The 72089-nt window shown below is 37.0% G+C and overlaps 2 non-coding genes across 2 annotated transcripts; one reads left to right on the top strand and one right to left on the bottom strand.

Annotated features, from left to right (window-relative positions):
* Nucleotides 1-32121: 32121 nt before the first annotated feature.
* On the bottom strand, nt 32122-32229 carry LOC112746435 (small nucleolar RNA R71). The gene has a single exon (XR_003174320.1). It is a non-coding gene; the product is annotated as a small nucleolar RNA R71 (small nucleolar RNA).
* A 20574-nt stretch (nt 32230-52803) lies between these two features.
* On the top strand, nt 52804-52911 carry LOC112745115 (small nucleolar RNA R71). The gene has a single exon (XR_003173060.1). It is a non-coding gene; the product is annotated as a small nucleolar RNA R71 (small nucleolar RNA).
* Nucleotides 52912-72089: the final 19178 nt, after the last annotated feature.

The following is a 72089-nucleotide window of genomic DNA, read 5'->3' on the forward strand; positions in this document are numbered from 1 at the left end:
GAAAGCTGCTGATGTTCTAGTTGGGGCCTCATCGTAGGTATGAATTTCGTTGTTTTTACTCTGTTGCATTATGTTGTATCCAAAATGATGTATTGCTTCTTGCTCTATGTGTTTCGAGCATTGGCTGTGTTGAAATGATTAGAATCCATAAAATTGTTGATAAATTCCCTTTCGATATTTTTGATTTTCGAACTCGCCTAGGATCATGAGTAGCTGGTTCATCCATCTGTGTCTTTGTGAACTTTACTTTCCTCGTCACAGCGCTTTTAACCAGACTTCGTTGCCCACTTTTCGTGAACATTTAACTTCCTTTGAACTTTCTTCCTTTTGAATTTCTATCAATGGAATGCCCAGTTGTATCGGTTAACCGTAGTACTGAATGTTAGTAGTAATAGACTTATGGTATCATATAAACTTGCTTAGTCTGACTCAGATTTGTCATCTCTTTTTCTCTTTTTATGGGTAACGTTGTAGTGTTCCTGCCATGCCATGGATAGCCATTGTATAGAATACACGAAGTCATTCATGTACCAGATGGATAGTGAGTCTTTTCTAGGTTCTGACTTATTCAAAGCTACTAGGAGACGGTATTTTCACTCTACTGTAATTTAGTTATAATAAAATTAGTGATGTTTCCAAATAGAAATTGCTTCTGCGAGACATGCTGGAAAATAATAAAATAAATAAACAATAAATAGGAGCAGGTCCTCATCAGTTATTTTTCACTTTTGCCAGTTTTATTGGTTTCTTCAACTAAATCATTCGTATATTTACCTTGTTTAGTAATAGTTCTTCTTAAACATTCCTTTCTAACTAATCCTGTTGTTGCAGAGAAAGGGGAGCCCGAGCACTGGAAGAGAGGTTGGTTGATGCGCACATTGCTGGAGTCACAAAAGAGAGATGCTGCAGAAAATGTATAATTCCTCAGCTTTTGTAAATTGGGATCAGTTCAGTCAATATGAAATTATTACAATGACATTTTCGGAGGGGGTACATTAGTTACAACATTTTTGTGTAGTCATGTAACATTTTTATGTGCATTTTCCATTGGACAATGATATTTGTGAATCATAAAGTTTTTTCTTTCTTCTGTCTGATAAATATAATCAACTCACATACGTACTTAACCGACATATAGAATAAAAAGTTTCGTTGTATTTGTTATACCCATATCAATAGTAACTTTCTCATGCATCCAAGCTTTTGCTCTCCTTGGTTGTTTTGTTATCCGTAACCTAGCATATTAGGTATTCTGTTTTTTGAAAAATAAATCAATCGTGTACTATGTTACATGGTTTTTGGAAAATATTTCATCCCGCTGATTCGTGAAAAATTATAATATTTAAAAGAAAATTTGCATCTATATTTTAATCAAGACAACCACGCAATCCAGTTTTGAGAAAGTAGAGTTGCTTGGAATAAAATGGTTTCTTAAGTTTTAACACAGCTTCATAATTAAGATTAGACCCCAAAACTTGTATAATCAAGTACAGTCCTTATCGAAAAGATTGCAATGCTGAGTCTCAGAGTCAAGACGTAATGCATTAGAATTTCATCTGTGTTTCTACCTAAATAATGTACCTATAGAATGTAAATGTTGCTTTAGTGGACAGAGAATAGCATATTCTAGACTAGGGTTAAGATTGCATATTGTAGAACATAATTCATAAAGAAGAGAAAGAAAATATTTATTAGGATTTACTCAAATCTCAAACCTTATGATAGTTCATTGAAAGGCAATTCATGTTTAAAAAATTGCACAAACAAGAAGCACACTGGCTCCATTTTGTAACTCCAAAATGAATGGACAAACGGGAATGAGTAACCTATATTTGGTTGAAGAGAGTTAACAAATTGATAAACATAACATAAGGCTGCTTAATCCCCGCCTTTTCTGTATTCTGGCTTCAGTTCATAAGTGCCTTGATTAGTTCCTTTGTTATTGTAGACACACATATTTTTAAGTATATTTTTCAGAAATTGCTGCAGAAAAAAGTGTGTTAGATCCAACATATCAGTTATATACGGCACTATTGAAACTATATATCCTGCTAAAAATAAATAAATAAATGCCAGGTGGAGAGATAATGGTGAATTTTTTTCATATCCATGTGTAATTGTGAGATATCTACCAATTGAACAGAGTAAGATTCATAACAATAGCAATAACACCAGAGTCTTTGCTCACTAGATAGGCAACAGCACAGAACAAGATCTCAACAATTAATGATACAGTACTAGTCTCTCAGAATTTCTCAGCATGATATATACAATTTTTTTGAACTAATGAAATCTACCTGGCACATTTAAGTCATCCAATTCCATACGTATTGGGCATCTAGTTTACATGCATAACCACTAGAAGCAACAAATTCCTTATGGTAGGAGTTTATGACTCTATGTTTCTGACAATTGCTCCATAAGATTATCATAAAGTAATATCCAATAGACTAAAGTAGGATATTAAGAGAAAGATATTAGTCAAAGCACATACTTCAGGTTGGTCAATTTCTCGTATGAGTTTTCTTAAACTCCAACACACGCGGCCCAATGCCGCCTGATAGGCCTCCCACAATGAAGATGCCGCCCAAAGGTGCTTGTTCCTGTCACTGCCGCCACTCAACCATCATAGGTTCTTTTCGCCGATTGATCTTCCCCTCCGATGCCAAGACCCGATGCCGTTCAAAGCGACTCCATAGCTGCAGTGTTTGGTCACACCTATGAGCAACCTGGAAGACGTATTTGGCCCTACAACTTCAACGAGTCCATCCATCATGACCAAAAACAAAACACAAACAGCACCGGCCCAGCCCAGCTATGTCAATCCAATTGGTGATCTCTCAAATTGGCCCTTTCATTAAACCCTAAACAAAAAAAAGTTAGGCCCATTATTCAATGATTCCGTTAGCCGGCTTCTCCCTCCAACTAGCATACCAGAAAAGCCTGCAAAGCTCTGCCAAGCCTGCTCCCTCAATCTAACAGCTTGCCACTTGTCAACATATCCTTTGATCTGTATAAGTGAATTTGTACCGTATAACTGGACTTGACACAAACTATATATTTAATGATTTGTTAAACATTTTTGTTATACAAATTAAAAACAGGGTTTCGATCTAAGCACAAAAAAGTTTCATGTATAATAAAATAATTCAATTTTCTTTTTTTTATTTTTTGCCAACAATTCAATTTCTTTAACAAGTGCCGCTCCAAAAATCTTGTATATGTTTGTCTTAAGCTATTCATTGATGAGATAGTATTCTCTCATATTTATTTTCATTATGACCAAATATTTGATACAAAAATAAACACCCTCTTTTTACTAAGTGAATGGTAGAGATAAGTATTATGGCAACACAAGCTGCAATTGGGATGGGTAATTTTCTGATACAATTCAGGTAAATTATTTACTTTTTTTTCTTCCATTTTCTTCTTTTTTGTCCAATTGCTCAAGACTTGATTTCTTATTTTCTATTTTGTCTCATTTGATAGAGATTAGACATTTCTATGGATGGAAGATGGTTTGAGGGGATGATGCTTAGAGGAAAATATTAGTATTAGCCATCCTGATAAGAAAATAAAAATGCGTATAAATAAAAGACACAGTAGAACAAAAAAAAGAGATAAACGTTTTTCTATTAGACCTTTAAGATACATGTTCTTAGCAACTTAAAGTCACACAATAAGGGTTTTTTGCTACTAGATGTTCAAATAACCTGTTTTTGACAACCTAAATTAAATGGTTGAAATTGAAAGAAATAACACTAAGAATTATCTTAGGCTGGATCCTTCAAATCTTTTTCATGCAACAAGAAAAGTAAATCACTCATCTCACCTGAATACACATAAAGAACGTGCATAATACCACCCATAAAATTTATTCATAAAACAATTGTATAAAAATATCTTACAAACTTGTTTAAATAAATTCCTAATTGATCAATCTAAAAATAGGCCAAATCTTTCTATAATAAAGCAATAAATTCTTACATTAAATAAAAGATATGACTCTAAAATTAACTCTAACTAATTTAAATTATATATGATCTTATTTGATTAGATTTGATTTAAATATTAAACATAAAAATACTACTAAACAAATCAAATTAAAACCAAATCAAATCTTTTGACAAACTCTAAAAGCAAATTAAATTTAATTATGATTAAATACATTTGAATTTTCCTCCTAATGAACTTGAAAGGAATTCTTGGCCTTCTTGCTGTCCTCACTTAGCCTAATAGGCCTACATAAGTGTTGTCATTTCAACACTACTATTTTTGAGACGAACTTTTAGTCTCCTTGATGTCCAAGACTAGCATAGTGTAATTCTTCAAGCATTCAATTCCTTGATCATGCCAAATTTATCTTCTGCACCTTCTTTCTAGAATGCCGAAATTGCCCTCTTGAGCATGTATCACCTTTTCAATTTAGCCTTGGTCATCAAATTCAACAACTCTGTGTCATACTCCATCATAGATTTTAATCCTTGTTTCAACTTATGAAACTTTTCAAGAAATTCCTAATATGGTATGATAATGACACAAACTAGTTCCTTATGATTTTCATCTTCTCCCAAGTGCAAATTTGTCTTTTTGCATACCTTCTTTTAGATTTATCTAATTCATTCTACTAAATATGTGTATCATCTGAAAATTTAGCTTATAGTAATCTAACATTTTTCTCTGAAAGGTTAGAACATGTAAAAATCAACTCTACTTTTTATTCCAAAACTCGAAGTAAGTTTCAGCATCATTCCTTCCTCTAAAAATAAGGTATTGCATCTTGAAAATATTTCTCTCATATGAGATTCCTTCATCATCACTATTATCATCCTAAATCCCTATTGATTCTGATTTGGAAACTTGTAAAAAGAATAATAAAGACCTCACAACACTCTTCTCACATGTATCATGATGGAGGATTTCGCAATCCACTAAACACCGCCAAGTGCACTGGGTCGAATCAAGTAATAACCTCAGGTGAGTGAGGGTCGATCCCACGAGAATTAACGGATTAATCAAGCAAAATCAATCGATTAATCTAGTCAGACTAGCAAATTGAGTTTTGAAAGCTTTTGAACATAAACAACAATTAAACGGAGTAACCAGAGAACAAAACAGTTAGTATGAAGTAATGTATAATTGAGAAAGCTAAGGTTTCAAAGATGTTAGTTGTCTAAATCAACACTTTTCACTTTCTATGATAATCATGCAATGATTCTTTTATGGCAAATCATTAGTAATTAAACCCCAATATCTTGGTGATTCAAATTCTCTTTAACCTAATTAAACGCTAATCCCTTAGTCACTTAATCAAGAAAATAGTTGAAGAACGTCCACTGATTTATAAAACCACACAATTCATAAGAAATTAACCTAGTTGATTTTATGATACTTATCAATCCAGTTTTAAAACTTACAAATTATGAGAAGCAATTTTCAAGCTTAATTAAATTACTCAATTTTCCAAGAGATTAAAAAAATTCAAGTTAGAGAAGAATTGTTTCCCAACGTATTCAAACCCTTTCAGATGAAGAACGAAAAATTGTTTCTTAAAGAGGAATCACTTGCATTAATTAGAAATAAAAAAGTTATTGCATTAATCCATAAAATTAACAGAGCTCTAAACTTTAACCGAGGAGAATAAGAAACTCATGCTTGTTCTTGAAATCCTTAAGAAAATAAAACTCTAAAGTGCCAAAGAAGGGAAAAGGTCAGAACCCTCTTCCCTTATATACTAACACTAAAAGATAGAAAATCAAAATTCAATCTTTTGAATCAAATTGAAAATCAAAATAGAGTGAAACCTTTTCCTAATTATTTTCCAATGAGAAAATCTCTTCCTTGATTCCTTGTGATCTTTAATAACTGTCGTCATTAATAGGCTTTTTATTGATCCTTCGAATAGTTGAGAATTTGAAGGACAGAAGGTCTTGATTTGAGATTCTAAAAGAAAATGCAAGGCCTACGTAGTGCGTGGCTTGTTCCACGTTATACGTGGAATGAGAATTTGGTCCTGGAATATCATATGTAGGCTCACGACAATGTGAAGTAGGCTACGTTGTACGTGAGCCAATATCTTTCAGTTTGGCTTGTTTCTTGCCCTAGCGTCGTACATGGGAAATTCCACGTACTACGTGAAAACCAATTTGTGCATATGCACACATGTGTGCGTACGCACACTCACTAAAATCTCCTATGTTTGTGCGTACGCACGTCTGTGTGCATATGCACATCTTCTGCGTAGTACGTGGAATTGTCTACATACTACGTGGATTGTTAATGATTGTTATTTGTGCATGCGCACATATAAGTCCTTTTTTTCTTCCTTCACATAGTATGCCATATTGTTCACGTACAACGCCAAGGCTTCCTTTTTCTTTCCAGGAGCTTTCTGTTCACATGATCCTTTTGTTCTGAGTAGCTTTCTGTTTCCACTTTCTATTCTGTTGTTTGTGATTTCCTTCTAAAGCTTCTTGTAATCAATCAAATTCAACTAATCAAAGTAATATTTGATGTGTGGAAAACGATCCAACACAAAACTCACCGGCAAGTATACCGGATCGCATCAAGTAATAATAACTCACATGAGTGAGGTCGATCCCACAGGGATTGAAGGATTGAGGAATTTTAGTTTAGTGGTTGATTTAGTCAAGCGAATCAAGTATTGGTTGAGTTGTTTGTAATTGACAGAAACTAAATTGCTTGAAATGTAAAGGGAGAGGGGTAAATTGCAGGAAATTAAAGAGCAAAGAAAGTAAATAAGCTGAATCTTAAAGAACAAGTAATGTAAATTGCAGAAACTTAGATTGCAAGAAATGTAAATGGCTGAATCTTAAAGTGCAAGAAATATAAATTGCTTGAATTATAAAAGGAGTTGGGAATTGGGATTGCAGAATTTAAACGAGAACAAGTGAATTGCAATTAAACAGAAGAGTAGAAGGTGAATTGAAGTAAAGTAGATCTAAACAGAAAAGTAAAAATGCTTGAGAAATTAAAACAGAAAGTGATGCTTAATTTGCAGCAATTAAAAAGATGTTGAAGATCTCAGGAGTGGAAGAGACTAGAAAACAAGTCTAGATATCAAATCCTTCCTTGATCCAACAAGAGCAATTGCAAAAGGAAATGAAAAGTGAGTTGCAGAAGTAAATTGCAGAAGAGTAGAAGAAGATGCAGTAAACAGAAATTTGAAATTCAATTATGCAGAAGAAGTAAACAAGAGATCTCAAGGTGAGATTGAAACAGAAGTTCTTCAATTCTTCACCCAAGATTAAAAGCAAGAAAATAAAAGAGTGCTCAAGCAAGAACAAGGAAGAAGAGAGATCAATTCCCCTTCCCAATTCTCTTAGATCTAAATTCAAAGTAAAAGCTCAAAATTACAAAAATGGAAATTCCAAGAAGCAAAAGAAAATTCCAAAGTAAGTAAAAAGTCCAAGAAAAAGGTTCTTTTCTAAATCAAACTAACACCTATTTATACACTTCCTAAATTGGATCTAAGAATTTGGGTGGGCTCTAAAATTTGGTGAAGAAATGAATTAATTTGGATTTTTAGTTCAATTTTCAGCCCATGGTGCACCTCCCAGGGAAAGGTTCGGCTCTTGGCAAGAGCTTTGGCCAAGAGCTTTGGTTCCCTTTCCTTCCAAAGTGTTGCGCACGGTTCCTTGTGACAAGAGAACAAAGCTCTTTGCAGGAGTTTGAAAGCTCTTGGCAAGAGCTTTACTTGTCCTTGAGGTCCTTGGTTCAAACCTTGGGTGAAGCACTTGTGGAGCTAATTTTCTTGCAACCAAGTAGCGCCTGATGTCTCCCTTCCTTGAGGTGCCTAGTTCGATCATTGGGGAGTGCAAGAGCTGCCCATTTTTCATGGCACAAGAGTAGCGCCCAAAAGCTTTGCTTCCTTGAGGGACTTAGTTCGAACCTTGGTGAGTGAAAACAAGCCAATTTTGGCTTGTTTTTCCTTGTGAAGTAGCGCTGGCCCCCTCCCCTTGGTCATGGGTTCAAGTCTTGGTGAGTGCATTAGTGAGCTTTTCTTTCTTGATTTTCTTCAAGGCATGCCCGAAAAAGCTCTTTGGCAAGAGCTTCAAAGCTCTTGGCAAGAGCTTGGCTCTTGCTTCCTTGTTTTGAGCCACGCTTTCCTTCTTTTGGGCCACGTTTCTCTTCCTTGATTTGGTCATGGGCCACGCTTTTAAAAGCATGGCCTAAGCCTCCAAAGTGTGCTCCAACTTCAAAGTGTACCCCAAAGCTCTTTTTTTTCTTATTTTGTGCTTCTTTGCTTATTTTTCTCCTTATTTCCTACAAGATTTATAAAATTAAAAGATCAAGGAAATATACCTTTTAAGCACAAAAGAATGCAATATTTAAGCACAAATTATCAATTTCTTATATGAAAAAGCAAAGAAAAACATGACATGGTGACATGTCATCACAACACCAAACTTAAACCTTGCTTGTCCCCAAGCAAGAAAAGAATCATGCAATTAAGATTGACAATCCAAGGTAAGAAGAATAGCAATTTAATGTTCATGGTAAGCTAGTTTTCAATGCATGCTACAATCACAAAGAAATGTAAATGATTGATGCTTCTATCTAGCTCAATTTATGAAATCTTTTCCTTATAATTTTTCCTTGAAACAAGCTTTTGATTTCATTATTAGCTTCTCCTTTTGGGTGCTTTACCCCATGAGTTGATAACAAAGCTACGATTCTAAATGCTTTGTTTTCAAGTATTACCACTTGATACATAAGCACCACAAGTACTTAACAAATAAATTGCCATTGGTACTCAGAGCCTTCAGCCTTCTCATTCTTTCCCTTTTTCTTTTCTTGCCCTTTTTTGCTTTTTTTTTCAAGGTTTTCATGATTTCAAAAGATTTCACAAAATGTCCTAGATGAAAATTTCAATTAAATAAAATCTAATGCAATTGAGCAACAATCAAACATACTAGCTTTCCAATACTTGTATGCACATGCTAAATTCTTCTTTAATTCCTTGTTTGTTTATGATCATGATGATTTATTGCTTTTGAACTCACAAAAATCAAGTTGGTAGTCATAATGGCACAGCAACATGTTACAAATCAAGATTCAAGCTATGCTTTATTCATACACACATGTAAACAGAAAAGATGAAGACAATCATGCAATTTAAGTGCTGGAAACAAATGAGAAGAAAAGGAACTCTACAACCTTGTAGTTCATCTTCATTATTGTTGTCCTTTTTCCTCTATTCTTCCTCTTTCCCTTGACAAACTCAGAATGCTTGCTCATGCTCAAGCAACAATTAGAACAATGGCTATGGGGCTAAGATGGATCATGAGTGTCTCACATAATGAAATGTTAGTAGTACATGTGTTTCAAGTAAGAAAAATTAAAGATAATAGTCAAGGCACAAAGGACAGAGACATTGTGATTGCAAACTTAAGAAGGTGAGCACAATACATTGCATAAAAGATAAGTGGCACACCAAACTTAGTGTGACACTTTCACTTGGAATTAATGCAAGTATCCAGTAAAGATTGGAAGCAAATTTTGTTGCATAGCAACACCAAACTTAGAATGCAGTCACATGTCCATTTTATTTGAATTAAAACTAAACAAAAGAAACTGTTATATGTTAAGTACAATCACCAAGCCAAGAATATGTCATGAATAAGGATCTCTTGGTGATGTATTAACAAAAACAGTTAATAAAAGAAAGCACTAAAAACAAGTAAATGAATAAAACAAAGAGAGAAACTAAATTATCCAACTAAGAAGAAAAATGACACTGCAAAGCGCAATATGATTATGCATACAAGTGGTGTTGCTGAATGAATTGCATAGAAAATAAGTGGCACACCAAACTTAGAATCTTGGTGTGTCTCTTTCATTTTTAATTTGATGCAATCATCCAAAAATATTGAAAACAATTTGTTGCAAGGCAACACCAAACTTAGAATGTAACCATATGCCAATTTATTGAATTTAAACAAAGCAAAGAAAGAAGTGTACCTACGGTCTACCTGTTCTTCACTTTCTTCCTCTTCTTCCAGTTTGTTAAGAGGAATGACCTAAATTGGGGAGAAGATTCAGCTACTGTCCCTTGTCTTGACCTTTTCTCAGCAAGCTTCCTTTTGCAAATGGCTTGATTGATCTTCCTTGCTGGATCAGGGACAGGATTGGTACTCTTGCTAGTTGCCTTCACTCCTTTGAATTCAAAACTTAGTTGCTGTGTGATTATTGGAGTTTTGTATTCATCTAGAGCCTTTTGAATTGATGGTTCCATGAACTCTTCCTTCATGTACTTCTCTGCCTCACTTGAGTGTACATTTTCTGGAATGACTTCCTCACTTTCTTGCTCCTCCACTCCTTTCTTTGCTCCCAACATTTGACTTAATAGCTTTTTCATTGAGGAGGTTTGTTGATCTTCCCAACATTTCTTCATCTCCTCTTCATATTTTTCAATCACAGATTCAATTGTTGAGAGTTTTTGGGTCAGGAAAGTTTGTGAGAGTTGTGAGTCTTCATGTTCCCTTGTCATCTCAAGTGGCTTTTGTGATTGTAAAATCATTGGCTCATGTCCCTCATCCTTTATTGCAATTTCACTTGCAATAGGGACCTTTTGTTCTTGTTTTTCCACTTCCTCACTCACAAATTGGTCTTCATCCTCACTATTTGATGGTTCTAAGTTCCCCCTTGTTTGCTCTAAGGGCCCATTCATCTTCTTGAAGATGATTTCTTTCAAGGATTGGGATTGTGTGTATCTTTCCACGAGTTTTCTGTGTATTTCAATGGCTTGGCATTGGCTTTCTTTCATGTTGCTTGTATGCGAAGTTTGTATTCGTAGGTTTTGATGAATGACAAACCAACAAACGACATGAAAGACAAACCAACAAACAACTTGAATGAACAAGCATATTGAAAGATCAACCAACATTCAACGTTGAGGAATGAAGAGTTGAAAGCAACACAACAACAACAAGAAACTCAAGTCCACAACATTTGAAGACAAGTATAGTGTCTTAGAACTTAGGTAACTTCTTATTAAGAACCAATTGCGAAATCTCTCAACACACACTCACAAAATGTTTTGATGCACATCTTGCAATTCGATGCTAGCCAAATGGTTTAAAAACTTGTTTTCAAAGGTACAAAAGCATAGGAATTGACTCCAACAAGTTTGAGATCAATCCTAAGTATTTTGAAGTGATTTTAAGCCATTCTTTAAGGTTTGCATCGATGCACACTCATCTTGCATCGATGCAAAGCATGCAACGACTTGTTGCATCGATGCAAAGATGTTTGCATCGATGCAACCTAGCTGAAAATTCAAATTTCAGCTTCAAAGACACATTTGCATCGATGCAAAGTGTTATGCATCGATGCAAATGATTCAAAAACATAAAAAACGGCTAGTTTTAACAAAACGGCTCCATCCCATTAACTCCTCAACGTTTCTAAGGTTTGGGAAGTCTATAAATAGATGGATTGAAGCCTTATTTCATACATGTGAGTATTTGCAAACTATCTTGTTCATATTCTTTCATTCTACACATTTTTAAGGTGTTATAATACACAATTTGAGAGAGCAATATCAATTGGTTCAATAGTGCTAAACTTGTAATCATACACTCTTCTAGAGAGTACTCATTTCATCTCAACAATTCTTTGAGAATTGTTTTCTTGTAACACTTTGTAAATTGGAGTGTGATCTCCAAGGTTGAGTCAAGAGTTATAAACACTATAGTCGGTGAGGATACCAAAGAAGTATACTAAGTACTCAAGGCAAATCTTAGAGAAGGAATCTCTAAGTGGAGTGGGTTAGTATACGAGTGGTGATCATATACCGTGAGGTGTTAGAAACTAAGGACTTGGATTGTAAAAGGTTTTGCGCGAGCACCTTGAAGCTTGGCAATAGTGGAACTTCTCAATAGCGATTGAGAAAGAAAGTGGACGTAGGACAAGGATTGTGCCGAACCACTCTAAATAGCGTTTGCATCTCTCCAAACTCATCTCTTCAATATTATTGTCTTTTACCTTTGAGCAAATAAATTGTGATCGAAAAGTAGCTTCGTAAGTACTTAAGGAATAGCTTAAGTCCGATTGGTGAAAAGCTTGATCAATTTATTTGAGTTGGTGTCTATTGGAATGTAAAAGCTCCTTATAAATGCTTAGCAATTGAGTTAAGCTCTTGGAAAAATACTAGTATAATAACACTTTTGTATATTGTCTTTAACTTTCTCAAAAAGATTCATTGTTGTTGCTATACTCAATTCACCCCCCCCCTCTTGAGTAATTGTGCATAGGTTCTACAAGTGGCATCAGAGCTTAACCCTTTGAAAGACTTAACCGTTTAAGGGAAAAGATCATGGCAAGCACAAGCTTTAACAACAACAACACTAGTGAAGGTAACTCAACCGCTAGACCTCCTCTTTTTAGCGGAACAAATTACTCTTATTGGAAAAATAAGATGAGAATTTGGATCCGTTCTCAAGATGTGAGAATTTGGAAAGTGATTGAGAATGGAAATCACATTCCAACAAAGACAACAAGCGCTAAAGAAGGAGAAGTCTCCGTCTTAAAGCAAGTACCGAAAGGAGAAAATGAATATAGTGACGATGATTGGAAGAAAGTGGCAATGAATGATAAAGCCATCAACTTCATTCATTGTGCACTTAACGAGCATGATTATATGAAGATCTCTACATGTGAAACCGCTAAAGAGATTTGGGATAAACTCCAAATCACTTACGAAGGAACCGACCACGTTAAAGAATCAAAGGTATTTATGTTGGTTCATGAATGGGAAAATTTTAAAATGAAAGATGAAGAGAGCATTGAAGAAGCTCTTGAAAGACTCTCCAAGATCTTCAACAACCTAAGCATGCTTGGCACAAAATACAATGATAAACAAATTGTGACCAAGGTGCTTACAAGCCTTACACCAAAATGGAACTCCAAAGTGAACGCCATTGTGGAAGGAAGGCTCTATGATCAACTTACATTTGATCAACTACGAGGTAATCTTCTCACCTATGAAATGACTATGCTAAATAGACAAAAAGGTGAAGAAAGCAAGAAGAAAAGTATCGCCCTTAAAACAACATCACTACAAGAAGAGAGTGATGATAATGAAGAAGAAGGAGATGAAGAATTTGCACTCTTATTAAAAAGATTCAATAAGTTTGCAATGAAGAAAAACTTCAAGAGCAAAACAAAGGTACCAAAATGCTATGAGTGTGGAGAAGTTGGACACATTAAACCCAATTGTTCAAAACTTCAAAAGGAGGACAAAAACAAGAAATTTAAGAAGAAGGAGAAAGCATACATATCATGGGAGAACGAGGATGAATCCGACTCTGATGACGACGAGGTTGCAAATCTTTGCTTAATGGCAAGCGAAGAAAAGGTTAGTAATGACAACACCACTTCTTTTAATTTACAAGATGAATATGATGCCTTACTTGAGGTGTACACAAAACTTACCCAAGATTATTCTCTCCTAAAGAAAAAGAATATGGATCTTTTAAAACAAAATGAGATGTTGAAAAATGAGAATATCAATCTTGGAAAAGATAAGTGTAGCACAAGTAGTGATCCATACAAATCTTGTAAAATGCATGAAAATGAAATTACAAATCTTAAGAACACTTTAGCTAAGTTCAATGAATCTTCAAAGAACTTAGATAAAATGTTGAAAAACCAAAAGCATGTTCATAATAAGGAAGGTTTAGGTTTTGAAAAAGGAAAATTTAAAAATACTAAAACTCCTATTAGGCAACCGCAAGCCCAAAAGGCAAGCATGCCTAAAAGGAATGAAGCCTTTAAACATCCTCCTCAACATGCTTCATTTAGAAATTATAATCACAATGCATATAGATCAAAAGATGTTGCATTTAGGAAACAACCTAGGCAACCATTTAGAAACATGCATAGGATGCATAATCCAAATGTCATATGTCATTATTGCAATAAAGTAGGTCATATAGCACCCGTATGCTTTACTAGAATTAAACATATAAACTTTCGTAGTCAAGATACGAGATGGGCACCTTATGGGCATTATGCTCATACTAACCATCAAGGACCCAAATTCACTTGGGTACCTAAATCCCAATTTTAATTGTTTTGAAGGTACGTGTTGGAGCTAAGGATACAAATTGGTATGTTGATAGTGGATGCTCCAAACACATGACCGGCGATGAATCAAAGTTCACCGCAATAGAGCCTACAAACGGAGGAAACGTGATCTATGGAGACAACAACACCGGCAAAGTAATCGGCGTTGGAAAAGTTGATTTTGATGAAAATGTAGAAAACTTTGATTCACTAAATTTGAATGGTGAAGACAAAGAAAAAGATTTAAATAAAGCCTCTACAACAAAGGATAGTGTTAAAGTTGAAGAAATAGAACCATCACAAGCACAAATAAATACACTTCCAAAGGACTGGCGTACTTCAAAGGATCATCCTCTAGACAACGTCATTGGTAATGTTTCGAAAGGGGTAACAACTCGATCTACTTTTAGAAATTTATTCACATATAGTGCTTTTGTTTCTCAAATTGAACCATCTACCATTGAGTCCGCAATTGATGATGAACATTGGGCTATGGCAATGCAAGAGGAGCTTAACCAATTCAAACGAAATGACGTTTGGGAATTGGTGCCTAAACCAAGTAATCAAACAATTGTAGGAACAAAATGGGTTTTTAGAAATAAACTCGATGAAAATGGTACAATTGTTAGAAACAAAGCTAGATTGGTAGCTAAAGGTTATAATCAAGAGGAAGGCATTGATTATGACGAAACTTATGCTCCCGTAGCTAGATTAGAAGCTATTAGGATGTTACTTGCTTTTGCATCCTCTTATAACTTCAAACTTTATCAAATGGATGTTAAGAGTGCCTTTCTTAATGGTTTCATTCAAGAAGAAGTATATGTTGAACAACCTCCCGGTTTTGAGGATTATGAAAATCCTAATCATGTTTTTAAACTCAAGAAAGCTGTTTATGGTCTTAAACAAGCTCCAAGAGCTTGGTATGAACGTTTGAGCAAGTTTTTAATAGAAAAGGGTTTTAGAAGAGGGAAGGTTGATACAACTTTATTTATCATGATTGAAAACAAAAATATCCTTTTGGTACAAGTTTACGTCGATGACATAATATTTGGTTCAACTAACGAATCATTTTGCAAGTTTTTCTCAAACCTCATGCAAAGTGAATTTGAAATGTCCATGATGGGCGAACTCAACTTCTTCCTTGGTCTTCAAATCAAACAAGGAAAAGAAGGAACTTTCGTTGGCCAAACCAAATATTGCAAGGAATTGCTCAAAAGATTTGGAATGGACAATGCTAAGGCAATGGACACACCAATGAGCACTACTTGCTACCTTGACAAAGATGACCAAGGTAAAAACATAGATGTAAAGAAGTATAGAGGCATGATAGGATCATTGCTTTATCTAACGGCAAGTAGGCCAGATATCATGTTTAGTGTATGCATGTGTGCGAGATACCAAACTAATCCTAAGGAATCTCACTTAAGTGCGGTGAAAAGAATTATGAAGTATCTCCTAGGAACATTAAATGTTGGATTGTGGTATCCGAAAGGATCCACTTGTGATTTGATTGGTTATTCCGATTCCGATTTTGCCGGTTGCAAATTGGATAGGAAAAGCACTAGCGGCACTTGTCACCTGCTAGGAAACTCTCTTGTTTCATGGCATAGTAAGAAACAAGTAAGTGTAGCCTTATCTACCGCCGAAGCCGAGTATGTAGCCGCCGGTAGTTGTTGCGCCCAAATTTTATGGATGAAACAACAACTTGTGGACTATGGACTCATGCTTGATCACATTCCTATCAAATGTGATAATACTAGTGCAATAAATTTAACCAAGAATCCGGTTCAACATTCAAGAACCAAGCATATTGAGATTAGACATCACTTCATAAGAGACCATGTTGAAAAGGGTGATGTGGTTATTGAATTTGTCGAAACTAGTAAACAACTAGCGGACATCTTCACTAAACCTTTATGTAAAGAAAGTTTTTTTAACATCCGAAATGAACTTGGTATCTTGGATTCTAATCTAATATGATGTGTTTGAATTCATTGTATTTATATTGCTATTTTTGTATCTCTTACTAACTTAAGCATTGGAGATATCCAATTAGCCATTGTTTTGTAGGTTTATGAGTTGATGAATGAGTGATTAATCTTGAGGTAGATTGAAGAATTTGAAGATTATAAACAATGGAGAATCAACAAATTAAAGTTTATTTGATTATATGAATTGTTAAACTAACTCCTAGTAAGCTAAGGATTTCTTTTATGGTTTAAATACTTTGATATTTTCTTCATAATTTTGTTTAATGATTAATGCTTGTATGCTTATTTGGTGAATAACTCAAAATAGGCTTGGTACCCCTATTTTAAGTTAATGTGCATGCTTTAATATATTTCACTTATTTAGGGGGAATTATGCATGCTTTTTATATATATATAAAAAGAGAAAATCAAATTCTTTTTGAAAGGGGGAATATCTCATCCTTGAAATTAATAGAGAAATTGAACTTAAAAAAAAAAATTCATTGTTTTATGCATGCTTCTATGACACATTTCAAACTCCTTTCTTTTTGATAATGTCAAAAGGGGGAAGAGAAGTTTGAGGATATTTGAAATTTTGAACTTTTGAAAAAGAAGAAGTTTGAGGATTTGAAAAGAAGAAATAAGTTTGCGAAACAATGTTTTCAAAAAGACTTCCGCTAAGCAAAAACTTTGATATCTAAATCGTTTTCTTTGATAAACGCTCTTTAAGGGAACAAATACACATATTTAGGGGGAACTCTTGCAAAATTTTTTTGTGAAGTCTTCTCCAAAGCTTTCTATAAAACAAAGTGCATTATTGTTGCTTTCAAAATCATTTATAAATGCATATCCTCAAAATTGGTTTGTCATTATCAAAAAGGGGGAAATTGTAAATCATGTTGCTTGTATGCGAAGTTTGTATTCGTAGGTTTTGATGAATGACAAACCAACAAACGACATGAAAGACAAACCAACAAACAACTTGAATGAACAAGCATATTGAAAGATCAACCAACATTCAACGTTGAGGAATGAAGAGTTGAAAGCAACACAACAACAACAAGAAACTCAAGTCCACAACATTTGAAAACAAGTATAGTGTCTTAGAACTTAGGTAACTTCTTATTAAGAACCAATTGCTAAATCTCTCAACACACACTCACAAAATGTTTTGATGCACATCTTGCAATTCGATGCTAGCCAAATGGTTTAAAAACTTGTTTTCAAAGGTACAAAAGCATAGGAATTGACTCCAACAAGTTTGAGATCAATCCTAAGTATTTTGAAGTGATTTTAAGCCATTCTTTAAGGTTTGCATCGATGCACACTCATCTTGCATCGATGCAAAGCATGCAACGACTTGTTGCATCGATGCAAAGATGTTTGCATCGATGCAACCTAGCTGAAAATTCAAATTTCAGCTTCAAAGACACATTTGCATCGATGCAAAGTGTTATGCATCGATGCAAATGATTCAAAAACATAAAAAACGGCTAGTTTTAACAAAACGGCTCCATCCCATTAACTCCCCAACGTTTCTAAGGTTTGGGAAGTCTATAAATAGATGGATTGAAGCCTTATTTCATACATGTGAGTATTTGCAAACTATCTTGTTCATATTCTTTCATTCTACACATTTTTAAGGTGTTATAATACACAATTTGAGAGAGCAATATCAATTGGTTCAATAGTGCTAAACTTGTAATCATACACTCTTCTAGAGAGTACTCATTTCATCTCAACAATTCTTTGAGAATTGTTTTCTTGTAACACTTTGTAAATTGGAGTGTGATCTCCAAGGTTGAGTCAAGAGTTATAAACACTATAGTCGGTGAGGATACCAAAGAAGTATACTAAGTACTCAAGGCAAATCTTAGAGAAGGAATCTCTAAGTGGAGTGGGTTAGTATACGAGTGGTGATCATATACCGTGAGGTGTTAGAAACTAAGGACTCGGATTGTAAAAGGTTTTGCGCGAGCACCTTGAAGCTTGGCAATAGTGGAACTTCTCAATAGCGATTGAGAAAGAAAGTGGACGTAGGACAAGGATTGTGCCGAACCACTCTAAATAGCGTTTGCATCTCTCCAAACTCATCTCTTCAATATTATTGTCTTTTACCTTTGAGCAAATAAATTGTGATCGAAAAGTAGCTTCGTAAGTACTTAAGGAATAGCTTAAGTCCGATTGGTGAAAAGCTTGATCAATTTATTTGAGTTGGTGTCTATTGGAAAGTAAAAGCTCCTTATAAATGCTTAGCAATTGAGTTAAGCTCTTGGAAAAATACTAGTACAATAACACTTTTGTATATTGTCTTTAACTTTCTCAAAAAGATTCATTGTTGTTGCTATACTCAATTCACCCCCCCCTCTTGAGTAATTGTGCATAGGTTCTACACCAGCCACCATTAGAATAATGACTTGAATCATTTTGTGGTGGTGGGGAGTATCCCATATGATTCTCTTGCTCATCTTGTGTTTCTGAAGCAAATCTCCATGAATTGGAGTGCTCAGAATGTGTATTCTCTTGGTGATATTCCCAGCCACCATTAGAGATTGGTGATGGTGGGTGATATCCCATAAAATTTTGTTTGACCATAAGATGAGTTGAACTCCATTTGTATTTTGTAAACATCAATGAAATTTGAAATTCATGTCACAGAGAAAGATATTCTTAGTGAGGCAATAGCTCAAACACCTTGTTATCAATTTAAAACAGAGAACAAAAACAAAAAAATGCTTGATCTAGACCTCTCACCCACTTAATCATTGTTGATCTAAATCAATCCCCGGCAACGGCGCCAAAAACTTGATGTGTGGAAAATGATCCAACACAAAACTCACCGGCAAGTGTACCGGGTCGCATCAAGTAATAATAACTCACATGAGTGAGGTCGATCCCACAGGGATTGAAGGATTGAGCAATTTTAGTTTAGTGGTTGATTTAGTCAAGCGAATCAAGTATTGGTTGAGTTGTTTGTAATTGACAGAAACTAAATTGCTTGAAATGTAAAGGGAGAGGGGTAAATTGCAGGAAATTAAAGAGCAAAGAAAGTAAATAAGCTGAATCTTAAAGAACAAGTAATGTAAATTGCAGAAACTTAGATTGCAAGAAATGTAAATGGCTGAATCTTAAAGTGTAAGAAATGTAAATTGCTTGAATTATAAAAGGAGTTGGAAATTGGGATTGCATAATTTAAACGAGAACAAGTGAATTGCAATTAAACAGAAGAGTAGAAGGTGAATTGAAGTAAAGTAGATGTAAACAGAAAAGTAAAAATGCTTGAGAAATTAAAACAGAAAGTGATGCTTAATTTGCAGCAATTAAAAAGATGTTGAAGATCTCAAGAGTGGAAGAGACTAGAAAACAAGTCTAGATCTCAAATCCTTTCTTGATCTAACAAGAGCAATTGTAAAAGGAAATGAAAAGTAAGTTGCAGAAGTAAATTGCAGAAGAGTAGAAGAAGATGCAGTAAACAGAAATTTAAAATTTAATTATGCAGAAGAAGTAAACAAGAGATCTCAAGGTGAGATTGAAACAGAAGTTCTTCAATTCTTCACCCAAGATCAAAAGCAAGAAAATAAAAGAGTGCTCAAGCAAGAACAAGGAAGAAGAGAGATCAATTCCCCTTCCCAATTCTCTTAGATCTAAATTCAAAGTAAAAGCTCAAAATTACAAAAATGGAAATTCCAAGAAGCAAAAGAAAATTCCAAAGTAAGTAAAAAGTCCAAGAAAAAGGTTCTTTTCTAAATCAAACTAACACCTATTTATACACTTCCTAAATTGGATCTAAGAATTTGGGTGGGCTCTAAAATTTGGTGAAGAAATGAATTAATTTGGATTTTTAGTTCAATTTTCAGCCCATGGTGCACCTCTCAGGGGAAGGTTCGGCTCTTGGCAAGAGCTTTGGCCAAGAGCTTTGGTTCTCTTTCCCTTCAAAGTGTTGCTCACGGTTCCTTGTGACAAGAGAACAAAGCTCTTTGCAAGAGCTTGAAAGCTCTTGGCAAGAGCTTTACTTGTCCTTGAGGTCCTTGGTTCAAGCCTTGGGTGAAGCACTTGTGGAGCTAATTTTCTTGCAACCAAGTAGCGCCTGATGTCTCCCTTCCTTGAGGTGCGTAGTTCGATCTTTGGGGAGTGCAAGAGCTGCCCATTTTTCATGGCACAAGGGTAGCGCCCAAAAGCTTTGCTTCCTTGAGGGACTTAGTTCGAACCTTGGTGAGTGAAAACAAGCCAATTTTGGCTTGTTTTTCCTTGTGAAGTAGCGATGGCCCCTCCCCTTGGTCATGGGTTCAAGTCTTGGTAAGTGCATTACTGAGCTTTTCCTTCTTGATTTTCTTCAAGGCATACCCGAAAAAGCTCTTTGGCAAGAGCTTCAAAGCTCTTGGCAAGAGCTTGGCTCTTGCTTCCTTGTTTTGAGCCACGCTTTCCTTCCTTTGGGCTACGCTTCTCTTCCTTGATTTAGTCATGGGCCACGCTTTTAAAAGTGTGGCCTAAGCCTCCAAAGTGTGCTCCAACTTCAAAGTGTGCCCTAAAGCTCTTTTTTTTTTCTTATTTTGTGCTTCTTTGCTTATTTTTCTCCTTATTTCCTACAAGATTTATAAAATTAAAAGATCAAGGAAATATACCTTTTAAGCACAAAAGAATGCAATATTTAAGCATAAATTATCAATTTCTTATTTGAAAAAGCATAGAAAAATATGACATGGTGACATGTCATCAATATTCATTCTAACCTCAAATTCATTGATTATTTAACAGAAATTCTTACTAAATCAGTTGAAATTATGAAGGAAAAACTCTAAAAATGCACATGCATCACAACACCAAAAATAAAATCTTGCTTGTCCTCAAGCAAATGAAGAATCATGGCTTAATTCCAAATATCTTAACCTTATAAAATTGGGGTGAAGGATTGCAATCTAAATGAGTTTGGTTAACTGTTTCACTTATGCACAATTCAACATAATTGATTATAATCAATCATGGCTTTTGTTCAAATTAGACTATGGAATCCTTCCTTGAATCATCACCATGAAACAAGCTTATTTACTTTCTTTCTACCATTTAAATTCATTGGGTGCTTTGCACCTTGAGCCTAGCCGTGACTCTAAGTGTTTTGTCTCAAGCTTTTTCTCGACACAAAAACACCACAAGCACATAGTTGGGGAGCTCTTTGAGCTTATTTGTCTTTTCATTCTTCCCTACCATTGGTTCTCAGAGCCTTTGGCTTTCTCATTTTAGGGGGTGCTTTGCACCTCTAGTCTAACCGTGACTTCTAAATGCTTTGTTCTTCAAGCTTTTAGCTTGATACATAAGTACCACAAGCACTTGACTAGGATGCTCTTTGAGCTTATTTTTCTTTCAATTTTCTTAGTCAGTGGTTCTCAGAGCCTTTGGTTTCTCTTATAATCCCTTCTTCTTACTTATTATTTCTTATATTGTTGCTTCTTCAAGGTTTTGTTAAGTATAAGGATCTAATAATAGTCCTCTAGACTAAAACCTCAAGCATTGTGGCTCAGATCATGTTGAACATTCTTAGTTAATTTAGTTTTCTAAACTCACTTTGTTATGCTCTTTTATGATCATTCCCTGTTCTTTTTGTTTCTTTCTAAGCACATGACTCTTTACTAACATTCAAGAGCACGCACAATTATTATTGTGGGTTATGATGGACAAAATATGTACTTGAAAATTAGAAATATTAAATGCATTATAAGAGAGAGAGAGAGAGGGGAGAGAGAGAGAGAAAATTAAAATGCATGCATATTATTATTAAAAAGGAAGAAAACAACCTTAGTTCTCATTGACTTTCTCTTCATAATCTTTTTCTTCATCACCTTTTAGGCTATGTAGAGCATAGCCTCTAACACCAAACTTAGAATGATTGCTTGTCCTCAAGCATCAAGAGAAGAAAAAGTAACGGTGGTGGAAAAAGGATTATCAAGTGAAATAATTCAATTAATCCATAGGCTTATTCAATTAAGAGAATCTAAATAAAAGTAGAATGAAGGGGAAGCCAAAATAAAATAAGATAATGAGGTTGTTACTGTGTTTGCATGGTGAGTGCGGCAACACCAAACTTGGTGTGAGAATACCAAACTTAGTGTGATACAATCTATGTGAACTAGGCCAAGTACCCAGTAAAATATGAATTTTGTATAGCACACCAAACTTACTCTATGAACACATATACAACCTTGATAATAGCAATAGTCTTGATGATGGAGCTTGCAGAGGTTTCCTGAATTCCTGAGTAATCACAAGTGCTGCACACACAAACAAACTCAAGTGATTGTTATTGTGGAAAACAATTATGACATGCAAGAAAAGAAAATAAGATAAGATAAAATAGAATGAAGGACTTATGCATGAGATGCAGTATGAGGAGAGTGAGGTGTGGCTCTTTATCTTGTGTGCATGAATACCAGCACGCTAAACTTAGGTTTGGATATGGTGTGAGAGTAATGATCTTAAACATAAGAATGCATGTAGATATGAAGATTGGATAGTGGCTCAAATGGAGTGTGATACATTAGGGCTAAATGAATGAAGTAACCATGTAATGTTATGCCCTAACGTACAACTTGGTACATCTCGCATTATACGTGAGTTCAAATGGTTCCCTGAAGCATGTTGGGGTTTGTCACGTTATACGTGAGAAAGATCACGTTGTACGTGAGAAGCCTCTTGTGCGTACACACAGGTGTGTTGATGACAAGTCATCTTAGCCTATTTTCACTAGTCTTTTTCTTTTGTTTTCAATTGAATTATGCACTTTCTTGAGCTACAAGTAAGCTAATTTGGGTAAATTTTCATGCTTCCTTTGATTGAATCAACCATGTATGAATTCATGCTATTTCATGAGGTTTTATGCTATAATTGTTACATATTATGATAAAATGAATATCTCATGATTTTAAGCATAGCTTTGATGTGTTTGGTTGATTAATGATAGGTGAAGAAAGCTTGGAGAAAGGTTGAAGCAAGAAGGAATGGCTAGGAGTAAAGAGAGGACAATGGAATAAGTGAAAATGAACCAGGAAGCAAAAAGTTGGACCAAAAGTTAGCCTCAAACTTCTGCACAAACTTTTGGGTGAAAAGTTAGCCCCAACGTTAGCCCCTAACTTTTGGGCTAACGGTGGCACATGAGAAAACACTCCCTGGGCACCAAAAGTTTGCGCCAACGTTAGCCCCTAACTTTGTGGCTAATGTTGGCATGAGAAAAACACCCCCTGGCCACCAAAAGTTTGCACCAACGTTAGCCTCTAACTTTTGGGCTAACGTTGGCACATGAAAAACACAAAGGGGGAGCAAAAGTTTGCGCCAACGTTAGCCCCTAACTTTTGGGCTAACGTTGGCGCCATAAGTGCACTAAGGAAGGCCAACGTTGGAGCAAAAGTTAGACCCCTAACTTTTGCACCAACGTGGATATCAGCAAAATATGGGGGCTGATATGAAAAGTTAGACCAAAAGTTTGCCTCAAACTTTTGGTCAAACTTTTACTCAAACTTTTGCAAAACTCCAACCCGGTTCACTTGGTTCACTTTGGTTCCTCTCCAAACTCCAAGAGCAATCAACCAAGGCCTCTCTCAACCCAATTCCACCAAGAGCAAAGGCCCAACTCAAGGCTTAAACATCATTTGAAGAAAGTGTATAAATAGGATAGAATTCAAGTTTTCAGGGAGCTTTTCTGGGGAGTTTTCAGAATAGTTTTCAAAGAGCTTTGGATTTTGAGTGATCTTTAATTTCTTAGTTTCGGGGAAGGAGAATTCCACTCTCTTCCTCTTAGTTTTATTGCTTTCAATTTCAATTGCAATTGTCTTGGATCTTGGGTTGGAGAATTGAAGGAATTCTGTTTCAATCTCTTCCGAAGATCTATCTGTTTCTTCTACTGCTTATTGACTTTAATTTCTATTAATTGTTCTTCATCTACTTTCTTTGCAATTTACAATTTCTTGGCAAGTGTTCTTGTTGGATCTAGGAAGGCATTGAGATCTAGACTTGGTTTTTTAGTCTCTGGGTCCTGAGATCTGATTTCCCAATTTTACATTCTCTGTTTACTGCTTTCATGCTCATTTTACTTTTCTGGTTGAGATCCGGTTTGATTCAAGACATCTTTTACTCTTCTGTTTGATGCAATTTACTTTTCCTTGTTTAAATTCTGTAAATTCAATCCCCAATCCCCTTTACATTTCCAGCCATTTACATTTCTTGCACTTTAAGATTCTGCAATTTATATTTCTTGCAATCTAAGTTTCTGCAATTTATGTTACTTGCACTTTAAGATTCAGCAATTTAATTCTTGTTTTCTTTAATTTCATGCCAATCACCCGTTCCCTTTACTTTTCTTGCAATTTAAATTCTGCAATTCGCCAATCAATCAACCAAATCTTGATTCGCTTGACTAAATCAACCACTAAACTAAAATTGCTCAATCCTTCAATCCCTGTGGGATCGACCTCACTCCCGTGAGTTTTTATACTTGATGCGACCTGGTGCACTTGCCGGTTAGTTTTGGGTGTTTTGGAGAAATTCGTTTCTCCGCTAAAATATCCCATCATGTGTGCGTACGTACCCTTCCAAAAATAAAAACCCCTAGGAGTAGCTTTTGCCCCTGCGTATCATATGAGAATGCTTACGTTGTACATGAAAACTTTCTGTGCGTATGGACAGGTGTGTGCATACGCACGCTTAACCAAAATTAAGGTCCTGGGAGCAAGATCCCTTATCACGTTGTATGTGAGGGTTCCATGTTATGTGTGAAAAGCTTCCTGTGGTACACACAGGTGTGTGTGTATGCACATTGCCCGAGAATCCTAAATTTTTGTATGCATGCATGCATGCATACTCACAACTCCTCTTTGGCATAGTACGACGTGCTTTCACGCATAACGTGAGGCCTTTTACTGCACCAAACTTTATGTGAACTCATGTGTCATAGTTAAATCTCCTGCACCGATCTTCTTGTGAGTGTTCATGCATAATGTAAAACAAATAATTACTAAGATTAAGTAAATAAATGATAGAAATTCAAAGGATACTAAGTATTGGGTTGCCTCCCAACAAGTGCTTCTTTAACGTCACTAGCTTGATGGTTGTTCCCTGCTAAGGTTGAGGTTGATAGTGCTTCACCGCTTCCCCTCTCACCTTGAACTTCTTTCCTGTGTCTTTATATGTTAGTGCAAGATGCACAAAGGAAAGAACTCTACTCACTTTGTATGGCAACAGTGGGTGGTGAGATAGTACCACTTTGTCTCTGGATGAAAAGTCTTCAGTAGGAATCTTCTTGTTCCTCCACCCTCTAGGCACTTTCTTCTTTGAAGCCTCCTCCTTGTTTGATGCACATCTGGTGCACGAAATTGTGATTCACACTTTTCACAACTCTGCACAACTAACCAGCAAGTGCATTGGGTCGTCCAAGTAATAAACCTTACGTGAGTAAGGGTCGATCCCACAGAGATTGTCAGCCTGAAGCAAGCTATGGTCACCTTGTAAATCTCAGTCAGGCAGATTCAAATGGTTATGGTGAATTGATAATTAAAACATAATTAAAATATAAACTAGGATAGAGATACTTATGTAATTCATTGGTAAGAGTTTCAGATAAGCGTATAGAGATTCTTTCATTCCTCCTGAACCTCTGCTTTCCTACTGTCTTCATCCAATCATTCCTACTCCTTTCCATGGCAAGCTGTATGTTGGGCATCACCGTTGTCAATGGCTACATCCCGTCCTCTCTGTGAAAATGGTCCAATGCGCTGTCACTGCATGGCTAATCATCTGTCGGTTCTTGATCATACTGGAATAGGATTTACTATCCTTTTGCGTCTGTCACTATGCCCAGCACTCGCGAGTTTGAAGCTTGTCACAGCCATCCCTTCCCAAATCCTACTCGGAATACCACAGACAAGGTTTAGACTTTCCGGATCTCAGGAATGGCCATCCATGGGTTCTAACTTATATCATAAAGATTCTAATATCTCGGACTCAATCCTCTGTATTAGATATCTAAGAGATATTCATTCTATCTCATCTTCATGTAGAACGGAAGTGGTTGTCAGGCACGCGTTCATAGGTGAGAATGGTGATGAGCGTCACATAATCATCACATTCATCATGTTCTTGGGTGCGAATGAATATCTTAGAATAGGAATAAGCTTGAATTGAATAGAAAAATAATAGTACTTTGCATTAATACTCGAGGAACAGCAGAGCTCCACACCTTAATCTGTGGTGTGTAGAAACTCTACCATTGAAAATACATAAGAACAAGGTCTAAGCATGGCCGAGAGGCCAGCCCCCTAAACATGATCAAAGGATCAAAAGATAATCCAAATATGTAAATACAATGGTAAAAAAATCCTATTTATACTAAACTAGTTACTAGGGTTTACAGAAATGAGTAAATGATGCAGAAATCCACTTCTGGGGCCCACTTGGTGTGTGCTTGGGCTGAGTATTGAGCTTTACACGTGTAGAGGCTTCTCTTGGAGTTGAATGCCAGTTTGTAACCTGTTTCTGGCATTTAACTCCACTTTGCAACCTGTTTCTGATGTTTAACTCCAGAATGCAACATGGAACTGGCGTTGAACGCCAGTTTGCATCATCTAAACTCGGGCAAAGTATGGACTATTATATATTGCTGGAAAGCCCTGGATGTCTACTTTCTAACGCAATTAAAAGGGCACCGTTTGGACTCCCATAGCTCCAGAAAATCCACTTTGAGTGAAGGGAGGTCAGAATCCAACAGCATCTGCAGTCCTTTTTCAGCCTGAATCAGATTTTTGCTCAGCTCCCTCAATTTCAGCCAGAAATTACCTGAAATCACAGAAAAACACACAAACTCATAGTAAAGTCCAGAAATGTGATTTTTATTTAAAAACTAATAAAAATATAATAAAAAGTGACTAAAACATATTAAAAACTACCTAGAAACAATACCAAAAAGCGTATAAATTATCCGCTCATCACAACACCAAACTTAAATTGTTGCTTGTCCCGAAGCAACTAAAAACAAAGTAGGATAAAAAGAAGAGAATATACAATGAATTCCAAAAACATCTATGAAGATCAGTTTTAACTAGATGAGCGGGGCTATTAGCTTTTTGCTTCTGAACAGTTTTGGCATCTCACTTTATCCTTTGAAGTTCAGAATGATTGGCGTCTATAGGAACTCAGAATTCAGATAGTGTTATTGATTCTCCTAGTTCAGTATGTTGATTCTTGAACACAGCTACTTTATGAGTCTTGGCCGTGGCCCTAAGCACTATGTTTTCCAGTATCACCACCGGATACATACATGCCACAGACATATAACTGGGTGAATCTTTTCAGATTGTGACTCAGCTTTGCTAAAGTCCCCAATTAGAAGTGTCCAGGGTTCTTAGGCACACTCTATTTTTGCTTTGGACCTCGACTTTAACTGCTCAGTCTCAAGTTTTCACTTGACACCTTCACGCCACAAGCACATGGTTAGGGACAGCTTGGTTTATCCGCTTAGGCCAGGATTTTATTCCTTTAAGCCCTCCTATCCACTGATGCTGAAAGCCTTGGATCCTTTTTATTACCCTTGCCTTTTAGTTTTAAGGGCTATTGGCTTTTTGCTCTTGCCTTTTGGTTTAAAGAGCTTTTGGCTTTTTCTGCTTGCTTTTTCTTTTTCTTGCTCTCTTTTTTTTTCGCATTTTTTTCTCTGCAAGCTTTGTTCTTCACTGCTTTTTCTTGCTTCAAGAATCATTTTTATGATTTTTTAGATTATCAAATAACATTTCTCCTTTTTCATCATTCTTTCAAGAGCCAACAATTTTAACATTCATAAACAACAAATTCAAAAGACATATGCACTGTTCAAGCATTCATTCAGAAAACAAAAAGTATTGCCACCACATCAAAATAATTAAACTATTTTAAAATTCAAAATTTATGTATTTCTTTTTCTTTTTCAGAAAATGATGAGCGGATAATTTATACGCTTTTTGGCATTATTTTTAGTATGTTTTTAGTGGGATCTAGTTACTTTTAGGGATATTTCTATTAGTTTTTATGTTAAATTCACATTTCTAGACTTTACTATGAGTTTGTGTGTTTTTCTATGATTTCAGGTAATTTCTGGCTGAAATTGAGGGACTTGAGCAAAAATCAGATTCAGAGGTTGAAGAAGGACTGCTGATGCTGTTGGATTCTGACCTCCCTGCACTCAAAGTGGATTTTCTGGAGCTACAGAACTCAATATGGCGTGCTTCCAATTGCGTTGGAAAGTAGACATCCAGGGCTTTCCAGCAATATATAATCGTTCATACTTTGGCCGCGTTTAGATAGTGCAAATGGGCATTGAACGCCAGTTCTACGCTGCAGTCTGGAGTTAAACGCCAGAAACTCGTCACGAACCAGAGTTGAATTCCAAAAACACGTTACAACTTGGCGTTCAACTCCAGAAGAAGCCTCTGCACGTGTAAACTTCAAGCTCAGCCCAAGCACACACCAAGTGGGCCCTGGAAATGGATTTATGCATCAATTACTTACTTCTGTAAACCCTAGTAGCTAGTTTAGTATAAATAAGACTTTTTACTATTGTATTTACATCTTTGGAACATCTTTGATCAGTTTTATGCTATCATAGACTTTCATGGGGGCTGGCCATTCGGCCATGCCTGAACCTTTCACTTATGTATTTTTCAACGGTAGAGTTTCTGCACTCCATAGATTAAGGTGTGGAGCTCTACTGTTCCTCTTGATTTAATACAAAGTACTACTGTTTTATATTCAATTCAACTTATTATGCTTCTAAGATATCCATTCGCACCCAAGAACATGATGAATGTGATGATTATGTGACGCTCATCATCATTCTCACTTATGAACGCGTGCCTGACAAACACTTCCGTTCTACATGCAAACAAGCTAGAATGAGTATCACTTAGATATCTAATACAGAGGACCGAGTCCGAGATATTAGAATCTTCGTGGTATAAGTTAGAACCCATGGATGGCCATTCCTGAGATCCGAAAAGTCTAAACCTTGTCTGTGGTATTCTGAGTAGGACCTGAGAAGGGATGGCTATGACGAACTTCAAACTCGCGAGTGCTGGGCGTAGTGACAGACGCAAAAGGAGGATGAATCCTATTCCAGTATGATCGAGAACCTCCAGATGATTAGCCGTGCCGTGACAGAGCATTTGGACCTTTTTCATAAGAGAGGATGGGATGTAGCCATTGACAATGGTGATGCCCTATATTAAGCTTGCCATGGAAAGGAGTAGGAAGGGTTGGATGAAGACAGCAGGAAAGTAGAGGCTCAGAGGAACGAAAGCATCTCTATACACTTATCTGAAATTCTCACCAATGAATTACATAAGTATTTCTATCTTTATTTTCTGTTTATTTATTATTATTATTATTCGAAAACTCCATAACCATTTGATATCCGCCTGACTGAGATTTACAAGATGACCATAGCTTGCTTCATACCAACAATCTCCGTGGGATCGACCCTTACTCACGTAAGGTTTTATTACTTGGACGACCCAGTGCACTTGCTGGTTAGTTGTAACGAAGTTGTGACAAATTATGAATTAAGATTGGAGCACCAAGTCTTTGGAGCCATTACCAGGGATCACAATTTCGTGCACCAAGTTTTTGGCGCCGTTGCCAGGGATTGTTCGAGTTTGGACAACTGACGGTTCATCGTGTTGCTCAGATTGGGTAATTTTCTTCTTCTTTTATTTTCAAAAAGTTTTCAAAAATTTTTTCTTCTTTTTCGTTTTTCCCAATTAATATTCGAAAAAAATTTTTTTTTTTCTTTTGTTTTCGAAAATTATTTTTGAATTTTTAAGAATGAATTCTAGTGTTTCATGATGATTTGTTGAATCCTGGCTGGCTATAAAGCCATGTCCAAATTCCTTTGGACTGAGGATTCAACTAATCACTTCAATGCATGTAATAGCATACTAAAGCTTGGCTGGCTATTAAGCCATATCTAACCCTCAGATTGGAGCTTTAGACTAAAGAGCACAAGATTCCTGGAATTTATATTAAAAATTTTGAAATCTTTATTTTTCTTCTTCAAATAATTTTCAAAAAAATAAAAATATACAAAAATCCAAAAAAATTAATAAAATCATAAAATCAAAAATATTTTGTGTTTCTTGTTTGAATCTTGGGTCAATTTTTAAGTTTGGTGTCAATTGCATTTTTTTTCTAAAAAATTTATGCATTTTACCAAAATTCATGCATTCATAGTGTTCTTCATGATCTTCAAGTTGTTCTTGGCCAGTCTTCTTGTTTGATCTTCATATTTTCGTGTTTTGTGTCTTTTCTGATTTTTCATATGCATTCTTGCATTCATAGTGTCTATACATGAAAAATTTCTAAGTTTGGTGTCTTGCATGTTTTCTTTTCTTGAAAATTTTTCAAAAAAATAAGTTCTTGATGTTCATCTTGACATTCAAAGTGTTCTTGGTGTTCATCTTGACATTCATGGTGTTCTTGCATGCATCACACGTTTAGATCCAAAATTTTCATGCATTGCATCATTTTCATGTTTTTCTCTTTCATCATTAAAAATTCAAAAATAAAAAAAAATATCTTTCCCTTTTTCACTCATAAATTTCGAAAATTTGGATTGATTTTTTCAAAAATTTTTAAAATTTAGTTGTTTCTTATGAGTCAAATCAAATTTTCAATTTAAAAACTTATCTTTTTCAAAATCTTTTTCAAAAATCAAATCTTTTTCATTTTTCTCATTTATTTTCGAAAATTTTAAAAATATTTTTCAAAAATCTTTTTCTTAATTTTATCTCATAATTTTCGAAAATATCATCAACAATTAATGTTTTGATTCAAAAATTTCAAGTTTGTTACTTACTTGTTAAGAAAGATTCAAACTTTAAGTTCTAGAATCATATCTTGTGATTTCTTGTGAATCAAGTCACTAATTGTGATTTTAAAAATCAAATCTTTTTCAAAACTAATTTCAATCATATCTTTTCAAAAATATCTTTTTATCTTATCTTTTTCAAAATCATATCTTTTTAATCATACCTTTTCATATCATATCTTTTTCAAATATCTTTTCTAACTTATTATCTTCTTATCTTTTCAAAATTGAATTTCAAATCTTTTTCAACTAACTAATTGACTTTTTGTTTGCTTATCTTTTTCAAAACTACCTAACTAACTATCCCTCTCTAATTTTCGAAAATACCTCCCTCTTTTTCAAAAATTCTTTTTTAATTAATTAATTGTTTCAATTTTTAATTTTAATTTTAATTTTATCTTAATTTTCGAAAATCAGTAACTCTTTTTCAAAATTAATTTCAAAATTCCCTCTCCCTCATATTCTTCTATTTATTTATTACTTACTAACACTTCTCTTCATCTCATATCTCTGTTATCCTCACCCTTGTGTTTGGATTCTCCTCCCTTCTCTTTCCTTACATTACATTCTTTTCTTCTTCTACTCACAAAAAGGAATCTCTATACTGTGACATAGAGAATTCCATATTTTCTTTGTTATTCCCTTCTTTGTCATATGAGCAGGAGTAAGGACAAGAACATTCTTGTTCAAGCAGATCCTGAACCTGAAAGGACTCTGAAGAGGAAACTAAGAGAAGCTAAAATACAACAATCCAGAGACAACTTTACAGGAATTTTCGAACAAGAAAAGGAGATGGCAGCCAAAAATAATAATAATAATGCAAGGAGGATGCTTGGTGACTTTACTGCACCTAATTCCAATTTACATGGAAGAAGCATCTCCATCCCTACCATTGGAGCAAACAATTTTGAGCTGAAACCTCAATGAGTTTCTCTGATGCAGCAAAACTGCAAGTTTCATGGACTTCCATCTGAAGATCCTTTTCAGTTCTTAAGTGAATTCTTGCAGATCTGTGATACTATTAAGACTAATGGAGTAGATCCTGAAGTCTACAGGCTCATGCTTTTCCCGTTTGCTGTAAAAGACAGAGTTAGAATATGGTTGGACTCTCAACCTAAGGATAGCTTGATCTCTTGGGATAAGCTGGTCAAGGCTTTCTTAGCCAAGTTCTTTCCTCCTCAAAAGCTGAGTAAGCTTAGAGTGGATGTTCAAACTTTCAGACAGAAAGAAGGTGAATCCCTCTATGAACCTTGGGAGAGATACAAGGAACTGACCAAAAAGTGTCCTTCTGATATGCTTTCAGAATGGACCATCCTGGATATATTCTATGATGGTCTGTCTTTATTAGCTAAGATGTCATTGGATACTTCTGCAGGTGGATCCATTCACCTAAAGAAAATGCCTGCAGAAGCTCAAGAACTCATTGACATGGTTGCTAACAACCAGTTCATGTACACTTCTGAGAGGAATCCTGTGAGTAATGGGACGCCTCAGAAGAAGGGAGTTCTTGAAATTGATACTCTGAATGCCATATTGGCTCAGAATAAAATATTGACTCAGCAAGTCAATATGATTTCTCAGAGTCTTAATGGAATGCAAGCTGCATCCAACAGTACTCAAGAGGCATCTTCTGAAGAAGAAGCTTATGATCCTGAGAACCCTGCAATTGCAGAGGTGAATTACATGGGTGAACCCTATGGAAACACCTATAATCCCTCATGGAGAAATCACCCAAATCTCTCATGGAAGGATCAACAAAAGCCTCAACAAGGCTTTAATAATGGTGGAAGAAACAGGTTTAGCAATAGCAAGCCTTTTCCATCATCCACTCAGCAACAGACAGAGAACTCTGAACAAAATACCTCTAATTTAGCAAACTTAGTCTCTGATCTATCTAAGGCCACTCTGAGTTTCATGAATGAAACAAGGTCCTCCATTAGAAATCTGGAGGCACAAGTGGGCCAGTTGAGTAAGAAGATCACTGAAACCCCTCCTAATGCTCTCCCAAGCAATGCAGAAGAAAATCGAAAAGGAAAGTGTAAGGCCATTGATATAACCATCATGGCCGAATCCAAGAAGGAAGGAGAGGACGTGAATCCCATGGAGGAAGACCTCCTGGGACGTTCAGTGATCAATAAGGAGTTTCCCTCTGAGAACCAAAGGAATCTGAGACTCATCTAGAGACCATGGAAATTCCATTGAACATCCTTATGCCATTCATGAGCTCTGATGAGTATTCCTCTTCTGAAGAGAATGAGGATGTTACTGAAGAGCAAGTTGCCAAGTTCCTTGGTGCAATCATGAAGCTGAATGCCAATTTATTTGGTAATGGAACATGGGGAGATGAACCTCTCCTGTTCACCAATGAACTAAATGCATTGGATCAACTGAGATTGCCTCAGAAGAAGCAGGATCCTGGAACGTTCCTAATACCTTGCACCATAGGCACCATGACCTTTGAGAAGGCTCTATGTGACCTTGGGTCAGGAATAAACCTCATGCTACTCTTTGTAATGGAGAAACTGGGAATCTTTGAGGTACAAGCTGCTAAAATCTCATTAGAGATGGCAGACAATTCCAGAAAACAGGCTTATGGACAAGTAGAGGACATATTAGTAAAGGTTGAAGGCCTTTACATCCCTGCTGATTTCATAATCCTGGATACTGGGAAGGATGAGGATGAATCCATCATTCTTGGAAGACCCTTCCTAGCCACAGCAAGAGCTGTGATTGATGTAGACAGAGGTGAACTAGTCCTTCAATTGAATGAGGACTCCCTTGTGTTTAAAACTCAAGGTCATCCTTCTGTAAACATGGAAAAGAGGCACAGTAAGCTTCTCTCAGTACAGAGTCAACTAAAGCCCCCACAGTCAAACTCTAAGTTTGGTGTTGGGAGGCCTCAGCCAAACTCTAAGTTTGGTGTTGAACTCCCATATCCAAACTCTAAGTTTGGTGTTGGGAGTCTATAAAATTGACCTGATCACCTGTGTGGCTCCATGGGAGCCCACTGTCAAGCTATTGACAATAAAGAAGCGTTTGTTGGGAGGCAACCCAATTTTTATTTATCTAATTTTATTTTTATTTTATTATTCTTTCATGTTTTATTAGGTTCATGATCATGTGGAGTCACAAAATAAATAAAAAAATCAAAAACAGAATCAAAAACAGCAGAAGAAAAATCACACCCTGGAGGAAGGACTTACTGGCGTTTAAACGCCAGTAAGCAGCATCTGGCTGGCGTTCAACGCCAGAACAGAGCATGGATTTGGCGTTGAACGCCCAAAACAAGCAGCACCCTGGCGTTCAGACGCCAGGAATGCACACTGAGGAAAGCTGGCGCTGAACGCCAGAAACAAGCATAGAACTGGCGTTCAACGCCAGAAACATGCTGCATCTGGGCGCTGAACGCCCAGAACAAGCATCAATTCGGCGTTTAAATGCCAGAATTGCATGCAAAGGCATTTTACATGCCTAATTGGTGCAGGGATGTAAATCCTTGACACCTCAGGATCTGTGGACCCCACAGAATCATCTCAGCATCTGTGGACCCCACAGGATCCCCACCTACCTCCACTCATACTCTTCCCTCTTCTCAATGTTCATCCTCTCTTCCCAATAAACACCTTTCCCCAAAACCCTTCACCAATCACATCAAGCTCTCTTCCCTACTACCCATTCACCACTCACATCCATCCACTCTTCCGCATAAACCTACCTCACAAACCCCACCTACCTTCAAAATTCAAAATCACTTTCCCACCCAAACCCTCCCCATATGGCCGAACCTTAACCCCTCTCCCTCCACTATATAAACCTCTCCATTATTCTTCATTTTCACACAACACAACCCTCTCTTCCTCTTCTTGTCCGAAACACAACCTCTCTTCCTTTCCTCCATTTCTTCTTCTTCTTCTTCATCTCTTCTTTCTTCTCTTTCTCGAGGGCGAGCAATATTCTAAGTTTGGTGTGGTAAAAGCATAAGCTTTTTGTTTTTTCATTACCATTGATGCCACCTAAGACTGGAGAATCCTCTAGAAAAAGAAAAGGGAAGACAAAAGCTTCCACCTCCGAGTCATGGGAGATGGAAAGATTCATCTCCAAAGCCCATCAAGACCACTTCTATGATGTTGTGGCCAAGAAGAAGGTAATCCCCGAGGTCCCTTTCAAACTCAAGAGAAATAAGTTTTCGGAGATCCGACATGAGATCCATAGAAGAGGTTGGGAAGTTCTAACAAACCCCATCCAACAAGTTGAAATCCTAATGGTCAAGAGTTCTATGCTAATGCATGGATCACTAGGAACCATGATCAAAGTAAGAACCCGAACCCAAAGAATTATCTCACTATGGTTCGAGGGAATTACTTAGATTTTAGTCTGAAAAATGTGAGGTTGGCGTTCAACTTACCAATGATGGAAGAGAACGCATGCCCCTACACAAGGAGAGTCAACTTTGATCAAAGGTTGAACCAAGTCCTCATGGACATATGTGTGGAAGGAGCTCAATGGAAGATTGACTCAAAAGGCAAACCGGTTCAACTGAGAAGACTGGACCTTAAGCCTGTAGTTAGAGGATGGTTGGAGTTCATTCAACGCTCAATCATTCCCACTAGCAACCGGTCTGAAGTCACTATAGACCGGGCCATCATGATCCATAGCATCATGATTGGAGAAGAGGTGGAGGGTCATGAGATTATACCTCAAGAACTCTACAAGGTGGCTGACAAGTCCTCCACTATGGCAAGGTTAGCTTTTCCCCACCTCATTTGCCATCCATGCAATTCAGCTGGGATTGACATAGAGGGAGATATCCTCATTGATGAGGACAAGCCCATCACTAAGAAAAGGATGGAGCAAACAAGAGAGCCTATTCATGGATCTCAAGAGACGCATGAAGAAGCTCATCACCAAGAAATCCCTGAGATGCCTCAAGGGATGCACTTTCCTCCACAGAACTTTTGGGAGCAAATCAACACCTCCCGAGGAGAACTGAGTTCCAACATGGGATAACTAAGGGTGGAACATCAAGAGCACTCAATCATCCTTCATGTTAAGTGTTTATCTATGTTTGTGTCTTTATTACATGATCATTAGTATCTAAGTGTCTATGCCTTAAAGTAGTGAATATGAATCCATCACCTCTCTTAAATGAAAAATGTTTTTAATTCAAAAGAAAAAGAAGTACATAAGTTTCGAATTTATCCTTGAACTTAGTTTAATTATATTGATGTGGTGACAATACTTTTTGTTTTCTGAATGAATGCTTGAACAGTGCATATGTCTTTTGAAGTAGTTGTTTATGAATGTTAAATATATTGGCTCTTGAAAGAATGATGACAAGGAGACATGTTATTTGATAATCTGAAAAATCATAAAAATGATTCTTGAAGCAAGAAAAAGCAGTGAATACAAAAGCTTGCAGAAAAAAAAATTGGCGAAAAAAAAGAGAAAAAAAAAGAAAAAGCAAGCAGAAAAAGCCAAAAGCTCTTAAAACCAAGAGGCAAGAGCAAAAAGCCAGTAAACCTTAAAACCAAAAGGCAAGGGTAATAAAAAGGATCCCAAGGCTTTGAGCATCAGTGGATAGGAGGGCCTAAAGGAATAAAATCCTGGCCTAAGCGGCTAAACCAAGCTGTCCCTAACCATGTGCTTGTGGCGTGAAGGTGTCAAGTGAAAAGTTGAGACTGAGTGGTTAAAGTCAAGGTCCAAAGCAAAAAAAGAGTGTGCTTAAGAACCCTAGACACCTCTAATTGGGGACTTTAGCAAAGCTAAGTCACAATCTGAAAAGGTTCACCCAGTTTTGTGTCTGTGGCATTTATGTATCCGGTGGTAATACTGGAAAACAAAGTGCTTAGGGCCACGGCCAAGACTCATAAAGTAGCTGTGTTCAAGAATTAACACACTGAACTAGGAGAATCAATAACACTATCTGAACTCTGAGTTCCTATAGATGCCAATCATTCTGAACCTCAATGGATAAAGTGAGATGCCAAAACTATTCAAGAGGCAAAAAGCTACAAGTCCCACTCATCTGATTGGAGCTATGTTTCATTGATAGTTTGGAATTTATAGTATATTCTCTTATTTTTATCCTATTTGATTTTCAGTTGCTTGGGGACAAGCAACAATTTAAGTTTGGTGTTGTAATGAGCGGATAATTTATACGCTTTTTGGCATTGTTTTTAGTATATTTTTAGTGGGATCTAGTGACTTTTAGGGATATTTCTATTAGTTTTTATGTTAAATTCACATTTCTGGACTTTACTATGAGTTTGTGTTTTTTTCTGTGATTTCAGGTAATTTCTGGCTAAAATTGAGGGACTTGAGCAAAAATCAGATTCAGAGGTTGAAGAAGGACTGCTGATGTTGTTGGATTCTGACCTCCCTGCACTCAAAGTTGATTTTCTGGAGCTACAAAACTCAAAATGGTGCGCTTCTAATTGCATTGGAAAATAGACATCCAGGGCTTTCCAGAAATATATAATACTTCATACTTTGGCCGAGTTTAGAGGACGCAAATGGGCGTTGAACGCCAGTTCTACGCTGCAGTTTGGAGTTAAACGCCAGAAACATGTCACGAACCAGAGTTGAACGCCAAAAACACGTTACAACTTGGCGTTCAACTCCAGAAGAAGCCTCTGCACGTGTAAACTTCAAGTTCAGCCCAAGCACACACCAAGTGGGCCCCGGAAATGGATTTATGCATCAATTACTTACTTCTGTAAACCCTAGTAGCTAGTTTAGTATAAATAGGACTTTTTACTATTGTATTTACATCTTTGGAACATCTTTGATCAGTTTTATGCTATCATAGACTTTCGTGGGGGCTGGCTATTCGACCATGCCTGAACCTTTCACTTATGTATTTTTCAACGGTAGAGTTTCTGCACTCCATAGATTAAGGTATGGAGCTCTGGTGTTCCTCATGATTTAATGCAAAGTACTACTGTTTTATATTCAATTCAACTTTTTCCGCTTCTAAGATATCCATTCGCACCCAAGAACATGATGAATGTGATGATTATGTGACGCTCATCATCATTCTCACTTATGAACGCGTGCCTGACAAACACTTCCGTTCTACATGCAAACAAGCTAGAATGAGTATCTCTTAGATATCTAATACAGAGGACCGAGTCCGAGATATTAGAATCTTCGTGGTATAAGTTAGAACCCATGGATGGCCATTCCTGAGATCCGGAAAGTCTAAACCTTGTCTGTGGTATTCCGAGTAGGATCTGGGAAGGGATGGCTGTGACGAACTTCAAACTCGCGAGTGCTGGGCGTAGTGACAGACGCAAAAGGAGGATGAACCCTATTCCAGTATGATCGAGAACCTCCAGATGATTAGCCGTGCCGTGACAGAGCATTTGGACCTTTTTCACAAGAGAGGATGGGATGTAGCCATTGACAACGGTGATGCCCTATATAAAGCTTGCCCTGGAAAGGAGTAGGAAGGATTGGATGAAGACAGCAGGAAAGTAGAGGCTCAGAGGAACGAAAGCATCTCTATACACTTATCTGAAATTCTCACCAATGAATTACATAAGTATTTCTATCTTTATTTTCTGTTTATTTATTATTATTATTCGAAAACTCCATAACCATTTGATATCCGCCTGACTGAGATTTACAAGATGACCATAGCTTGCTTCATACCAACAATCTCTGTGGGATTGACCCTTACTCAGGTAAGGTTTTATTACTTAGACGACCCAGTGAACTTGCTGGTTAGTTGTAATGAAGTTGTGACAAATTATGAATTAAGATTAGAGCACCAAGTCTTTGGAGCCATTACCAGGGATCACAATTTCGTGCACCAGAAAACATTTTTCATTTAAGAAAGGTAATGGATTCATAGGACATTCATATCTTTAAGACATAGACACTTAGATACTAGTGATCATGTAATAAGACCTAAACATAAATAAACATAAAGCATAGTAAACGAAAAATAGAGAGATAAGAACAAGGAGATTAAGGAACGGGTCTACCTTAGTGAGGGTGGCGTCTTCTTCTTCTTGAAGAACCAATGGTTCTCTTGAGCTCCTCTATGTCTCTTCTCTGTCTTTGTTGCTCCTCCCTCATAGCTCTTTGATCTGCAGTCAAATGCTCTACCACTAAACTATGGACCCTTGAGATGAACCTCTCCATCTCTCATGACTCGGGGGTGGAAGCAACTGCCTTCCTTTTCCTCTTTCTAGAGGTTTCTCCGGCCTTAGGTGCCATAAATGGTTATGGAAAAACAAAAAGCAACGCTTTTTTCCACACCAAACTTAAAAGGATTGCTCGTCCTCGAGCAAAAGAAGATAGAAGGGAGTAGAAGGAGAAGTAGAGGAGAAGGAGGTGTGTGAATGGGTGGGTATGGGAGGGGAATGATTTGAATTGGAATGGTGAGGTAGGTGGGGATCCTGTGGGGTCCACAGATCAAGTGGGGTCAAGGACTTAACATCCCTGCTCCAATTAGGCGTGTAAAACGCCCTTGCTGTGCAATCCTGGCATTTAACGCCAGACTGCTACTTGTTTCTGGCGTTAAATGCCCAAATGTAGCCTGTTTCTGGCGTTTCACGCCAGGCAGATGCTTGTTTCTGGCGTTAAACGCCAGCTTGGTGCTTGTTCCTGGCATTAAATGTGAGACAGATGCTTGTTTCTAGCGTTTAAACGCCAGACTGCTCTCCTCCAGGGTGTGCTGTTTTCAATGCTGTTTTTCATTCTGTTTTTGATTTTTTAGTAGTTTTTGTGACTTCACATGATCATCAACCTAAAAGAAAAAAAACATAAAATAGCAATAGAAAATAAAGAGATATAGTTAAATAACATTGGGTTGCCTCCCAACAAGCGCTTCTTTAATGTCAATAGCTTGACCTTACTGAGCTTTTAATCTAGTCTCAGCCTTGAGCATTCTTGCTCAACTTTGCCTTCAAGATAATGCTTGACTCTCTGTCCATTAACAATAAACTTCTTATTAGAATCAATGTCTTGAAGCTCCACATGACCATATGGTGACACGCTTGTAATCACATATGTTCCCCTCCAATGGGATTTCAGTTTCCCGGGGAATAATCTGAGCCTAGAGTTAAATAGCAGAACCTTCTGTCCTGGTTCAAAGACTCTAGGTGACAACTTTCTGTCATGCCACATTTTTTCTTTCTCCTTGTAAAGCTTAGCATTTTTGAAAGCAGTGAGTCTGAATTCCTCTAGCTCATTTAGCTGGAGTAATCTTTTTTCTCCAGCTAATCTGGCATCAAAATTTAGGAATCTGGTTGCCCAGTAGGCCTTATGCTCTAGTTCCACGGGCAGATGACAGGCCTTACCATACACAAGCTGGTATGGAGAGGTCCCTATAGGAGTCTTGAATACTGTTCTGTAAGCCCACAGAGCATCATCCAAGCTTCTCGCCCAATCCTTTCTACAGGTACTTACTGTCCATTCCAGGATTCTTTTTAGTTCTCTATTAGAGACTTCAGCTTTCCCATTTGTCTGTGGATGATATGGAGTTGCCACCTTGTGGCTAATTCCATACCGGACCATGGCAGAGTAAAGCTGTTTGTTGTAGAAGTGAGTGCCCCATCACTGATTAGTACTCTAGGGACACCAAACCTACTGAAGATATGTTTCTGGAGGAACTTCAGCACTATTTTAGTATCATTGGTGGGTGTGGCAACGGCCTCTACCCATTTTGATACATAGTCGACTGCCACCAGAATATAAGTGTTTGAGTATGATGGTGGGAAAGGTCCCATGAAGTCAATTCTCCATACATCAAACAACTCAATCTCCAAGATTTCTTGTTGAGGCATGGCGTAACCATGAGGCAGATTACCAGCTCTTTGGTAACTGTCACAGTTACGTACAAACTCTCGGGAATCCCTATAGAGTGTAGGCCAGTAGAAGCCACATTGGAGGACCTTGGTGGCTGTTCGCTCACCTCCGAAATGGCCTCCATATTGTGATCCATGGCAATGCCATAAGATCCTCTGTGCTTCTTCTCTAGGCACACACCTACGGTTTATTCCATCTGCACATCTCTTAAAGAGATAGGGTTCATCCCACAAGTAGTACTTTGCATCAGTAATTAATTTTTTCTTTTGTTGCCTGCTGTACTCCTTGGGTATGAACCTTGCAGCTTTATAGTTTGCAATATCTGCAAACCATGGTGTTTCCTGAATGGCAAACAAATGCACATTCGGAAAGGTCTCAGAGATCTCAATAGAGGGGGGAAACTCCCTTTCTACTGGTTCTATCCAGGACAGATGATCAGCCACTTGGTTCTCTGTCCCCTTTCTGTCTCTTATTTCTATATCAAACTCTTGCAGAAGCAACACCCATCTTATGAGCCTGGGTTTTGAATCCTGCTTTGTGAGTAGATATTTAAGAGCAGCATGGTCAGTGTACACAATCAATTTTGATCCTACTAAGTATGATCTAAACTTGTCAATGGCATAAACCACTGCAAGCAATTCTTTTTCTGTGGTTGTATAATTTTTCTGAGCATCATTTAAAACACGGCTAGCATAATAAATGACATGCAGAAGCTTGTCATGCCTCTGCCCCAGTACTGCACCAATGGCGTGATCACTGGCATCACACATTAGTTCAAATGGTAATGTCCAGTCTGGTGCAGAAATAACTGGTACTGTGACCAGCTTAGCTTTCAGAGTCTCAAATGCTTGCAGACACTTTGTGTCAAACACAAATGGCGTGTCAGCAGCTAACAGATTGCTCAGGGGTTTTGCAATTTTTAAACTTGATGCACGAATTGTGAATCACACTTTTCACAACCCGTACCACTAACCAGCAAGTGCACTGGGTCATCCAAGTAATACCTTACGTGAGTAAGGGTCGATCCCACGGAGATTGTTGGTCTAAAGTAATCTATGGTTATCTTGTAAATCTTAGTCAGGAAATCAATTATAATTATCAGTATGAATTGCAAAGAATAAAAGAGCATGGGTTAAATACTTGTTCTGCAGTAATGGAGAATATGTTCGAGTTTTGGAGATGCTTTGTCTTCTGAATCTCTGCTTTCTCCCTGTCTTCTTCTTCACGCATGCAAGGTTCCTCCTATGGAAAGCTGCATGCCCCAGAAAGCTTCTGATTGCCTTAACATTAACAGGTGGTGGTAATTTTTCAATCACTTCTACTTTAGCTTGATCCACCTCTATTTCCTTGTTTGAAATTTTATGCCCAAGGACAATTCCTTCAGTCACCATAAAGTGGCATTTTTCCCAATTTAAAACTAGGTTTGTCTCTTGGCATCTTTTCAGAATAAGTGCTAAATGGTTAAGGCAGGAGCTGAATGAGTCTCCGAATACTGAAAAGTTATCCATGAAGACTTTCAAAAATTTCTCTACCATATCAGAGAAGATAGAGAGCATGCACCTCTGAAAGGTTGCAGGTGCATTACACAGACCAAAAGGCATTCTTCTGTAAGCAAATACTCCAGAAGGACATGTGAATGCTGTTTTCTCTTGGTCCTGAGGGTCTACTGCAATTTGGTTGTAACCTGAATAGCCATCCAAAAGGCAGTAATATTCATGACCTGCTAGTCTCTCTAGCATCTGGTCTATGAATGGTAAAGAAAAATGATCCTTTCTGGTGGCTGTGTTGAGCCTTCTGTAGTCAATACACATGCGCTACCCTGTAACTATTCTTGTAGGAACCAGTTCATTTTTTCATTATGAACCACTGTCATGCCTCCATTCTTGGGAACAACTTGAACAGGGCTCACCCAGGGGCTATCAGAAATAGGATAAATAATCCCAGCCTCCAGTAGTTTGGTGACCTCTTTCTGCACTACTTCCTTCATGGCTGGATTTAGCCGCCTCTGTGGTTGAACCACTGGCTTAGCATCATCCTCCAATAGGATTTTGTGCATGCATCTAGCTGGGCTTATGCCCTTAAGGTCACTTATGGACCATCCAAGAGCTGTCTTGTGTGTCCTTAGCACTTGAATTAGTGCTTCCTCTTCCAGTGGATTTAAAGCAGATCTTATGATCACTGGAAAAGTGTCACCTTCTCCCAGAAATGCATATTTCAGGGATGGTGGTAATGGCTTGAGCTCGGGTTTAGGAGGTTTCTCCTCTTCCTGAGGAAGTCTCAGAGGATCTTTCAATTCCTCTGAACCCTCCAAATCAGGCTGAACGTCTTTAAAGATGTCTTCCAGCTCTGATTCGAGACTCTCAGCTATGTTGACCTCCTCTACCAAAGAGTCAATGAGATCAACTTTCATGCAGTCTTTTGGTGTGTCTGGATGCTGCATGGATTTGACAGCATTCAACTTAAACTCTTTCTCATTGACTCTCAGGGTTACTTCCACCTTTTGGACATCAATGAGAGTTCGTCCAGTTGCTAGGAAAGGTCTTCCTAGAATCAGAGTGGCACTTTTGTGCTCCTCCAGTTCCAACAATACAAAGTCAGTGGGAAAGGCGAATGGCCCAACCCTGACAATTATGTCCTCAATCACGCCTGATGGGTATTTAATGGAGCCATCAGCAAGTTGGAGACATATCCTAGTTGGTTTAACTTCTTCAGTTAAACCAAGCTTTCTGATAGTGGATACAGGTATTAGGTTAAATTACCCTCTAATATGCATGGTATTAGAAAGCTGTCTTGGTGTAATTACCCTCTAATATGCATGGTATTAGAAAGCTTCCGAGATCTTTAAGCTTTTCTGGAAAGCTTTTCAGAATGACTGCACTGCATTCTTCAGTGAGGAGAACTCTTTCAGTTTCTCTCCAATCCTTCTTATGACTCAAGATCTCCTTCATGAACTTGGCATAAGAAGGTATTTGCTCAAGTGCCTCTGCAAACGGAATCTTTATTTCAAGAGTCCTGAGATAATATGCAAAGCGAGCAAATTATTTATCCTGCTCCTCTTGGCGGAGTTTTTGAAGATAAGGTATCTTGACTTTATATTCCTCAACCTTAGTTGCTGCAGGTTTGTTTTCTACAGAGGTGGTTGGAGAAGCCTTTTTAGAGAGGTTGTTATCAGCACTTGTGTGTGTCTGATCCCTCACTGGTATTTGAATGCTAGGGTTAGAAGCTGGAGTGACGTTGGACGCCAACTCCTTACTTGTTCCTGGTGTTTGAACGCCAGAACTGAGTTTCCATTGGGCGTTTGACGCCAAATCCATGCCTGTTTCTGGCATTTGAATGCCAGAGTTATTCCTCTCAGGGCTCTTACTGTCCTCAGAGGGATTTTGGATAGCAGGTTATTCATTTCTTGGCTTCCTGCTGCCTTGAAGTGAGGTATTTAATGTTTTTCTACTTCTTAATTGAATTGCTTGGCACTCTTCCGTTATTTGTTTTGATAACTGCTGTTCTGTTTGCTTCAACTGTACTTCCATATTCAGATTAGCTATTCTTGTGTCTTGTAGTATCTCCTTGAATTCGGCCAGCTGTTTTATTAGAAAGTCTAATTGCTGATTGAATTCAGTAATTTGTTCTGCAGGACTGAGTTCAGCAGTTACTGTTTTAGCCTCTTCTTTCATGGAAGATTCACTGCTTAGGTACAGATGCTGATTTCTGGCAACTGTATCAATAAGCTCTTGGGCCTCTTCAATTGTCTTTCTCATGTGTATAGATCCACCAGTTGAGTGATCTAGAGAAATTTGAGCTCTCTCTGTAAGCCCATAATAGAAGATGTCTAACTGCACCCATTCTGAAAACATTTCAGAGGGGCATTTTCTTAGCATCTCTCTGTATCTTTCCCAGACATCATAAAGAGATTCATTATCTCCTTGTTTAAAGCCTTGGATGTCTAGCCTTAGCTTTGTCATCTGTTTTGGAGGGAAGTATTGATTCAGGAATTTTTCTTACAGCTGTTTCCATGTCCTTATGCTAGCCTTAGGTTGGTTAATTAACCACCTCTTAGCTTGGTCTTTTACAACAAATGGAAACAGTAATAATCTGTAGACATCCTGATCTACTTTTTTATCATGTACTGTGTCAGTAATCTGTAAAAAATGTGCCAGAAAACTCTGTAGGTTCTTCCTGAAGAAGACCAGAATACTGGCAACTTTGCTGCACCATGATAATGAGCTGAGGATTCAACTCAAAGCTACTGACTCCAATGGAGGGTATACAGATACTACTCCCATATGAAGCAGTAGTGGAGTTGGCATATGACCCCAGAGTCCTTCTGGACTATTCATTTCCACTTAGGTCCATGATGGAGAAAGGGAGATGATGCGGATTGCAAATAATTTTTTTTTTGAAAACTGAAATTAAAATTAAATAAAATAAAATAAAAAATATGAAAAATTGACTATATTTTCGAAAATTAGAAGAAAAAGAAATAAAAGAAAATTGAAAACTAAATTAATTATTTAAAAAGATTTGAAAAAAATGTGGGTGAGGATTTTCAAAAAAAAAATGAAGAGAGAGAAATTGGTTAGGAAGTTTTGAAAAAGATATGTATTAAAATTAAAGATACTTGTAAGAAAATAAAATAAAATAAAATAAAGAAAAGATATGAAAAAAGATTTGATATTAAGATTTGAGATTAAAAAAGATAAGATAAGCTAGGTAAGAGAAGATAAGGAATTTAAATTAAAAAGTTTTAAAATTTTAAATTTTAAATTTGAAAATTAAATTTTAAAATTTGAAATTTGAAATTTGAAATATGAAATTTTGAAAATTGAAATTTGAAATTTTGAAAATTGAAATTTGAAAATTTGAAATTTGAAAGTTAAAATTTGAAAATTGAATTTTGAATTTTCGAAAAAGTCAACAATATAAGATAAGGATTTGAAAAAGATTTAAACTTTGAAAAGATTTAATTTTTAAATTTGAAAATTAGATTTTAAATTTTAAAATTTGAAATTTGAATTTTGAAATTTTGAGAGTTGAAATTTGAAATTTGAAATAAGATAAGATAAAATTTTGAAAAAGATATGATTTTTTTGAAAAAAATTTGAATTTTGAAATTTTTAAAACTAAGATAAGATAAAATAGAAATTTTAAAATAAAAATCTGAATTTTTTTTTTTTTTTGAAAAAAATTTCAAAATTTGCTCAAAAATAGTTAGAGAAGATATTTTTTTGATTTTTTAATTTTATAATGAAAAATAAAAACACACAAAAGACACACAACTTAAAATTTTTAGATCTAATACTTCTTATTTTCAAAAATTTTGGAGGAAAAACACCAAGGAACACCAAACTTAAAAATTTTAAGATCAAGACTGGTGCGCAGAAATTGTGATTACACTTTGATTATGTAAAATTCATCGCTCTTTCTTTCCCTGGTAATGGCGCCAAAAACATGATGCCAATACCATGGTTCACAACTTCGCACAACTAACCAGCAAGTGCACTGGGTCGTCCAAGTAATACCTTACATGAGTAAGGGTCGAATCCCACGGAGATTGTTGGTATGAAGCAAGCTATGGTCACCTTGTAAATCTCAGTCAGGCGGATATAAAATAGTAATGGGGTTTTCGAAATTAATTAATAAAATAGGGATAGAAATACTTATGTAAATCATTGGTGAGAATTTCAGATAAGCGAATAGAGATGCTTTTCGTTCCTCTGAACCTTTGCTTTCCTGCTGCCTTCATCCAATCAGTCTTACTCCTTTCCATGGATGGCTTTATGTGATACATCACCATTGTCAATGGCTACTTTCGGTCTTCTCTCGGGAAAATAATCCAAATGCCCTGTCACGGCACGGCTAATCGTCTGGAGGCATCACCCTTGTCAATGGTTTCACCTTATCCTCTCAGTGAAAATGATCAACGCACCCTATCACGGCACGGCTATTCATCTGTCGGTTCTCGATCATGCTGGAATAGGATTTACTATCCTTTTGTGTCTGTCACTAACGCCCAGCACTCACGAGTTTGAAGCTCGTCACAGTCATCCAATCATTGAATCCTACTCAGAATACCATAGACAAGGTTTAGACCTTCCGGATTCTCTTGAATGCCTCCATCATTCTAGCTTACACCACGAAGATTCTGATTAAGAGATCTAAGAGATACTAATTCAATTCTAATGTAGAACGGAGGTGGTTGTCAGGCACGCGTTCATAGGGAATGATGATGATTGTCACGTTCATCACATTCAGGTTGAAGTGCAAATGAATATCTTAGAAGCGAAATAAGATGAATTGAATAGAAAACAGTAGTACTTTGCATTAATCTTTGAGGAACAGCAGAGCTCCACACCTTAATCTATGGAGTGTAGAAACTCTACCGTTAAAAATACATAAGTGAAAGGTTCAGGCATGGCCGAATGGCCAGCCCCTCTGATCTAAGAACCAGGTGTCCCGAGATATCTAATACAATAGTAAAAGGTCCTATTTATAATAAACTAGCTACTAGGGTTTACAGAAGTAAGTAATTGATGCATAAATCCACTTTCCGGGGCCCACTTGGTGTGTGCTTGGGCTGAGCTTGAGTGTTACACGTGTAGAGGTCATTCCTGGAGTTGAACGCTAGTTTTGGTGCCAGTTTGGGCGTTGAACTCCACTTTGCAACTTGTTTATGGCGCTGGACACCAGAATTGGGCAGAGAGCTGGCATTAAACGCCAGTTTACGTCATCTAAACTTGGGCAAAGTATGGACTATTATACATTTCTGGAAAGCTATGGTTGTCTAATTTCCAACGCAATTGGAAGCGCACCATTTCAAGTTCTGTAGCTCCAGAAAATCCACTTTGAGTGCAGGGAGGTCAGAATCCAACAGCATCAGCAGTCCTTCTTCAACCTCTGAATCTGATTTTTTCTCAAGTCCCTCAATTTCAGCCAGAAAATACCTGAAATCACAGAGAAAAACACAAACTCATAGTAAAGTCCAGAAATGTGAATTTAACACAAAAACTAATGAAAACATCCCTAAAAGTAACTAGATCCTACTAAAATCATACTAAAAACAATGTCAAAAAGCGTATAAATTATCCGCTCATCACAACACCAAACTTAAATTGTTGCTTGTCCCCAAGAAACTAAAAATCAAATAGGATAAAAAGAAGAGAATATACTATTAATTCCAAACTGTCAAAGAAACATAGGAACTCAGAGTTTAGATAGTGTTATTGACTCTCCTAGTTTTGGAATATACTATTATTTCTGTCATATGAGCGGGACTTATAGCTTTTTGCTTCTTGAATAGTTTTGGCATCTCACTTTATCCATTGAAGTTCAGAATGATTGGCATCTATAGGAACTCAGAGTTTAGATAGTGTTATTGACTCTCCTAGTTCAGTATGATGATTCTTGAATACAACTTCTTTATGAGTCTTGGCCGTGGCCCTAAGCACTTTGTTTTCCAGTATTACCACCGGATACATAAATGCCACAGACACATAATTGGGTGAACCTTTTCAGATTGTGACTCAGCTTTGCTAAAGTCCCCAATTAGAGGTGTCCAGGGTTCTTAAGCACACTCTTTTTTTTGCTTTGGACCTTGACTTAAACCGCTCAGTCTCAAGTTTTCACTTGACACCTACACGCCACAAGCACATGGTTAAGGACAGCTTGGTTTAGCCGCTTAGACCTGGATTTTATTCCTTTAGGCCCTCCTATCCACTGATGCTCAAAGCCTTGGGATCCTTTTTATTTGCCCTTGCCTTTTGGTTTTAAGGGTTATTGGCTTTTTGCTCTTGCCTCTTGGTTTTAAGAGCTTTTGGCTTTTTCTGCTTGCTTTTGCTCCTCTTTTTTTTTTCATATTTTTTTTTTCTGCAAGCTTTGTTCTTTGCTGCTTTTTCTTGTTTCAAGAATCATTTTTATGATTTTTCAGATTATCAAATAACATGTCTCCTTGTCATCATTCTTTCAAGAGCCAACATATTTAACATTCATAAACAACTACTTCTAAAGACATATGCACTGTTCAAGCATTCATTCAGAAAACAAAAAGTATTGTCACCACATCAATATAATTAAACTAAGTTCAAGGATAAATTCGAAACTTATGTACTTCTTGTTCTTTTGAATTAAAACATTTTTCATTTAAGAGAGGTGATGGATTCATAGGATATTCATAAATTTAAGACATAGTTACTAACTACTAATGATCATGTAATGAAGACACAAACATAAATAAGCACATAACATAGAAAACGAAAAACAGAGAAAGTAAGAACAAGGAATGAGTCCACCTTAGTGATGGTGGCGTTTCCTCCTTGAGGAACCAATGATGTCCTTGAGCTCTTCTATGTCTTTTCCTTGTCTTTGTTGCTCCTCCCTCATTGCTTTTTGATCTTCTCTTATTTCATGGAGCATGATGGAGTGCTCTTGATGTTCCACCCTTAATTGTCCCATGTTGGCACTTAATTCTCCTAGGGAGGTGTTGATTTGCTCCCAATAGTTTTGTGGAGGAAATTGCATTTGAGGCATCTCTGGGATCTCATGGTGATGAGCTTCTTGCGCCTCTTGAGCTCCATGAATGGGCTCTCTTGCTTGCTCCATCTTTTTCTTAGTGATGGGCTTCTCTTCCTTAATAGAAATGTCTCCTTCTATGAAAGCTCCAGCTGAGTAACATAGATGGCAGATAAGATGAGGAAAAGCTAGCCTTGCCATGGGGGATGACTTTTCGGCTATTTTGTAGAGTTCATTAGAGATGACTTCATGAACTTCTATTTCCTCTCCAATCATGATGCTATGAATCATGATGGCCCAATCCACAGTAACTTCAGATCGGTTGCTAGTGGGAATGATTGAGCATTGAATGAACTCCAACCATCCTCTAGCCACAGGCTTGAGGTCCAATCTTCTTAGTTGAACCGGCTTGCCTTTGGAGTCAATCTTCCATTGAGCTCCTTCCACACATATGTCCATAAGGACTTGGTCCAACCTTTGATTAAAGTTGACCCTTCTAGTGTAGGGGCGTTCATCTCCTTGCATCATGGGCAAGTTAAACGCCAACCTCACATTCTCCGGACTAAAATCTAAGTATTTCCCCCGAACCATTGTAACGTAGTTCTTTGGATCTGGGTTCTTACTTTGATCATGGTTCTTGGTGATCCATGCATTGGCATAGAACTCTTGAACCATTAGGATGCCGACTTGTTGGATGGGATTTGTTAGAACTTCCCAACCTCTTCTTTGAATTTCATGTCGGATCTCCGGATACTCATTTATTTTAAGTTTGAAAGGGACCTCGGGGATCACCTTCTTCTTGGCCACAACATCATAGAAGTGGTCTTGATGGGCTTTGGAGATGAACCTTTCCATCTCCCATGACTCGGAGGTGGAAGCTTTTATCTTCCCTTTCCCCTTTCTAGAGGATTCTCCGGTCTTAGGTGCCATCGATGGTAATGGAAAAACAAAAAGCTTATGCTTTTACCACACCAAACTTAGAATATTGCTCGCCCTCGAGTAATAAAAGAAAGAATAGAGGAAGAAGAAGAAGAAAATACGGAGAAGAGGGGTGAAGTGTGTTTCGGGCAAGTAGAGAGGAGAGGGTTGTGTTGTGTGAAAATGAGGAAGAATGGAGGGCTATATATAGGGGAGGGAGGGGGGTTAAGGTTCGGCCATTTAGGGTGGGTTTGGGTGGGAAATTGGTTTTGAATTTTGAAGGTAGGTGGAGTTTATGAGGTAGGTTTATGGGGAAGAGTGGATGGATGTGAGTGGTGAAGAGGTGATGGGGAAGAGAGATTGAGGTGATTGGTGAAGGGTTTTTGGGGAAGAGTGTTTATGGGATTTTGTGAAAGAGGGGTGAGAAGATGTGAGTGGAGGTAGGTGGGGATCCTGTGGGGTCCACAGATCCTGAGATGATCCTGTGGGGTCCACAGATCTTTGAGGTGTCAAGGCATTTACATCCCTGCACCAATTTAGGCATGCAAAAATGCCCTTGCACACAACTCTGGGCGTTCAGCGCCAGGTTGGTGCCCATTTTGGGCATTCAACGCCCATTTACTAGCCATTTCTAGCGTTGAACGCCAGAACCATGCTTGTTCTGGGCGTTCAGCGCCAGGATGCTGCCCATTTTGGGCGTTCAGCGCCAGAACCATACTCTGTTCTGGCGTTGAACGCCAGACAGGTGCTTCCTCCAGGGTGTGATTTTTCTTTTGTTGTTTTTGATTCCATTTTCAATTTTTTTTATTTATTTTGTGACTCCACATGATCATGGACCTACAAAGACATATAACTAAGAAAAAAAATAGAGTTAGATAAATAGAAATTGGGTTGCCTCACAACAAGCGCTTCTTTAATGTCAATAGCTTGACAGTGGGCTCTCATGGAGCCTCACAGATGTTCAGAGCTTTGTTGAGACTCTCCAACACCAAACTTAGAGTTTGGATATGGGAGTTCAACACCAAACTTAGTGTTTGGTTCTGGCCTCCCAACACCAAACTTAGAGTTTGACTGTGGGGGCTTTGTTTGACTCTGCTTTGAGAGAAGCTTTTTATGCTTCCTCTCCATGGATGCAGAGAGACATCCTTGAGTTGTAAACACAAGGTTGTCCTCATTCAATTGGAGGATTAATTCTCCCCTGTCCACATCAATCACAGCTCTTGCTGTGGCTAGGAAAGGTCTTCCTAGGATGATGGATTCATCCTCTTCCTTTCCAGTATCCAGGACTATGAAATCAACAAGGATGTAAAGGCCTTCAACCTTTACTAACACGTCCTCTACTTGTCCATAAGCCTGTTTTCTTGAATTGTCTGCCATCTCTAATGAGATTTTAGCAGCTTGCACCCCATAGATTCCCAGTTTCTCTATTACAGAGAGGGGCATGAGGTTTATCCCTGAACCAAGGTCACACAGAGCCTTAAAAATCATGGTGCCTATAGTACAAGGTATTATGAAATTTCCAGGATCCTGTTTCTTCTGAGGCAATGTCAGTTGATCCAGATCACTTAGTTCATTGATGAACAAGAGAGGTTCAACTTCCCAAGTATCAATGCCAAATAATTTGGCATTCAGCTTCATGATTGCACCAAGAAACTTGGCTGTTTGCTCTTCAGTAACATCCTCATTCTCTTCAGAAGAGGAATACTCATCAGAGCTCATGAATGGCATAAGGAGGTTTAATGGGATCTCTATGGTCTCTAGATGAGCCTCAGAGTCCTTTGGTTCCTCAGAGGGAAGCTCCTTATTGATCACTGGACGTCCCAGGAGGTCTTCCTCCTTGGGATTCACGTCCTCCTCTCCCTCATTGGGTTCAGCCATTTTGGTTATGTTAATGGCCTTGCACTCTCCTTTTGGATTTTCTTCTGTATTGCTTGGGAGAGTGCTAGGAGGGATTTCAGTGATCCTTTTACTCAGCTGGCCCACTTGTGCTTCCAAATTTCTAAGGGAAGACCTTGTTTCATTCATGAAACTTACAGTGGCCTTGGATAGATCATAGACTAAGTTTGCTAAGCTAGATGGATTCTGCTCAGAATTCTCTGTCTGTTGCTGAGTGGATGATGGAAAAGGCTTGCTATTGCTAAACCTGTTTCTTCCACCATTATTAAAGCCTTATTGAGGTTTTTGATCCTTTCATGAGAAATTTGGATGATTTCTCCATGATGAGTTATAGGTGTTTCCATAAGGTTCACCTAAGTAATTCACCTCTGCTATTGCAGGGTTCTCAGGATCATAAGCTTCTTCTTCATAAGAAGCCTCTTGAGTACTGTTGGATGCAGCTTGCACTCCATTCAGACTCTGAGAGATCATATTGACTTGCTGAGTCAATATTTTATTCTGAGCCAATATGGCATTCAGAGTATCAATTTCAAGAACTCCCTTCTTCATAAGCGTCCCATTATTCACAGGATTCCTTTCAGAAGTGTACATGAACTGGTTATTTGCAACCATGTCAATGAGTTCTTGAGCTTTTGCAGGCGTTTTCTTTAGGTGAATGGATCCACCTGCAAAGGTATCCAATGACATCTTAGATAACTCAGATAGACCATCATAGAATATATCCAAGATGGTCCATTCTGAAAGCATGTCAGAAGGATACTTTTTGGTCAGTCCTTTGTATCTCTCCCAAGCTTCATAGAGGGATTCACCTTCTTTCTGTCTGAAGGTTTGAACATCCACTCTAAGCTTGCTCAGCTTTTGAGGAGGAAAGAACTTGGCTAGGAAAGCCTTGACCAGCTTATCCCAAGAGTTCAGGCTATCCTTAGGTTGAGAGTCCAACCATACTCTAGCTCTGTCTCTTATAGCAAAAGGGAAAAGCATGAGCCTGTAGACTTCAGGATCAACTCCATTAGTCTTAACAGTATCACATATCTGCAAGAATTCAGTTAAGAACTGAAAAGGATCTTCAGATGAAAGTCCATGAAACTTGCAGTTCTGCTGCATCAGAGAAACTAATTGAGGTTTCAGCTCAAAGTTGTTTACTCCAATGGCAGGAATGGAGATGCTTCTTCCATGTAAATTGGAATTTGGTGCAGTAAAGTCACCAAGCATTCTCCTTGCATTGTTGTTGGGTTCGGCTGCCATCTCCTTTACTTGTTCGAAATTTTCAATCAAGTTGTCTCTGGATTGTTGTAATTTAGCTTCTCTTAATTTCCTCTTCAGAGTCCTTTCAGGTTCTGGATCAGCTTCAACAAGAATACCTTTTTCTCTGTCCCTGCTCATAAGAAAGAGAAGAGAAAAAGAAAAGAAGAGGAATCCTCTATGTCACAGTAAAGAGGTTCCTTATTGTTAGTAGAAGAAGAAAAAGAATAGGGGTGAAGAAGAATGAAGAATCCAAACACAAAGGTAAGGATAGGAGCAGTGATGTGAGATGAAGAGAAGTGTTAGTAGATGAATAAATAAATAGAAGGGGATGAGGGAGAAGAATTTTCGAAAAATAATTTTTGAAAAAGAGTTAGTGATTTTTAAAAAAAGTTTTTGAAAAAGGTTAGTAGTTTTTCGAAAATAAAAAAAAATAAAATTAGTTAATTAAAAAGAAATTTTTGAAAAAAGAAAAAAAAGGGAGGATATTTTCGAAAATTAGAGAGAGAGAGAGTTAGTTAGGTAGTTTTAAAAAAGATGAGAAGCAAACAAAAAGTTAGTTAGTTAGTTGAAACAAATTTTGAAAATCAATTTTGAAGAGATAAGAAGATAGGAAGTTAGAGAAGATATTTTGAAATCAATTTTTTTGAAAAAAATAAGATAGGAAGATATTTTTGAAAAGATATGATTGAAATTAGTTTTGAAAAAGATTTGATTTTTGAAATCACAATTAATTACTTGATTCACAAGAAATCACAATATATGATTCTAGAACTCAAAGTTTGAATCTTTCTTAACAAGTAAGTAACGAACTTGAAATTTTTTTGAATCAAACATTAATTGGTGATGTTATTTTCGAAAATTATGTGATAAAGATAAGAAAAAGATTTTTGAAAAATATTTTTATAATTTTCAAAAATAACTAAGAAAAATGAGAAAGATTTGATTTTTGAAAAAGATTTTGAAAAAGATAAGATTTTTAAATTGAAAATTTGATTTGACTCATAAAAACAACTAGATTTTAAAAATTTTTGAAAAAGTCAAATCTAATTTTCGAAATTATGAGAGAAAAGAGGGAAAGATATTTTTTTTTATTTTTGAATTTTTATGATGAGAGAGAAAAACACTAAAAAGATGCAATGCATGAAATTTTTAGATCAAAACATGTGATGCATGCAAGAATGCTATGAATGTCAAGATGAACACCAAGAACAGTATGAAGATCATGATGAACATCAAGAACATATTTTTGAAAAATTTTTAATGCAAAGAAAACATGCAAGACACCAAACTTAGAATTCTTCAATGCTTAGACACTAAGAATTCAAGAATGCATATGAGAAACAAGAAAAGACACAAAACATGCAAATGCAAAGATCAAACAAGAAGACTTACCAAGAACAACTTGAAGATCATAAAGAACACTATGAATGCATGAATTTTCGAAAAATGCAAGATGCACATGCAATTGACACCAAACTTATAACATGACTCATGACTTAAACAAGAAACAGAAAAATATTTTTGATTTTTATGATTTTCTAATTTTTTTGGATTTTTTGAAAATTAATTGAAAAAGGAAAATAAGGATTCCAAAAATTTTTAATATGAATTCCAGGAATCTTGCATTCTTAGTCTAAAGCTTCAGTCCAGGAATTAGACATGGCTCACTAGCCAGCCAAGCTTTTAATGAAAGCTCCAGTCCAAAACACTAGACATGGCCAATGGCCAGCCAAGCTTCAGCAAGATATCAGAATATACTGCTCATTACTTATCAAATATGTAACTTGCCTCTATGCTGATGGTTTGGAAGTCTCAACCAAAAGAATTTAGACATGGCTTTGCAGCCAGCCAGGCTTCACATGCTTCATGAAACACTAGAATTCATTCTTAAAAATTCTAAATAACTTTTCGAAAACAAAGGAAAAATTTTTTGAAAGATTTTTGAAAAATTTTTGAACACTTTTTGAAAAGAAAACAAAAAGAAAATTACCTAATCTGAGCAACAAGATGAACCGTCAGTTGTCCAAACTCGAACAATCCCCGGCAACGGCGCCAAAAACTTGGTGCGCAGAAATTGTGATTACACTTTGATTATGTAAAATTCATCGCTCTTTCTTTCCCTGGTAATGGCGCCAAAAACATGATGCCAATACCATGGTTCACAACTTCGCACAACTAACCAGCAAGTGCACTGGGTCGTCCAAGTAATACCTTACGTGAGTAAGGGTCGAATCCCACGGAGATTGTTGGTATGAAGCAAGCTATGGTCACCTTGTAAATCTCAGTCAGGCGGATATAAAATAGTAATGGGGTTTTCGAAATTAATTAATAAAATAGGGATAGAAATACTTATGTAAATCATTGGTGAGAATTTCAGATAAGCGAATAGAGATGCTTTTCGTTCCTCTGAACCTTTGCTTTCCTGCTGCCTTCATCCAATCAGTCTTACTCCTTTCCATGGCTGGCTTTATGTGATACATCACCATTGTCAATGGCTACTTTCGGTCTTCTCTCGGGAAAATGATCCAAATGCCCTGTCACGGCACGGCTAATCATCTGGAGGCATCACCCTTGTCAATGGTTTCACCTTATCCTCTTAGTGAAAATGATCAACGCACCCTGTCATGGCACAGCTATTCATCTGTCAGTTCTCGATCATGCTGGAATAGGATTTACTATCCTTTTGCGTCTGTCACTAACGCCCAGCACTCGCGAGTTTGAAGCTCGTCACAGTCATCCAATCATTGAATCCTACTCGGAATACCACAGACAAGGTTTAGACCTTCCAGATTCTCTTGAATGCCGCCATCATTCTAGCTTACACCACGAAGATTCTGATTAAGAGATCTAAGAGATACTCATTCAATTCTAATGTAAAACGGAGGTGGTTGTCAGGCACGCGTTCATAGGGAATGATGATGATTGTCACGTTCATCACATTCAGGTTGAAGTGCGAATGAATATCTTAGAAGCGAAATAAGATGAATTGAATAGAAAACAGTAGTACTTTGCATTAATCTTTGAGGAACAGCAGAGCTCCAAACCTTAATCTATAGAGTGTAGAAACTCTACCGTTAAAAATACATAAGTGAAAGGTCTAGGCATGGCCGAATGGCCAGCCCCTCTGATCTAAGAACCAGGTGTCCCGAGATATCTAATACAATAGTAAAAGGTCCTATTTATAATAAACTAGCTACTAGGGTTTATAGAAGTAAGTAATTGATGCATAAATCCACTTCCGGAGCCCACTTGGTGTGTGCTTGGGCTGAGCTTGAGTGTTACACGTGTAGAGGTCATTCCTTGAGTTGAACGCCAGTTTTGGTGCCAGTTTGGGCGTTGAACTCCACTTTGCAACTTGTTTCTGGCGCTGGACGCCAGAATTGGGCAGAGAGCTGGCGTTGAACGCCAGTTTACGTCATCTAAACTTGGGCAAAGTATGGACTATTATATATTTCTGGAAATCTCTGGATGTCTACTTTCCAACGCAATTGGAAGCGCGCCATTTCAAGTTCTGTAGCTCCAGAAAATCCACTTTGAGTGCAGGGAGGTCAGAATCCAACAGCATCAGCAGTCCTTCTTCAACCTCTGAATCTGATTTTTGCTCAAGTCCCTCAATTTCAGCCAGAAAATACCTGAAATCACAGAAAAACACATAAACTCATAGTAAAGTCCAAAAATGTGAATTTAACATAAAAACTAATGAAAACATCCCTAAAAGTAACTAGATCCTACTAAAAACATACTAAAAATAATGTCAAAAAGCGTATAAATTATCCGCTCATCAAAGACACAAGTAAAACTCAAGAACACCTTGAAGACTCACAAGAACAACAAGAACATGAAGAAAGAATACCAAACTTAAAATTTTTAGAAAACTTACATAAAATTTTCGAAAACAAAAGAAAAGCTAACAAGAAAACACCAAAATTAAAGTTTGGTACAAGATTTAATCAAAGAAAAATTATTTAGAAAAAATTTTAAAAAGAAGATAGCCAATTACCAAAAATATAAGCACAACGCTCTAGCCAATTGAGCTATAAATTTAACGTATTTTAATATTGTATATAAAAAAAATAAAATTTTCCTTGGAAACTGATATTTTGAAAAAGCACAAGAAAAACAAGAAAAGACACAGAACAAGAGAAACTAAAGATCAAACAAGGAAAATAAACAAGAACAACTTGAAGATCAAGAAAGAACAATGAACACTAATTCAAAAATTTTAAAGGAAAATAAAGACATTCAATTGACACCAAACTTAAAATATAAAACTAAACTCAAACAGAGAAATTCAATTATTAGTAAAACAAATAAAATAAAATAAAATTTTGAAAAATTATTTTTGAAAAAGAAAATAAGGATTCTAAAATTTTAACAAGAACAATAATAAAAGACTCAAAGACAAATCACAGATTAATAACGAAAAATAAAAATCTTTTGAAAGATTTTTGAAAAGAAAGTAAAAGACTCTGACTCAAAAGACAAAATCTTCCTAATCTAAGCAACAGGATGAACCATCAGTTGTTCAAACTCGAACAATCCCCGGCAACGGCGCCAAAAACTTAGTGCACGAAATTGTGATTCACACTTTTCACAACTCTGCACAACTAACCAGCAAGTGCACTAGGTCGTCCAAGTAATAAACCTTACGTGAGTAAGGGTCGATCCCACGGATATTGTCGGCCTGAAGCAAGCTATAGTCACCTTGTAAATCTCAGTCAGGCGGATTCAAATGGTTATGGTGAATTGATAATTAAAACATAATTAAAATATAAACTAGGATAGAGATACTTATGTAATTCATTGGTAAGAGTTTCAGATAAGCGTATAGAGATGCTTTCGTTCCTCCTGAACCTCTGCTTTCCTACTGTCTTCATCCAATCATTCCTACTCCTTTTCATGGCAAGCTGTATGTTGGGCATCACCGTTGTCAATGGCTACATCCCGTCCTCTCTGTAAAAATGGTCCAATGCGCTGTCACTACATGGCTAATCATCTGTCGGTTCTCGATCATACTGGAATAGGATTTACTATCCTTTTGCGTCTGTCACTACGCCCAGCACTCGCGAGTTTGAAGCTTGTCACAGCCATCCCTTCCCAAATCCTACTCGGAATACCACAGACAAGGTTTAGACTTTCCGGATCTCAGGAATGGCCGTCCATGGGTTCTAACTTATACCACGAAGATTCTAATATCTCGAACTCGGTCCTCTGTATTAGATATCTAAGAGATATTCATTCTATCTCATCTTCATGTAGAACGGAAGTGGTTGTCAGGCACGCGTTCATAGGTGAGAATGGTGATGAGCGTCACATAATCATCACATTCATCATGTTCTTGGGTGCGAATGAATATCTTAGAATAGGAATAAGCTTGAATTGAATAGAAAAACAATAGTACTTTGCATTAATACTCGAGGAACAGCAGAGCTCCATACCTTAATCTATGGTGTGTAAAAACTCTACCGTTGAAAATACATAAGAACAAGGTCTAGGCATGACCGAGAGGCCAGCCCCCTAAACATGATCAAAGGATCAAAAGATAATCCAAAGATGTAAATACAATGGTAAAAAAATCCTATTTATACTAAACTAGTTACTAGGGTTTACAGAAATGAGTAAATGATACAGAAATCCACTTCTGGGGCCCACTTGGTGTGTGCTTGGGCTCAGTATTGAGCTTTACACGTGTAGAGGCTTCTCTTGGAGTTGAACGCCAGTTTGTAACCTGTTTCTGGCGTTTAACTCCACTTTGCAACCTGTTTCTGGCGTTTAACTCCAGAATGCAACATGGAACTGGCGTTGAACGCCAGTTTGCATCATCTAAACTCGGGCAAAGTATGGACTATTATATATTGCTGAAAAGCCCTAGATGTCTACTTTCCAACACAATTAGAAGCGCGTCATTTAGACTCTTGTAGCTCCAGAAAATCCACTTTGAGTAAAGGGAGGTCAGAATCCAACAGCATCTGCAGTCCTTTTTCAGCCTGAATCAGATTTTTGCTCATCTCCCTCAATTACAGCCAGAAATTACCTGAAATCACAGAAAAATATACAAACTCATAGTAAAATCCAGAAATGTGATTTTTATTTAAAAACTAATAAAAATATAATAAAAGGTGACTAAAACATATTAAAAACTACCTAGAAACAATGCCAAAAGGCATATAAATTATCCGCTCATCAACATCCAACACCAAAGTTAGGGTTGATGTGCAAAGTCTTGAATATCTCCCAAAATCTAGAGTATTATTTCTCCTTATTTTCCCCTTTGAGCCTTTAAGGATATGAAATTATTGGCTTGTATTCAGGCACTAGAATTCTCTCTTTTGGTGGAACTTCTATAGCTTGAATTGGTTGCTGGAAGGTTGGCTGTACATGCTCCGATTCCAGATTAGTATCCCCTGGAGCTTCCTTTCTTGCCCTGACAATGAGCTCCTCCTTATTGGTTTCTTCTTTCTTTTCTTCTCCTACCACTGATAAACCACTATTTTATGGTTTATCTTGTGCTCAATTGAGTGGATTTTATCAACTCTTTACCCACTTATTCATACTATTTGCATGGTTTTACAACTTCTTCCTGATTTTGTGCTATGATTGAAAACATGCTTCTTTGGCCTTAAGTTCCCTATGTTTAAATCCTCTCTTATTACCATTAGATGCCTTGATATGTGTGTTAAGTGATTTCAGAGATTACAGGGCAAGAATGGCTCAGAGGATGGAAAGGAAGCATGCGAAACTGGAAGGAATACAAGAAGTTGGAGAAATTGCTAAGCTGTCCAGCCTGACCTCTTCGCACTCAAACGGCTATAACTTTAGCTACAGAGATCCAAACGACACAGTTTCAGTTGCGTTGGAAAGCTAACGTCCGGGGCTTCGATTTGATATATAATATACCATAGTTTTCTTGAATCTAGACAACGCGACTGCGTGCTCCATCCGGCCGCGTCGCAGTGACGAAAATCAGCGTGTTTGAATTCGCAACCAGCGAATTCTGGGCTGTTTCTAACCCAGTTTGCGGCCCAGAAAACACAGATTAGAGGCTATAAAGTGGGGGAATGTATCCATTCATAATCAAGCTTTCATATTTACAATTTTAGGAGTAGATGTAGTTTTTAGAGAGAGAGGTTCTCTCCTCTCTCTTAGGATTAGGATTTAGGATTTCTCTTAGTTTTAGGAGTGGCTCTCAATCCCAGGTTCTTTATTTTTATTTATTTTTCCAATTCAATTTATGAACATCCATGCCAGATTTAATTTCTTTTGTTAATGCAATTTGAGGTATTTTCATATTTAATTTTGCTTTGCTTTATTTATATTGATGCTTTTTAATTTAGATATTTTCTTCCTTTTGGCTTTGGTTAAGTAATTGGTAACGCTTGAGCTGTCAATAAAGCAGTGATTGAAATTGGGAGTTGCTCCAATAACTCTAGTCTTTCCACAGGAATTGACTAGGACCTGAGGATTAAGCTAATTAATCCACTTGATCTACCTTCATAGTTAGAGGTTAACAAAGTGAGATTAAAATTCAAATTTCATCACAACTGATAAGGATAGGACCTCCAGTTTTAATACCTTGCCAAGAGTTTATTTTGTAGAACCTATGCACAATTACTCAAGAGGGGGGGTGAATTGAGTATTGCAACAACAATGAATCTTTTTGCGAAAGTTAAAGACAATATACAAAAGTGTTATTGTACTAGTATTTTTCCAAAAGCTTAACTCAATTGCTAAGCATTTATAAGGAGCTTTTACTTTCCAATAGACACCAACTCAAATAAATTGATCAAGCTTTTCACCAATCGGACTTAAGCTATTTCTTAAGTACTTACGAAGCTACTTTTCGATCACAATTTATTTGCTCAAAGGTAAAAGACAATAATATAGAAGAGATGAGTTTGGAGAGATGCAAACGCTATTTAGAGTGGTTCGGCACAATCCTTGTCCTACGTCCACTTTCTTTCTCAATCGCTATTGAGAAGTTCCACTATTGCCAAGCTTCAAGGTGCTCGCGCAAAACCTTTTACAATCCGAGTCCTTAGTTTCTAACACCTCACGGTATATGATCACCACTCGTATACTAACCCACTCCACTTAGAGATTCCTTCTCTACGATTTGCCTTGAGTACTTAGTATACTTCTTTGGTATCCTCACCGACTATAGTGTTTATAACTCTTGACTCAACCTTGGAGATCACACTCCAATCTACAAAGTGTTACAAGAAAACAATTCTCAAAGAATTGTTGAGATGAAATGAGTACTCTCTAGAAGAGTGTATGATTACAAGTTTAGCACTATTGAACCAATTGATATTGCTCTCTCAAATTGTGTATTATAACATCTTAAAAATGTGTAGAATGAAAGAATATGAACAAGATAGTTTGCAAATACTCACCTGTATGAAATAAGGCTTCAATCCATCTATTTATAGACTTCCCAAACCTTAGAAACGTTGGGGAGTTAATGGGATGGAGCCGTTTTGTTAAAACTAGCCGTTTTTTATGTTTTTGAATCATTTGCATCGATGCATAACACTTTGCATCGATGCAAATGTGTCTTTGAAGCTGAAATTTGAATTTTCAGCTAGGTTGCATCGATGCAAACATCTTTGCATCGATGCAACAAGTCGTTGCATGCTTTGCATCGATGCAAGATGAGTGTGCATCGATGCAAACCTTAAAGAATGGCTTAAAATCACTTCAAAATACTTAGGATTGATCTCAAACTTGTTGGAGTCAATTCCTATGCTTTTGTACCTTTGAAAACAAGTTTTTAAACCATTTGGCTAGCATCGAATTGCAAGATGTGCATCAAAACATTTTGTGAGTGTGTGTTGAGAGATTTAGCAATTGGTTCTTAACAAGAAGTTACCTAAGTCCTAAGACACTATACTTGTCTTCAAATGTTGTGGACTTGAGTTTCTTGTTGTTGTTGTGTTGCTTTCAACTCTTCATTCCTCAACGTTGAATGTTGGTTGATCTTTCAATATGCTTGTTCATTCAAGTTGTTTGTTGGTTTGTCTTTCATGTCGTTTGTTGGTTTGTCATTCATCAAAACCTACGAATACAAACTTCGCATACAAGCAACATGATTTACAATTTCCCCCTTTTTGATAATGACAAACCAATTTTGAGGATATGCATTTATAAATGATTTTGAAAGCAACAATAATGCACTTTGTTTTATAGAAAGCTTTGGAGAAGACTTCACAAAAAAAAAATTTTGCAGGAGTTCCCCCTAAATATGTGCATTTGTTCCCTTAAAGGGCGTTTATCAAAGAAAACGATTTAGATATCAAAGTTTTTGCTTAGCGGAAGTCTTTTTGAAAACATTGTTTCGCAAACTTATTTCTTCTTTTCAAATCCTCAAACTTCTTCTTTTTCAAGAGTTCAAAATTTCAAATATCCTCAAACTTCTCTCTTCCCCCTTTTGACATTATCAAAAAGAAATGAGCTTGAAATGTGTCAAAGAAGCATCCATAAAACAATGTATTTTTTTAAGTTCAATTTCTCTATTAATTTCAAGGATGAGATATTCTCCCTTTCAAAAAAAAATTTGATTTCCTCTTTTTTTTTTTTATATATATAAAAAGCATGCATAATTCCCCCTAAATAAGTGAAATATATTAAAGCATACACATTAACTTAAAATAGGGGTACCAAGCCTATTTTGAGTTATTCACCAAATAAGCATACAAGCATTAATCATTAAACAAAATTATGAAGGAAATATCAAAGTATTTAAACCATTATAGAAATCCTTAGCTTACTAGGAGTTAGTTTAACAATTCATATAATCAAATAAACATAAAGCAATAAAAAGTGACTTGATGAAGAGGAGACAATCAATCTTGGTCTTCATTATCATCAGTGTCCTCTTCATATGGTAGGTGGATCCCGAAATGCTCATATAAGTCATCAATACGACGATCCAAGCGACCCGTGCGATGATCTACACGAGACACACGACGATTAAGTGCTTCAAGTTGCCTACCATGCTCTACGTCAATCCTTTGGATGTTTTGGTTGATGGATTGTAATTCTCTCATTACATCAACCAAGGAGGGTGGTTCTTGAGCTTGAGGTGCTTGTGGAGGAGCTTCCTCTTGAGGACCTTGTTCATCAACATTTCTTCTTCCCATTTTGTTGAGAATATGAGTGTTGATACAAGATTGAGGTGGTACTTCCTTGGCAATCTCATTTGATACATCAATACCAACATAATCAAAGACTTTAGACCATAGGCAAAGGAATCCTAATCCACCATTCCTATCCTTCATCTTGAGCCTAATCATATGTTGTACTATAAAGTATGGCCAATTAATCTTAATTCCATTCATCATAGCCCACATGACAATCAAATCTTCATCATTTACATTTGCATGCCCGGATATTCTAGGTTGCAATACATAGGTGACTAGATATAACAAAGTTCTATGTTCCGCACTCATTGAATTGCAACTAATTTTGGAATGAGCTCCTTGTACAAGATTGAACAAATGCATGGCATTGTCTTTTGAATAACCCCATTCATCAATTGGGGTTTTACCACCTTGAAACAAGTCACCTTGATTAGGCAACTCCCAAATGGTGGCTAACTCATCACCATCTAGCCTATAATCCTTTCTTCCTATCTTGAAGAATAATGTGAAATTTGATTCATCTTCCTCATCAATCTCAATCATGAGTGTACTATAGGCTATGGCAACTAAATCCGGATAAAATTTACTCTTAATTTGAACAAAATCCATGAGACCTTGATGAACTAGAATAGCCTTAAGAGTATCAAAGTTATGAATGACAAGAAGGGTCGGATCCAAATACCTCGGAGGAATTTCCTTTCTTCCGGCGAGCCTTGCCTCATAGAATTGAAGATCTTCATTAGAAGCAAAGTACCTTGCCAAAGGATGATTATTTGGAGGTGGAACCACACTTGAAGAGCCTTTTGACTTCTTGACGGTTCTCTTGATTCTAGGCATTGTGGATGATTTTGTTTTATGGGTTTTGTAGAGGAGAATGTGGGGACTTCAAATATGTAATTTGTTTGTAGTGGGTATCTAAGTTTTGTGAGTTGTATGAAGCTATATGTGAGCTTGTTTTGGAGGTTATGGAGGTTTGAAGGTGGGGATATGAGTTGTGAGGTTGAAGATGATGAAAAAGTGGGTTTTGTTGCTCAAAAATGCCAAATTCACGTGTTTTTGTGCAATTTGGTCGTGTTTGCATCGATGCAATGGGCTTTGCATCGATGCACATAGCACGTTGTGTGCTTTGCATCGATGAAAAGCTTGGTTGCATCGATGCAACATGCATCATTTTGCCCAAAATCACCAAATTTTCATCCTTTGGTGGTTCTTTCTTCAATCCTTTGAGTTCCATCATGTATATACTTATTTAAACCATTATAAACTTCAATTTGTTGATCTTCCATTGTTTATAATCTTCAAATTCTTCAATCTACCTCAAGATTAATTACTCATTCATCAACTCATAAACCTACAAAACAATGGCTAATTGGATATCTCCAATGCTTAAGTTAGTAAGAGATACAAAAATAGCAATATAAATACAATGAATTCAAACAAATCATATTAGATTAGAATCCAAGATACCAAGTTCATTTCGGATGTTAAAAAAACTTTCTTTACATAAAGGTTTAGTGAAGATGTCCGCTAGTTGTTTACTAGTTTCGACAAATTCAATAACCACATCACCCTTTTCAACATGGTCTCTTATGAAGTGATGTCTAATCTCAATATGCTTGGTTCTTGAATGTTGAACCGGATTCTTGGTTAAATTTATTGCACTAGTATTATCACATTTGATAGGAATGTGATCAAGCATGAGTTACTCTACGATGCCATAGCCAAGTTTCATCATTTTTACTAACAAGGCATTTCACATCATTTGAGGAAACTTCATCTAGATTAATCATGTATACATTGTCAACACGGTGCCCAATTAGCACAATTTCATTAGTGTCTTGCCTTTTTATCAAACAACATTTTGAATCAAAGGTGACTAAGTTTCCTTTGTCACAAAGTTGGCTAACACTAAGGAGATTATGTTTGAGTCCTTTGACAAGTATAACATTATCTATGGAGGTAGAAGAATTTTTACCAACTTTTCCAACGCCGATTACTTTGCCGGTGTTGTTGTCTCCATAGATCATGTTTCCTCCGTTTGTAGGCTCTATTGCGGTGAACTTTGATTCATCGCCGGTCATGTGTTTGGAGCATCCACTATCAACATACCAATTTGTATCCTTAGCTCCAACACGTACCTACAAAACAATTAAAATTGGGATTTAGGTACCCAAGTGAATTTGGGTCCTTGATGATTAGTATGAGCATAATGCCCATAAGGTGCCCATCTCGTATCTTGACTACGAAAGTTTATATGTTTAATTCTAGTAAAGCATACGGGTGCTATATGACCTACTTTATTACAATAATGACATATGACATTTGGATTATGCATCCTATGCATGTTTCTAAATGGTTGCCTAGGTTGTTTCCTAAATGCAACATCTTTTGATCTATATGCATTGTGATTATAATTTCTAAATGAAGCATGTTGAGGAAGATGTTTAAAGGCTTCATTCTTTTTAGGCATGCTTTCCTTTTGGGCTTGCGGTTGCCTAATAGGAGTTTTAGTATTTTTAAATTTTCCTTTTTCAAAACCTAAACCTTCCTTATTATGAACATGCTTTTGGTTTTTCAACATTTTATCTAAGTTCTTTGAAGATTCATTGAACTTAGCTAAAGTGTTCTTAAGATTTGTAATTTCATTTTCATGCATTTTACAAGATTTGTATGGATCACTACTTGTGCTACACTTATCTTTTCCAAGATTGATATTCTCGTTTTTCAACATCTCATTTTATTTTAAAAGATCCATATTCTTTTTCTTTAGGAGAGAATAATCTTGGGTAAGTTTTGTGTACACCTCAAGTAAGGCATCATATTCATCTTGTAAATTAAAAGAAGTGAAGTTGTCATTACTAACCTTTTCTTCGCTTGCCATTAAGCAAAGATTTGCAACCTCGTCGTCATCGGAGTCGGATTCATCCTCGTTCTCCCATGATATGTATGCTTTCTCCTTCTTCTTAAATTTCTTGTTTTTGTCCTCCTTTTGAAGTTTTGGACAATTGGGTTTAATGTGTCCAACTTCTCCACACTCATAGCATTTTGGTACCTTTGTTTTGCTCTTGAAGTTTTTCTTCATTGCAAACTTATTGAATCTTTTTAATAAGAATGCAAATTCTTCATCTCCTTCTTCTTCATTATCATCACTCTCTTCTTGTAGTGATGTTGTTTTAAGGGCGAGACTTTTCTTCTTGCTTTCTTCACCTTTTTGTCTATTTAGCATAGTCATTTCATAGGTGAGAAGATTACCTCGTAGTTGATCAAATGTAAGTTGATCATAGAGCCTTCCTTCCACAATGGCGTTCACTTTGGAGTTCCATTTTGGTGTAAGGCTTGTAAGCACCTTGGTCACAATTTGTTTATCATTGTATTTTGTGCCAAGCATGCTTAGGTTGTTGAAGATCTTGGAGAGTCTTTCAAGAGCTTCTTCAATGCTCTCTTCATCTTTCATTTTAAAATTTTCCCATTCATGAACCAACATAAATACCTTTGATTCTTTAACGTGGTCGGTTCCTTCGTAAGTGATTTGGAGTTTATCCCAAATCTCTTTAGCGGTTTCACATGTAGAGATCTTCATATAATCATGCTCGTTAAGTACACAATGAATGAAGTTGATGGCTTTATCATTCATTGCCACTTTCTTCCAATCATCGTCACTATATTCATTTTCTCCTTTCGGTACTTGCTTTAAGACGGAGACTTCTCCTTCTTTAGCGCTTGTTGTCTTTGTTGGAATGTGATTTCCATTCTCAATCACTTTCCAAATTCTCACATCTTGAGAACGGATCCAAATTCTCATCTTATTTTTCCAATAAGAGTAATTTGTTCCGCTAAAAAGAGGAGGTCTAGCGGTTGAGTTACCTTCACTAGTGTTGTTGTTGTTAAAGCTTGTGCTTGCCATGATCTTTTCCCTTAAACGGTTAAGTCTTTCAAAGGGTTAAGCTCTGATGCCACTTGTAGAACCTATGCACAATTACTCAAGAGGGGGGTGAATTGAGTATTTCAACAACAATGAATCTTTTTGCGAAAGTTAAAGACAATATACAAAAGTGTTATTGTACTAGTATTTTTCCAAGAGCTTAACTCAATTGCTAAGCATTTATAAGGAGCTTTTACTTTCCAATAGACACCAACTCAAATAAATTGATCAAGCTTTTCACCAATCGGACTTAAGCTATTTCTTAAGTACTTACGAAGCTACTTTTCGATCACAATTTATTTGCTCAAAGGTAAAAGACAATAATATAGAAGAGATGAGTTTGGAGAGATGCAAACGCTATTTAGAGTGGTTCGGCACAATCCTTGTCCTACGTCCACTTTCTTTCTCAATCGCTATTGAGAAGTTCCACTATTGCCAAGCTTCAAGGTGCTCGCGCAAAACCTTTTACAATCCGAGTCCTTAGTTTCTAACACCTCACGGTATATGATCACCACTCGTATACTAACCCACTCCACTTAGAGATTCCTTCTCTACGATTTGCCTTGAGTACTTAGTATACTTCTTTGGTATCCTCACCGACTATAGTGTTTATAACTCTTGACTCAACCTTGGAGATCACACTCCAATTTACAAAGTGTTACAAGAAAACAATTCTCAAAGAATTGTTGAGATGAAATGAGTACTCTCTAGAAGAGTGTATGATTACAAGTTTAGCACTATTGAACCAATTGATATTGCTCTCTCAAATTGTGTATTATAACATCTTAAAAATGTGTAGAATGAAAGAATATGAACAAGATAGTTTGCAAATACTCACCTGTATGAAATAAGGCTTCAATCCATCTATTTATAGACTTCCCAAACCTTAGAAACGTTGGGGAGTTAATGGGATGGAGCCGTTTTGTTAAAACTAGCCGTTTTTTATGTTTTTGAATCATTTGCATCGATGCATAACACTTTGCATCGATGCAAATGTGTCTTTGAAGCTGAAATTTGAATTTTCAGCTAGGTTGCATCGATGCAAACATCTTTGCATCGATGCAACAAGTCGTTGCATGCTTTGCATCGATGCAAGATGAGTGTGCATCGATGCAAACCTTAAAGAATGGCTTAAAATCACTTCAAAATACTTAGGATTGATCTCAAACTTGTTGGAGTCAATTCCTATGCTTTTGTACCTTTGAAAACAAGTTTTTAAACCATTTGGCTAGCATCGAATTGCAAGATGTGCATCAAAACATTTTGTGAGTGTGTGTTGAGAGATTTAGCAATTGGTTCTTAACAAGAAGTTACCTAAGTCCTAAGACACTATACTTGTCTTCAAATGTTGTGGACTTGAGTTTCTTGTTGTTGTTGTGTTGCTTTCAACTCTTCATTCCTCAACGTTGAATGTTGGTTGATCTTTCAATATGCTTGTTCATTTAAGTTGTTTGTTGGTTTGTCTTTCATGTCGTTTGTTGGTTTGTCATTCATCAAAACCTACGAATACAAACTTCGCATACAAGCAACATGATTTACATATTTTATTATTATTATTTTATTTTTCTTATCATTCAACATACTGCTTCCCTACTTTCTAAAACCCCTACCTTACAAGACTCATAACTAATAATAAGAACATACCTCCCTGCAATTCCTTGGGAAGACGACCAGAGGTTTGAATACTCGGTTATCAATTTCAAAGGGGTTTGTTACTTGTGACAACCAAAACGTTTGTATGAAAGGACTTTTCAAGGTTTAGAAACTATACTTGCAACGAGGATTTATCCGCAAATTTCTAGACCACGCAAAAGTCCTCTCATCAAAATGGCACCGTTGCCGGGGAATTGCAAACGTGTGCCTTATTATTGGTTATTGTAAATATTTTATTTTTGCTTATTTATTTGTTTTTATTTTTGCTTTTTCTTAAGTTAAGAGGTTATTGGTTTTTATTTTAAAATTTTTAATTTATCGTATCTTATTTCAAAAATCAAATTTCAAAATTCAAATTTAAAAATTTTCAAAATTCAAATTTAAAAATTTTCAAATTTCAAATTTCAAAAATTCAAAATTCAAAAAAATTTTTAAATTTAAAATTTCAAAATTTAATTTTCAAATTCAAAATTTAAATAACCTTTTAATTTAAATTTATTTTTATTTTTGTTTTAAAATTTTTATTAACTAACTATGAGTTCTCACCCCTCTCGCTTCAAGTTTGATTCCAATGTTGTTGTTAGGAATAGAAACTATAATGAGAACAGGCATCAAGGTTGGAAGAATCAAAGATGGGAGGAGCCACAAGGATTTGATCAACCCTCATGGCAACAACCACCTCCAATGGACTATCAACAACCACCACCATATGCCTATAAACCCTCTCCTCAACACAGCTTTGGACAACCATACTCACAAGTCCCTTTCCACCATTCACCTCCATATGACCCTAACCCACATCCACCATACCAACCACCTTATGAGCCAAATGAACCATACACAGAACCACCACCTTTCCAACACAACTACTCTCATAAACCACCACCTCAATATTCACCATCTCCATATCATTATCAAGATGAACCACCTTCCTATTATGAACCCTCTCTCCCAACCAATGAATCCTCACATCCACCCCAACCTCCAATGGATGACAGACTTCGTGTTATTCTTCAAAGGCAAGAAAGGATGAATAAGAGTGTGCAAAATTTCGCGGCCGCCTTCGGCGAGTTAATAAATATGATAGCTTCCCAATATCTGAGCACTCAAAAAACTCCCATGGCTACATGTGGAGAATCAAAAGAAGAGAAAAGAATGAAGGAAACACTAGAAACTTCGGTGGAAAATGAGGAACATGGCTTTGTATTGGAACAAGTGGAGGAAGCCATAATAGTTGCAGAGGAAGAAGTGGTTGAAGACTTAGGAGATGCTGAACCTCCATGGGAAAGTCAGGTTATAAAACCCCCTTTCAAGACGTTTGAAATTGATGCTGAGGAGGGTGTACAACCTCCAAGGCATATCACAGTTGAAGACTTGGAAGAGGTTGATCAAGAGATGGAGATTCAAGAAGAAGAAGCACAACCTCCCATGCCCTTGGAAAGCAATGAAAAGGAGATTGAATTGGAAGAAAGCTACCAAGAGGAAGAGGTTGAAATTGAAGAAGCTTGCAAAGAGGTGGTAATTATCAGAGAAGAGCACAAGGGAGTGGAGCTTGAAATTTCATTAAAAATACCTCCCCCTAAGTTGCCATCATCCTTCACAACATTCAAGTGGGTAAAATTCATATCCCTTAGCTTTCTAATTCCACTTGAATATGGGCTACTGGAGACGGATGGTCAACTTAGAGCTCTTTGTAACATTAAGAGTAAGAGGAAGATGGCCAGTGGTAAGAATTGTCCTGCAAGGTTCATCATGGTTGGAAGCTTTAAGTTTAAACGCAAAGGTTGGTGTAAAGCTCAACTGAATGGGTCTAGGAAGCTGTTTGGTAGCTGCAGTGAGAATTCAAATTACTTATCACCCAGTTGGAAAAATACAGATCCCGACAAAGATGGGTGTAAAAGCAAGATTTGGGATCCTGGAATCTGCTCTGACACTTGTTACCCCGGGAGCCTAAGAATCTGTTTGAAGCTTCTTAAGGGCTTTACATGCTTAGTTTGGGACCCCGGAGGCTACTGGAGATGCAAACATTGGTGGAGATTTCTGGATGAGTTCAAGCACAAGCCACCATAACAAGAAGCTCATCAAATGTCCAACTTAAGGACCTTAACTAAAAGTGCTAGGTGGGAGACAACCCACCATGGTATGATCGTTGCTTTTTCATTTTTATTTAGTTTTATTTATTTTTGAGTTTTATTTTATTTTATTGTATTGAACCTGGAATTTTGCATAACATTCATATTAGCATTGCATTCTGCATACTGCATTATTAAATAAAAAAAAAGCACGCACGTGACGCGGCAGCGTCGCTGACGCGTCTGCGTCACCAGTGCGTTAGGAGGAAAAGAAATCGAACAGAGAGTTACGCAGGAGCAGGGCTTGAGGCATGCCAATGGCACAAATTGTCCCACGCGACTGCGTCGCCGATGCGACCGCGTCATATGGGAATAATGGCCTCCCACACGGCCGCGTGACCAGGATTTCGACGTAATAATGGTGCATAGCCGAAAGATGTGCCAGATTGGTGCTGGACTGGCGCTGGACGCGCAGTCCATCTCACGCGACTGCGTGCCCTACGCGGCCGCGTCACATTCTACAAAGTGGCCACTCGTGCGATCGCATGCCCCATGCGATCGCGTCACCCAATATTTGGCAATTAATGATTTTGAACAGAGAGTTTTGCGAAAGCGAGGCTGCCCTCGCGCCCGTAGCATAAAACGGGTCACGCGACCGCTTGACCGACGCAACCGCGTCATTGAGTTTAAGCGCAAGTCGCGCGACCGCGTGCCCCACGCGACCGCGTCGCTTGCGCCGCACAGTTTTCCCAATTTGCCAATTATCATATCTTTTTCTCCCTAAATCCTTATTTTTGTTTTCCCTTATTATTATTTCTTTCTTTTCTCTTCTTTCCCTTCTCATTCTTCCTATCTTTTATTTTATTTTACTTAATTTATTTGCATATTTCATTCATTGCATCTTAATTTTGTGCATATTTTTTATTTTCTTTTCTGAAATTAATTACTTTTCCTTTGGTGTTAAAATTTTCTTATTTCACTGTTGCATCTTCTCTT

Source organism: Arachis hypogaea, chromosome 14 (assembly GCF_003086295.3).
Source record: "Arachis hypogaea cultivar Tifrunner chromosome 14, arahy.Tifrunner.gnm2.J5K5, whole genome shotgun sequence".
NCBI lineage: Eukaryota > Viridiplantae > Streptophyta > Magnoliopsida > Fabales > Fabaceae > Arachis > Arachis hypogaea.